At 45.1% G+C, this 69045-nt stretch overlaps 1 protein-coding gene and 1 pseudogene across 2 annotated transcripts; both read left to right on the top strand.

Moving 5' to 3' along the window:
* Positions 1-7544: 7544 nt before the first annotated feature.
* Positions 7545-33542, top strand: LOC113937934 (lipopolysaccharide binding protein). Of its 2 annotated transcripts, XM_027622914.2 has the most exons (15): positions 7545-7702; positions 9268-9382; positions 10507-10635; positions 13606-13761; positions 14356-14419; positions 17778-17841; positions 19905-19996; positions 20484-20660; positions 21994-22053; positions 23962-24129; positions 25375-25442; positions 25951-25993; positions 29677-29740; positions 30569-30645; positions 32262-33542. In XM_027622914.2, the coding sequence occupies exons 1-15, from the start codon at positions 7579-7581 to the stop codon at positions 32304-32306; spliced, it is 1446 nt and encodes a 481-aa protein (XP_027478715.1). In that variant the 5' UTR covers positions 7545-7578; the 3' UTR covers positions 32307-33542. The 2 variants fall into 2 exon arrangements, with proteins under 2 accessions (XP_027478715.1, XP_027478716.1); XM_027622915.2 differs by lacking the exon at positions 10507-10635.
* LOC113937445 lies at positions 26387-27580 on the top strand (annotated as a pseudogene).
* Positions 33543-69045: the final 35503 nt, after the last annotated feature.

Raw genomic sequence — 69045 nt, forward strand, 5'->3', positions numbered from 1 at the left:
AGCAGCTCTCCTGCGCAGCCTCCCGTCTTCCTGTGTGGGCCTCAAAATCCGGCGCCTGTTGCTCTTGTCGCCACCACCCGGTGTCGCTGTTGAGCACCTGCCCTGCCCAGCGTGTTTCCCTGCCCCACGCTTGGGCTCTGTAATGTGGCTCCCTTTTCCCAAGCTCTCCTGACCAGCCGTCGAGCCCAAAGCAGAGCACTGGGCCAGAGGACAGAGGCCATTGGAGTTCTTAGCCAGTCACATCCTCAGCTGCAATTAGTTCTTCGCCGTGACTCTCCAGGCTGGCATGGAAGCCAGACCACCAGCCCAGACTGTCCTTGGGCCCTTGGTGAGTCTGAGGGCTCCGGGCCATTTCCCATCGTGGCACACCAGCTGTGGCCATCTCAGGCCATTAGCCGGGTCCTCCTAGCATGGACTGAGCAGTCCTGGAAGGCTCTTTCACGGTTGACATTTGGTCCAAGACCAGAAAAATGAGGAGTCTGAAGCACACAGTGGGGTGTGGGATGACATGACCAGATTTGGTTTTAAATGTGTTTTGTGGTGACTCCTGAAGGGATTGGAGGGGCTAGAGTGGAAGGGATGGGTACAAATTGGGAGCCTGTTGTAAATCAGACTTCATCCAGGTTGCTTAGTGAAAACGGAGGAGCATGTGTAGTGAGGAGAAGCAGATGAAAGACATTTAAAATTTTTTGTTTTTAAAGAAAAATGCATATGCTCTGCGAACATCATTGATTCTCTGTTAAATGGGGGTAGGGATCCTGGGGCCACACGGGAATGGAGGGGCATCGATCAAGCCCAGCACACCAATGATTTCATTAATCCTCATGGCACTTTCCATCCCCCAAGGTGGGGATCACTCACTCTTTTTAGACTGAATCACCCTCCCTGGACTACACAGCGGGCCAGTGGCAGAACTGGGATTCCCACCCTCAGAGACGCCCTCTAAGCCCATGCTCTTTCCACTCCCCACAGACGTCAAAATCTTGTCTGTTGGGAGCTTGGCCTGTTTAAGGCAGGACTGCTGTGTTCCATTGCATAGATCGTGTACTGTAAAAAGGCATCAGGCTGAGAGAACAAAATCTTTTCTCTAATTTGTTCCACCAAGAGAGTGCACCTTTTTCTATTTGCCAAAAGCTCACGGAGGCAGAGTAGGAACAGAAAAGTAGCGTGTGAGGCTGGAAGGAAGAGCATGAGTGGAAACACAGCACAGGATGAAGTTGGGAGGCTTTCAGACTCCTAAGGACTCTGGATTTTCTTCCAAAAAATAAGGGAAGTCATTGAAGAGTTTCAAGGAGGAAAACAACACAATCCAAGTCGCAATTCTGAAAGACCCATCTGGTTGGGGTGGGGAGCCTCGCCGCTAAGTGTGGGACCCAGCCCTGCCCTCCCCTACCTTCACTTCCTCTCCCGCCATCCTCTTTGGGGGTAGTTGGCCCCTCCAACCCTGACCCCCTACTTCCCAAACATTCAGGCAGCCCCTGTGCCCTACTCTCTACAGAAAAAAAAAATGTCATTATTTCTTGGACCTAAAGACTAGTGAATGGAACACACTGTGCCCCGTGGACGGCTCTCTGATGGGGGAAATAGGCAGTTGTTTGGGGTATGATTTGCAGAGAATTCCCCACCATGCTCCAAATGATTGGCCATGCTGCCAACAAAACCACTCTGAGCAACTTCTCCCTCCAGGCTAAGCATCGCCAGCTCCAAATGATTGCTAGCGTATGGGTTTTCTTTTGGGGCTGTTGAAACTGTTCTAAAAGTAGCTGGTGGCGATGGGGGCACAACTCTCTGAACACCCTAAAAACCCCTGAACCTTGCGTGCACTTGAATGGTGAACGTGAAAATATGTGAACGTGAACGTGAAAAATATGTCCATAAAGCTGTTAAAAAAAATAAAATCGCCACTCCAGTCTGCCTGAAAGCTCACCATTCAAGCAGCTTCCCTTCTGGGTTAGGCATTGCCTTTGGGGGTTTCTTTTGGAAATGCTGACTTGTTAAATAGGCAGGAGGTGTTCCCTACTGGGGGAGAGAATAGGAAGCAGGTCCCAAGGAGACTAACCACTACATTTGCCATTTTGCCACATCCCACTGGTGGCCATGTGTGGCCCATGTCTTCACACTTATTATCTCATGTCATCCTCATGGCCACTTCCAAAGGTAGACCGGTGGGGAGGGGGGAGCCTGAGGTTTGGACAGGCTATGTGGCCCACCCAAGGTCACTGAGCTCAGGGCCTGGTTTCAAAGGCCAACCCAGCCCCTAGTGGGCCGCACAGCTTTCCAAATGTTACTTAACCTCTCTGATCCTTCTCTGAAAAGTAGAGATAAAACCTTGCCCTCCTCTTTGGTGTGAGTTTTTTGGGAGGAATCCGTGGTACAGTTAGTTAGTAAGCTCGTGACTTGGTGGTTAAGAGCATGAGCTATGGCCCCAGACACGGTGGTTTTAAATCCCAGCTCTGCTATTTACTAGCTATGTGACCTTGGGCAATTAGCTGGCCTTCAATCCCCAACGTGGGGTCCAAACTCATGACTCTGAGATCAAGACCTGAGCTGATGTGCTTAACTGACTGAGCCACCCAGGTGCCCCAATAAATACTTATTTTTTAAAATGATCTAGGATTTGAATCCCCAACTGTGTGACTCAAAGCCACTATGTCATGATTTTCAAAGTGTGATCTGGGCCTGCCTGCCTCGACAGGCCTACCCCCAAGAAGCCAACCACCGGCTGGCCAGAAATCTGAGTTCCATGATGAACTCATGGTGTGACCAGTCCTTCCCCCTCTCTCGGTCTCAATCTCGCCATCTGTAAAAGCAAGCGCCCTCTGGAATTCCCAGAAAGGAATCCAATAAAAGCAGCTCTGGCAAAGAGTAAAAGAATCTTTCCTTGCTGAGAAATTTTCATTTTCACAGAAGCTCCTTAGGGTCCCCCAAAGCTATCAAGACCCAGCAAGATGAGGCTATGGCTGGGATTTTAGATGCTGCCAATAGCAGAGGCCAAGAGAGGGTGAGGGAAATGTGGGAGGGTCCTCAGGTTCCTCAGAGCTCCCCTGGTGTGAGGGGCTGTGAATCCAGCAGTACGAGTAGGTGACACAGTCTTCAAACCCCACTGGATCATCGCTGACAGTACTATTTTCTTCTGTAAATCCGAACGCACGGATCTGCAGGTGATGGGGCTGGAAGAGGAGGCTGCCATAAATGTCAAACTCTCAACCCCAAGAGTACCCCACAGAGATCCAGAAAGACAGGTCTTCATGACATCAGTCTCTCTCAGCTAGAGCCGACGTTCTCAGGCATGTGAGCCCTGTGATAGAAAACTGCATGAAAACAGGAATGAACAGAGTTATAGAATCGCTGAGCCTGGAAGGAAATCGGAGTTCATTTTAGTCCCTTGTTCTCAAAACACGGTCCAAGACGGGCACCACCTGGGAGCTTGTTAGAAATGCAGAGTCTCAGGGGCGCCTCAGTCCATAGAGCATGCGACGCTTGATCTGGGCGTGGTGAGTTAGAGCCCCACCTGGCACGTAGAGATGACTTGAAAAAAATACACACCCCACAGTGGAATATTATTCAACCATGAGAGAGGAGGAGGGGGTTTTGTTTGTGCCATTTGCCACAACATGAATGGAACTTGAGGGCATTATCCTAGGTGAAATAAGTCAGACAGAGAAAGACAAATACATATGGTCTTACTTATATGTGGAATCTAAAAAAGCCAAACTCATAAAAACAGGGAGTAGAATGGTTGTTACCAGAGGCTGGGGTGGGGGAATCCGGGAGATGTTATTTAAGGAGACAAACTTGGAACAAGTAGATAAGTCTTGGAGATCCAATGTGCAGCATAGAGATTAAAGACAGCAATTCTGTATCATAAACTTCAAAGTTCCTAAGAGACTAGATCTTAAATGTTCCCATCACCAAAAAAAAAAAAAAAAAAAAAAATTACATGACCTGATAGAGATGCCACCTAACTCCAGAGTGGTAATCATATTGCAAAATATTAATGTATCAGATCAACACATTGTACACCTTAAATTTATATGCCAATTATATCCCCAAAATAAATTTACAAAGAAGTAAACAAGATTCCCCGGATGATTTGAGAAACTCTGTCATGGTCTAACACCTTTATCTGCATTGGCGGGCAAGGAAAGTGAGGATCAGAGGGGTGTGGTTTGTCCCATGTCACACAGCCTGTCAGGAGCAAAGTCTAGACAAGGACCTGGGCTTTTTTGCTACTAGTCCTTCCTATTTCATCACTCTGTGTTTTGGCACATTCTGCTCCCTCCTCCTGGACTGCCCTCTGCTCTCCCCTCCGCAAAACGTCGATGTGACCTTCAGGACGCAGCAGGATGCTACCTCTCTACAAAGTCTTCCTCTCGGTGGCCCCCAGAAACTCCTTTGGTGGCAGAGCATGGGTTGCTGTGTATTTATAGTGCTGTCTTTTGTAGCCTACTGTCCCCACAAGAGACCTGTACAGACTTTGGCAAAGAATTCAAAGCTTTCCACAAGAGGAAGGCATTTGCTGCAAAAGATCAGTAAGCACAGGAGAAAAGTTCGGTGTGCTAATTGTGTCCATCAAGGTCCAGGCAGGAAAAGAGAGCCCATCTCAGCTGGTTCTTGGGATTCAAATTAAGGGGCTATTTATAGTAGTGGGAGACAAGCTTAAGGACACCGGCAGAAGATGCTAAGGGACCCAGGAACTAGCGTCCCTAGTTTCTGCCTTAAAGCAGCGAAGACAGGAGTCCGGTGTCCAAGCCCAGGGACGGATGGAGCCACGGGTGAGGGGTTTGGGGGGGTGATACAGCCGCTGTCAGACTGAGATGCAAAGCATGGAGAGAGCTGAGACGTGCCCTGTTCCCTCTCTCTTCCAGACCTCTGACTTCCCGTCCTACTGCCCTTTGGTTGAGCCCAACTGCAGATGAGGAAAGTGAGTCACAGAGTGCCCAAGGTCACACAGTGGGCAAGTCAGGATTCAACGCAGGCCAGGCGGTCCCAGAGTCCATGCCCTTAACCTCACCCTGTTTCCTGCTTTATGTTCACTCCCTCCCTCAACACTGATCTCCTAGGTACCACTCCATATTCCAGGCACTGCGGTTTCCAAATTCTGGGTTTTCCAAACTCTTTCTACCAACACTTTTGTAATCAGAATGCATCAATCACCGGCAGCAGATGGACAGCCCGGGAGAAGACAGGCCCAGGGGTTCTGAGCAGACTTGCAGTCATGCTGCTCCTGGAGCCTCTGTTGGGTCCCAGGTCACCAGGAGGGACCTTGAGCCACGGGTGGGCACCCGTGGGGGTGGAGGCCTGGCCTAGGGCCATGTGGCACGCTGGCTGGCTGGGCAGCGTCCGAAGGCCACTTCTGTGGGAATTCTCACCCCTGCCAACGGCCCCCAGTCTGGGACATCCTCAGACTGCTACCGAGGAGTGACAACTGGTGTCCCCAGGCGGTCCCCACTCTCCAGACCGTCTTCCCCTACTCCACACGGGAGTCACCTGCCCTTTCTCCCTCATTTTACAGAGGCAAACTGGGGCACAAGGAAGACACGGGTTTGCTGAGGGTCACACACCAGGCAGGAGCTAAGCCATGTCAGAACCCTGGTTCCCAGCTCCCAGCCCAGGGCCCCTCCCCACCTCCGCAGGCTGAGTCTGGGAAGCAGATGCCCCTGACGCAGGGGGAAGCCTTGCCTGCTACCAGGCTTTGTCCTTGCCCTTGGCTTGGCCTGGAGTGGCTCCTCCAGAGTATGGCTCCTGCTCATCTTTGGGGTCTCAGCTCAGCACGTCACCTCAGAGAAGCCTTCCCGGACCATCGTTTTGGAATGACATCCACAGATTTGGATTCAAATTCCTGCCGTGTAACTGTGACCAAAATCACTTCACCTCCCTGAGCCTCAGATCCTTCAGCTAAAATGAGACAGAGACACGTGCGTTAGAGGGCCGAGAGGTATATGCACAACCAGCGCGGAGCCCGGCACAGGGCAGGAGCTCATAGCTCCTGGTTTCCTGCCCCTTCCCGCCCCATGCTGCAGGGATCACGGGATTCTGCAGCCTCAGCCCTGCCCTCAGGAGCACGCAGGCTGGGGCCGGGGGTGGTGTGCAAGGGACCCCCAACAAACCTCAACCCAAAGGACACCAACAACAGGGGACAGAGGAGCCGAGAGATCCAGACTGTAGGCTTCCCTGTGTTCCATGGTGGGGCGGTTCTGATCTTAACCAATTCCAATGCCTTTTATGACCCATTGGGAAGAAACTGTTACTCCTGCCACATTTGATCTGTTGAGGTGATCACAGAGACCCAACCCAATGTCAGTGGGAGGATACAGAGACTCCACCTTTTGATGGAAAGAGTATAAAAGAATTTGTGGACATATTTTTAAAGGACCACAGTTACAAAAAAGCAGAGTGGTTACTGCTATGATGGAGAAAATGCAGATATTCTGGGACCTCAGTGGAGGACTTCTCTCTAATCCAGGGAAATGTGGGGGTGATCAGAGAAGGCTTCCTGGAGGTGGAGGCAGAACAAAATTCACAAATATAGGATCTCTGGGGAGGGGGTGGAGAGAGGGAAGGAATCCCTATGAATTAAGCACAATCCTTATTATAAATTTTGTTTCCTCAATGAAATTTTATTATCTTTACTTACTGCGAATACAACATGTCCCCCAAGAAAATAAAAAATTTAAATACCAACAAACAAAACGATTTTTAAAACACTCCTGCCCGTCTAAACAGAGACAATCCCTCATAACTCCTTGCTAAAAATTTTCCAGACTGGCAAACATCGGTACAGAACCTCACTATACGGTGTCATTGGAAACTGCCCCCTCATGAGCATCTTTCCAGATCAAGAAATACATTTATTTCTGCAGCCTCACTTTTAAATGTACCATAATTAATTTGGCCGGTGTCCTCTTGTTGGACCCTGAAGGTTGGGTCCCGCTGCTGGCCTGCCTGCTCCATGCAGCGCAGCGATGGGCGCCTTGGTGAAGTGGCATATTTGCACACTGATGTCAGTATGTACTGACGTTCCAGAAGCAGAACTTCAGGGTTACCAGGCATGAAAGCGTTTAAAGATTTGCCAAGCTGCCTTCCAGAAAATGTTACCACCAGCAAGGTTTGAGAAAGCCTGGTTTCCCACGGGGGCATGGCGGAAAGATTTCTTTAAACTCAACTCTGTTTGTTTAAAAAAAAAGATAAGAATTTGGCTGGCGCCAGACCCGGCTTTGACTTCCAGCTCCACCACTTGCCAGGTGTGGGATCTTGAGGGAGTACCATGACCTCTCTGAGCCTCCCAGTCTGTAACCCCAGGCCTTCCCAGCAATGAATGTGGGGTCTTTTTGTGGGAAGGGTGGACACAGATTGTCACCTGGGGCCAGGCCAACCCACCCAGCAACCGGCTTCTAAACATGACCCATGACCCCAGCAGTGTTGCAAGCAAGTTCCAGTCTCTGTGCCTCCCATTCCCGATGCCACGATCCCAGGAACCGCCCCCGCTCAGGAGCCACCCTTGCCTCAGCCCCCTTGCTACTTAAGGGGGGTGGGGCCCGCTGGGGCCACTACACTGGGAATCCAGGAGAATCCAGGATGAGGGCCTTGGCTCAGGCCCTGCCTTCTCTACTGCTGAGACTACTGCTCACGCCCACCCCAGGCGCCCTGGGTACCAACCCCGGCCTGGTGGTCAGGATCACCAACAAGGGCCTAGAGTATGGTAAGAAGATATGGCTGTTGGCTGGACTTGGCCGACCTGCCGGGCGCCAGACTGCTCTGGAGCTACTTGGGCACGTTACTTGTCTGAGTGGTGGGCCCCTACTAGCCGATGGGGAGAAGGATTTGGAGCAAGAGTTGATTTGGGAGAAAGTTTCCAGGATACAGTGCAGGAGAGTGGGAAGGTGAGCTGAGAAGGGGGAGCCACCAGAAGACAGGAGAGGTGTGTTATGAACCCAGCCACTACCCACTGACTGGGACAATTCCACCAGAAAGTTCTTGGTAGGGTTTGAAAACATATGTCTTAAATCTAGAAGGCAGAATGGTGATGACCCCCAGAGGAAGGTTGTGATCCAGAGAGGGCAGGAGGGAGCCTGCGGGGGTGCTGGCTCTGAGGGGTGGCTACGTGGCTGCAGAAGCATCTAAAAGTTATCTGGCAATGTCTTTTATGTATATCTCAATTTTAGAGAATGAACAAAAATAGGACGACTTTTTGAAAAAGACGCTGAAACAAAGCGTCAGAATCCATCCATCCAGAGAGTAGGGAGCTGAGTCGTTTATACACCACTCCCCGCGATAACGGAACCAGAGCTCTCCTCACATTTGTGGAGCCTGAACTGCCTAATCTGTTAAATGGGGTAATAACATTTCCCCAGGTAGGGTTGTTGGGAGCAGAGGAAAGGAAATCAGGGAAGGCTTCTTGGAGGAGGTTCAGGGAGGTACAAAAGATGAGTGGCACTTGACCAGGGACAAGCGGTAGCATTCTGGCAGAAGGACCGGCACGGGCATTCTCTCAAGGGAGGAGTGCCAGTTGGAAAGAGAGGAGGCCCCTGGTCTTCTGTGTACACATGCGCTCCTTGAGGGCAGAATCCTGGGTCCCTCATACATCTGAACAAACAACGAGTGCTAGTAAGAGCTGTTTATATTGAAAGCCTAAATCAGGCAAAATTTGCCTTTGGTTCCTTTCCACTGTGTGATTGATTGTACCATGTTCACTTTGCCAATTGGCTAGAGCTGGACATTTTGGTCGTTTCCATATTTTTAATAACATAAACCCCGCTTTGCTGTTCCAGGCCTGAGTGCCTGGCGTGGGCCACGCACCAAGCTAGGAGTGCGTGTCATCCCCCCCACACACCCCTTTTGTGCTCTGCAGTGATCTCCTTTAATCTTCATGCCAGCCCAGTAAAGAAAGTTCTGTGGCCATTGCCATGGAGAAGATGAAGCTGAAGCCTTCCTCAAGGTCACCCTGCTAGAGAGATGCCAGCGCCAGGATTCTCTCCCTCGAATCCCTACAGTGTCTTCTGCACAGGCTAGACGCTGGGAAGGACAGAACAGAGGAGCACCCACCCACGCACACAGCACTCCTCCCCTTGTGGGGTTGTTGACAAAGACACTGTTCCCTCCCCCACAAATTGGGCACCCACATAACAGCACCACGTGAAATGCAGTGATGCTCCTGTTTCTCATGTCACTTCGTACGCAACAGGGGCTCAATAGTCTGTAACTGTCTTTTAGAGGGGAGGCAGGCAGGCAGGCTGGGCTGACTTGCAGCTTTTTTCCTGTCCACAGTGGCTAGGGAGGGGTCGATGGTTCTGCAGAAGAAACTGCTCAGAATCACGCTGCCTGACTTCACCGGGGACTTCAAAATCAAGCCCTTTGGCCGAGGGCACTATGGGTTCCACAGGTGAGGCTCCCTTCTGCTGGGGCCCTGAGGTGGCTGGGAGTAGGGGTGGAGCTCTGGAGGGCGGGGAGGGAGAACCCCAGGACTTCCTTGGGGCAGCTATGGGAGAGTTCCTCGCAGTGTTCAGAGCGAAGTCCTGGGAGGGAATTAGGTTCCCTCATTTATTCATTCATCCAGCAAATATCAATGAAGACCTACTAGCTGCGTGATCTGAGCCTTGGTTTCCTTATCTGCAAAATGGGGATGACACTGTGATAATCCAGGCTTCGGCCTGGCCTCGGCATGTAGTCCAGAAGGGAAGATAGACCTTAAACTTTAAATATAGTAGCCCAACTGTTAGAGCTAAGGTTTGCCCACCCAGGGGAGTCAAGGAAAACTTCCCAGAGGCAGGGGCATTTGAGCTGAGTCTTCAAAGGATCACTGGACATGAGCAGCTGATGCCCAAAAAAAGGCATAAAAATGCTTGTGGAGCAACAGGTGATGGAGGAGGGCAATCGAGTCACAGCTCAGCGCCCCTGCCTGCCCACTACCATTGATAGCTCCACTCATTCTTTCTTTAATTCAGTCCATTAGCGAACATTTATTGAGCACCTACCACGTGCCAGGCATATCAAATGGAACTTGACCACTGTTTTCCCACTGACGGCCCCGCAATGTGTGTCGTCTTGGTTTGTGTCTCCCAGCACTTTGTTCCTTTTCTTGGGGCGGGCCTTGGCCTCCCCTGAATCCAATCCCCCACCTGGATCTCTCGAGGGAGAGGATGGCTCCAAGAAGGAGCTGCAAACCCAGAGGGGTGTGCCGAAGTGCCCTATTCCGGATCCCACCCAGGATCATGACCTTCATGGGCTCTGATCCCGACGGCGTGACTCCGGGCAAATGCATCTCTATTTCCGCCTCCGTAAACAGGGAGCAAGAACAGCGCTGACCCCTCTGAGAGGCACGGGTGACATAAAGGATGCAACGCACTCAGCATGGCCGCATGGTCAGCACAGAGCACGCCTCAGGCGCTCAGGAAGTGGGGGGTGCCCCACGCCTGCCTAGAACCCGCTCTGCCAGCCAAGTCCCCACGGGGTGAGGCGGGAGCCAAGCTGAGGCTGACGCCGTGCTCCCTGTGTCTCTCTCCTCAGCCTGAGCATCCACAGCTGTGAATTGCGTGGCTCTGCTCTGACGCCCCTGCCCGGCCAGGGCCTGAGTCTCACCATCTCTGACTCCTTCATCAGAGTCCAGAGCGAGTGGAAGGTGCGCAAAGCATTCGTGTAAGTGGAGTATGCTCCCAGGCTCTTGGGCCCTTGGCCTTGGCCTTTGTCCCATCCTTCTTGGGTGCAAGGTGTTCCTAGCTCATCGGAAAGGCCCCATGGTGGATGGAAAGAGCCCACAGGGGTCCGAGGCCTGGCTCTTAGTTGAGTCTCTTCCCTTCTCATGCTTTCCTGATAGGGTTGTGGGTGACCTAAATGAGAGAATTCTGTGTCTTTTTAGTTTGCTTTCCCCAACAGCAGACCCTAAGACAAGAATTCAAGCGTAAGTACTTTATCTGGGAAATGACCTAAGGAAACATCCATGGGGGTGGAAAAGGGAGGCAGGGAGGGAAGGAAGTCAGCTGGGCAGCCGACTGGAGCTCAGCCCTCCTGGGGACCTCTGGAGACCATGCAGGCAGAGCACACCTCTGAGTTACCCCAACTCAGCCATTATGACCACTTCTTCCTGTTTGCCGCTGGTCAAGGGGGGCTCCCAGGGGCAGGAACTCCCTAGCACTTTGAACTGTTCTCAACCTCCAGGGTCCTTGGATGGAAGGTGGGTTGGTCTGCTCGAGCTGCCATACTAAAATATCACGGACTAGGTGGTTTCAGCAACACTTCTGGAGATCCAAGGTCCACGGTCAAGGTGTCAGCAGGCCTAGTTTCTTCTTAGGTCTCTCTCCTTGACTTGCAAATGGTGGCCCTCTCGCTGTAATCTCGCATTGTTGTCCCTCTGTGTGCATGCACCCCAGTGTCTCTCCAAGTCCTCTTCTTATAAGGGCACCAGTCAGATTGGATTCTGGCCCACCCTGATGGCCTCATTTTTTTTTAAGTTTATTTATTTAAGTAATCTCTACACCCAGCGTGGGGCTCGTACTCACAACCCCGAGATCAAGAGCAGCATTCTCCACTGACTGAGCCAGCGAGGTGTCCCCCTAATCGTCTCATTGTAATGGCATCAATTCTTTAAAGGCTCTACCTCAAATGTAGTCACATTTGGAGGTCCTGGGGTTAAGGACTTCAACAGATGACTCTGGGTGGGGGCACACAATTCAGCCCATAACAGGAGGGTTGACCAGTCTTTTCTGGGTGACCCAACCGTATTTATACTTTATACTTTATTTTTTTAATTTTATTATGTTATGTTAGTCACTATACAATACATCATTAATTTTTGATGTAGTGATCCACGATCCATTGTTTTCGTGTAACACCCAGTGCTCCATGCAGTACGTGCCCTCCTCAATACCCATCACCAGGCTAACCCATCCCCGCTCCCCCCTCCCCTCTAAGACCCTGTTTGTTTCTCAGAGTCCATAGTCTCTCATGGTTCATCTCTCCCTCTAATTCCCACCCCCCCATTTTTCCCTTCCTTCTCCTAATGTCCTCCATGCTGTTCCTTATGTTCCACAAATAAGTGAAACCATATGATAATTGACTTTCTGTGCTTGACTTATTTCACTTAGCATCATCTCCTCCAGTCCCGTCCATGTTGATGCAAAAGTTGGGTATTCATCCTTTCTGATGGCTGAGTCATATTCCATTGTATATATGGACCACATCTTCTTTATCCATTCCTCTGTTGAAGGGCATCTTGGCTCTTTCCACAGTTTGGCTATTGCGGACACTGCTGCTGTGAACAGTGGGGTGCATATGGCCCTTCTTTTCATAGACCTGCACTGTCCAATACAGTAACTTCTAGCCATGTGTCTTCACTGAGTACTCGAAAAATAGCTGGTACAAATTGACATCTGCTATAAGCATGAAACATCAGATTTGAGGATTCGGTACAAAAAAGAACAGAAGAAACCTCATTAGTGACATTTTGTGTCTGGCTTCTTACATTTATCATAAGATTTTTGAGGTTCATCCACATGGTAGCATGCATTAGTGCTTTATTCCTTTTTATGGATGAGTAATATTTCATTGTGCAGATAGACCACATTCACCCTTATTCTTTTTGTTTTTTTTGAAAGGAGTAGGGTGGGGCAGAGGGAGAGGGAGAGAATCCCAAGCAGGCTCCGCACTCAGCACAGAGCCCAATGCAGAGCTCAACCTCACGACCCTGAGATCATGACCGAAGCCGAAACCAAGAGTCGGACGCTTAACTGCCTGAGCCACCCAGGTGCCCCTACTCTCATTTGTTTTAAAGCCTGCGTGGCATAGATGCCTATGACTTACTGAACCCGTCCCTACTAGCTGACATTTAGGTGGTTCATCACTTTTTGCTATGACCCATGCTGCTTCCATGAGCTGCCCCACTCATATCTGGGCAGGAAGAGCTGCAGAGTAAAGCCTTAGAAGTAAAATTCCTAGACCAAAGACATGTGCGTGAGGATGGATCCCGGCAGTCCATATTCCAGAGGTGCTCTCCCCACTGCAGCCCCTGGGACCTCTGTTTACCCATACCTACTCCAACTTCAGAACTTCCATCCGACAGGTGAAAACTGGCATCATTGTTATTTTCATTTTTAATAATGTTTCATATGCTTAGTTGCAATTGAACTTCCTGTTTGATATCTTTGATCCCTCTTTTTAATTTTTTTTCTTTTGGGTTGTTTTGTCCTTTCCTTATTAATTTATGAGCTTGTTCTTTGTGTATTAAGGAAATTAGCTCTTTGGCTGGCTCACCATGCAGAGTCTTTCTTTCTTTCTTTTTTTACTTTGAATATGGCATTTTTTTGTTCACTGAAGTTTTAATTTTCTATTGCTGGCAAGTTTATCAACCATTTCCTTTAAGCCTCCTGAGACTTGGATCCTACGTAGAAAGGCTTTTGCTCACCCGTTCCCAGAAATAACTAGACCCAGGCTTTCTTCCTGATCTTTTATGGTCTTATTTGTAATAAATCCTTACTTTGTAATAATTTTCCCAATTAAATTTTTATTCCAGCTCCACTTATTTTGGGGTAAGAATTGAGCTTCATATTTTACCCACAAATGGTGGCTGATCTTAGTCTAGGAATGGATTATTGCTTCTCTTGTCTCCTCCAGGAAACTACATGGCTCCCTTGATGTGCAGGTCAAGGGCATTACCATTTCGGTCAACCTTGTCTTGGGCAGGGAGCCCTCTGGGAGGCCCACCGTCACTGCCTCCGGCTGCAGCAGCCACATTCGAGACGTGGAAGTGGACATATCGGGAGATTTGGGGTAAGTCACCACTGGGACACTGGCCCGCTTGACCCCTGGGTGCAGCCCGAGGCCCATCCAGCCCAAGGCCTGGCCTCTGATAAACATGTATGTCCAGGTGTAATGCAGGTGCACATCACAGGCACTTGGAGGTCATTCTTTGTGGGACCCTGCTGAGATTAACAGATGCAGGCTCGAGCCAGGAATACTGGTGGAGACCACCATCAGGTGAATGAAATCTGTTAGAGGAACACAAGGGCTTTTGGCCGCAGGAGAGTGTGTGGACAATGTACAAGTCCTCGGGGACGTATCTTTGAGCCTCAGTTTCCTTGATTAGAAATATGTGGATTCTCAAGCCTCTCCCCTAAATCTACTGAATCTGACTGGGGGCAACAGGTGGCTTGGGTGCCAGATGCGCTGAATCAGTGAGTGTGCTGGGGGCTGGGACTCCACATTTTCATCCTGTCTGGATTCTGAGACACAGCAGGGTCCCAGGAGGGGGTGAGGAGGGCTCCCTTGGGGACCGGCCTGGTCAGAGGCCAGGGCCAGGCTTTGCTGCCTCACTGTCCCTGCATTCAGTGACACACAGCTGACCGTCCACTGTTCTCTCCCCAGGTGGCTGTTGAATCTTTTCCACAACCAAATTGAGTCCAGGTTCCGCAGAGTATTGGAGAGCAAGGTAGGAATGTCCAAGCTGCTGGCATCTGCTGTGTCACTCAAGGCCTAGGTGGACACCCTCACTGGCAGTTATGCAGTCTGCCACTCCCCATCTCTGGGGTCTCTCTGGCCCTGGACGGCCAGGCTGACTGGCCCAGACATATTTAGCCCCAAGGCCCCGAGAGGACAAATCATTTGCCCAAGGTCATGGAGCGTGGTCAAGCTGGGGCAAAATGTAGGTCCCTGGACTCCAAGTGTGTTTAGTGAGGCAGAGAATGGTTTGATGTTCAGCGGATGGTAAAACAGCGGGAGTGAACAGAGACTCCTGCCCCTCCCTCTCCTTGACCTTGCTCACTGCCCCCCACCCCCAAATGCCCTGCACTCCACAAGGCCAAAAAGGAAATCAGCACTTAGGGGCCTGCAGACACAAAGCAGGACACTTGGGAAATGTGAGAACCAGATTGGAGCCTTGGTTCCTACCTGGGTGTGCTCATAAGCACCTGCGCTGGAGGGGAAGGCAGCACGGTGTCATTTTTTTCCCATTAAAAAAGTGTGAAATCTCCCAAATTTTGAAATCTTTGACAAAACAAAGAGGTTTCGTGTTAACAAATACTTCACCCCAAAAATCCCATTTCTGAGGTATCATGGACCCGGAGCTGTGTCTGTAGCAAAGACTGTGCTTCGGAAGGGAGAAGGTCATGAAAGAGGAAAGAGGAACACACACACATAGACACACGCGCACACGCACACATGCTCCACTGAGGCCCACGGCTGGTCTTGTGCCCCTGGTGGTTGAAGTGGGAATAGCAGACAGACCCCAGAGATGGGGAGTGGCAGACTGCATTCTGTTCCTTTTCTTGTTTTGGGGTCCTGGGGTCTAGGTGAGCCTGAGAAATATGCCAGCCTCCTTCTTGAGCACCTCACTTCCATGTTGCCATGCCTTTCTCAGTAGGACATAGTATTCTTCAGCAGTGTGCTTTTATACTGCCCTGTTGATGATGGTGCAAATAAAGATTAGCAATAATGTTATATAATAATATAATTATTAATTAATTTTATACATATAATTAATTTTGCTTTGATTACTTAATATCATTAATGTGATACAGAAAATACCACTGTAAAACTATTCTTATTTATTACAATGGCGGCTATTTATTGAGCATGTGGCCTGGCCAGGAGTAGTGTGTTAAGCATTCAACAACTGAATATACCATCCATCTTAACCACAAGCTTTGAAGAAAGTGCCGTTTTCTGCATTTGACCAAGAAGACTCTGAGAAGCGGAGTAACTTGCCCAGTGGTCACCTTGCTGGTGAGGAGCTGGGTCAGCATCCAAACTTCCTAGAATATGGAGCAGCTTGTACCAAAGGCCTTCTAGGGGCTGGGTGTCTTGGGAAAGATGGAGATCTCACTTGATCCCTGACCCTTATGGGTCTTCAGAAATTTCCTTCTTTAGGCCTTTAGGAAGATCTGATGGGCCTTTGTCTGAAGGAAAAGTAAGAAGAGAACAGTCTCTAGTGAGGCCAGCAGTTTCCCGGTTCCCATGAAATCAACAATGACTGTCCCTCATCATTCCATTCTTTGCTTTTTGGCGGCAACCTGCGAAAACAAAGAGACTGGTACAGGATCTTTCAAATTCCCCACTGATGGTATTTGACCAGCAGGGCTAAGAATAACCACTTCCTGCATGTTTGCTCTCTGGGCCATATAGACTCACTGTCTCAGCCCCCTCACCCCCTAAAACTCCCTGGGAAGCACTTGGCCTTGTCACTGTATCCTGTGGGTGAGGACTCAAAAACAGGCAGAGATTCTGCAAAGGTCACACAGCCAGTGGGGGACTGGACAGGATTTGAACCCAGGTTTGTTTAACTTACCTACGACACCCTTAACCTGCCTCTCTAGGAGGCCCTGTGATGAGTCTGGGACTGAGGGCCGAAGGCCTTCCCTCCCCCATCATGCAAGTCCCCTCAGGGGTGGGGCATCCAGGGGGGCCTTTAGGAAGATCTGATGGGCTTCTGTCTGAAGGAAAAGTAAGAAGAGAACAGTCTCTAGTGAGGCCAGCAGTTTCCTGGTTCCCATGAAATCAACAATGACTGTCCCTCATCATTCCATTCTTTGCTTTTTGGTGGCAACCTGCGACCAAACTCCTTTCCCAAAACTAAGCCGTCTGCAAAGGAAGGTTAAGATTTCACCTCTTGCCTGCCCAACCCCCAGCATAGAGTTTCCCCACATCCCCATGCCTGATTCATGTCTGCTCACCCTTTTACCTGCCCTTAAAATGCCACCTCCCATATTCATGGAGCCCCCCTGTATACCTCTCCTTCCTCGTATACGTGGATCTGTCTGAGCAGAAGGTGGTGTGGCCCCTTAATCAAAACAACTATGTACTGTGGGGACACACACACACATGCACGAACAAAGAAAATATTTACATGTAAATCCAAATGTTTTAAGAGGCAGTAAATATAAATCCATTTGTCATATTGTGACACAGGGCCCAGAACTGTTCTTTCAAAATAGGCTCCTGATTGACATTGGACTTTGTCTTCCATGCATGAAACATCGATCTGCTACAAATTCCAGCTCAGATTTCTTTAACCACAATGAGAATTCAAAGACATTTGCAAAGCAATCCCAGTGCAGAATCCTTCTATATTTTTGTGATTTTTTTTCCTCCTAAGCCTTTTCTTGCGCACACCAAGAAATTTCTCTAAGCAGCTCACCTTTCCCAAGTACTTAGGTTTTCTCGGTCATATTTCATTGGTTTACACAATAAATATTCCAAGCGATTACGAGAGCAAATATAGCCACCAGGTTTGGGAACACACATTCCCTCTTCTTGAGAAGCATGCCACTCAAGTGGCGGCCACGAAGTGTGTGTGCCTACCGTGTGGTGGCCTCCAGGACACAAGCATCAGGGGAAACGTGGAAAACAGATCCGTCCAGCCAACCTGTGAAGTGATGATATTTGAGAAGTATCTACTAAGTACACACCTATATATTTCTACTGACCCGTCCAGTTCTGCTATTCAATTCTAAATTCTGGGCAGGGGGGGCCAGCACCTCACAAAGGAAAGTATCTTTCAAGCTGGAATTTCAGGCAGTGCCTCCAGCCAAGGTACCCTACCCGGCTGGGTAGCTGACTACCTAGCTCAGATGTCCAGCCCCGGGAAAAACTTGGAAAGGTCCGGATGGGCCCCACTGAGGTCCACATGGGGACCTGCATGTTTTTGATCATTTCTGTTCCCTGGCACATGACACGTGATGAGCACTGATACATTTTTGTGGAATCGACCAATGGGCTGATGTATGAATGATGACTACAGCAATTAGCACAGTGGGGGGCCCGCTCAGCCTTTCTCCTTCTGCATTTTTCAGATTTGCGAAATGCTCCAGAATTCGGTGACCTCGGACCTACAGCCTTATCTCCAAACTCTGCCAGGTAGGCTACTCCACCCATCCCTGGGATACTCTATTAATTTATATAAGCACATAAGCATGCCTTAGAAAACATTAAATGGGACAGAAGTGTAGAAAATAATTTTTTTAACTTTTTGTATTTTTTTATTTTTAAAGATTTTATTTATTTGAGAGAGAGAGAGAGAGCACAGAGAGAGAGGCAGAGGGAGAAACAGACTCCCCCCTGAGCAGGGAGCCTGATGTGGGGCTCGATTCCAGGACCCTGGGATCATGACCTGAGCTGAAGGCAGACACTTAACCGACTAAGCCACCCAGGTGCCCCAAAAGTAATAATTTTTAAGTATCCCTGCCTCCCCAAATTTTCTTCCAAGAGGTAACCTCTGTTTGGGGTGTCACCCCTCAGATATTTTCTTTTGTATATAAAAATATAAATATACATAATCATTCAAACATGCATTCATTATATATTCCTTTCGTTCATGAATACATGTATATGTGCCAAGTTATGAACATATATCAGTCTACACATAGTAGACATTGTTTCTTTTGTAACTTACATACCTTGGACATCTTTCTATATTAGCACACATAAATTTATCTCATTTTTAAAAAACTTTTTCGGGGACCTGGGTGACTCAGTCGGTTAAGCGTCTGCCTTTGGCTCAGGTCATGATCCCAGGGTCGTGGGATCAAGCCCCTTATTGGACTCCCTGCTCAGCGAGGGGTCTGCTTCTCCCTCTCCCTCTGCCATTCTCCCTGCTCATTCTCTCTCTCAAATAAATAAATCTTTTAAAAAAAAACTTTTTTTTTGTGGAGGTATATATAGAGAGAAAAGTGTTCAAGTCATAGGTGAACAGCTTAAAGAATTTTGCCAAACTGAGCACAGGCCTGTCCCTGCTCCCAGAGCAGGAAACAGAATGTGATGGGGCTTTCAGAACCCTTCCCAGCTCCTGCCCCTGCCCGCTGCTGAAGGAAAACCACTATCCCAACTTCTCCCAGGAAAGATTAGTTTTGCACTCTGTATGCGAAGGGCACCACGTAGTATTTCGAGTCCTCTATCAAGAGCAGAAGGTTTTCTTTGCTCAATTCTAAAAGATGAAGTTGATCCATACTGCTGCATAGAGAGAGTTCATTCATTCTCCTTGCTGGGCGCTGCTCCACCGTGTGGGTGTCCCTCCCTTTGTTTATCCATTCTGCTGTTGAAGCCCATTTGGGGAGTTTCACTTTGGGACCATTATGGGTGGTGCTGCTATGAATATTCTAGTACATATGGACACATGTCTTTGGATATATACCTAGGAGAGCGACCGTAGGCTCATGTAGCAGACGTAGGTTCTACATTATCGGATCCTTCCAGTGTTCCAAAATGGTTGCCACAGACTTGGTTTTAGTAGCAATGTAGTGTTCCATCATATGGATGTGTCTGAGGTATTCTGTGATGACCTGGCCCCCGGGCCCTACCCTCACTTATTGGCAGCTGTCTTTCAGGGGAGGCCCAGGCAGCCACAGACAACCTAGTACATAGGACACAGGACTCTCATTCCCCTAGGGCTTTGGAGGGCAGTTTCTGGGCCCTCTGGACATGGCCTGACTTTCCTGGTTATTTGGACTGTGTTGATAGGAGGCCAGTTTCCCTGAAGATCAAGGCCTCAGTTGGAAACTAGGGAACAATTCGCTTGATTGGAGAATTCTCCCCATTCTGTGGCTTCTTCAGCATGAAGGTCCAGGTGTGGAGGGGCTGCCAGAACTGGGCTCCTCCTGCCCTCAGATGTGTGTGTGTGTGTGTGTGTGTGTGTGTGTGTGTGAGAGAGAGAGAGAGAGAGAGAGAGAGAGAGAGAGAGAGAGACCTGGAACCCACTCAGGCTCCAGGCTGAGCATACCACCCCCTTCATGGCTAACCCACCAGTGGGACAATAGAACCATGTCCTCTCTTTCTTGGAGGAGCAGCTCTTCGCTCCAGGGCTGGGCTGGGTAGAAGGTCTTGAGGCAGAGGGGCACGGGGGCCTTGAAGAACGTGACAAGCGTCTGGATCAGTCAGAGCGCCCATCACCTGGCTCCTAATCCTGCCCCTCTCCTGGTTCACAGTCACAACAGAGATCGACAGTTTCGCTCGTATTGATTACAGTTTAATGGAAGCCCCTCAGGCAACAGCCCAAATGCTGGACGTGATGTTTAAGGTGAGAGTCCTAGAGCAGGGGCGTGGGTAGGCTCGGCCCCAGCGTAGCATACCCTCATGGCCAGCCCTTACTTGGGGCCTCCCATCTTTCTGGCTTCAGGTCTGTCCTCATCTCCCCAGGGGTTCTAGCGGTGTTGAGGGTGGAGTGGTGGGGCTCAGGGCTCCAACAGTTGTCTTACAAGCCTTCAGCCTTGAAACCCACCGTCTTCCCCTCCTTCCTCTTGACCACCAGGCAGGTGAGGTCAATCAGAACTGGGCTAGCCGGTGCAGAGGGTACTATGGGTTAAAACGCCAAAGTTGGGGAGTTTTTCATTTATAGATTCTGGACACACAACACTTTGACCCAAAGGAAAATACCTTTAATGGTAGTTTCAGACAGTGACTTGCCAGTGCCCCCTCCTCGGGCTATATAAGCACCTGCCTAGCTCAGATGTCCAGTGCTGGGGTAGACTTTGAAAAGTTCAAACGCATCCTATTTCTCTCTCCAGGGTGAAATTTTTAACCGTGAGCACTATTCCCCTGTCAGCTTCCTTGCTCCTGTCATGAGCCTTCCTGAGCAATACAACCGAATGGTCTACTTTGCCATCTCTGATTATGTCTTCAACACAGCCAGCGTGGTTTATCATGAGGCAGGATTCCTGAACTTCTCCATCACAGATGACATGGTGAGGATGGTGGCAGAATAGCACTCACAAATGACAGGGTAACCTGTCCTTCTTCCTTCTTTCCTTCCCACCCCGTTTACATCAATGAAATAGAAAGTTACTGAGAAGAAAGAGTCAGACAAGGAAATACATAAATTAACACAATTTTCCTTTTCACTTTGGCTGCCAGGAAGCTCGAGTCAAAAATCCTTTCTCCCTTAGAACTGTGAAAGACTATGACTTCCCTGTCTGGATTTTACTTTTGCCCCCATCTAGACCTGTTGTTCTAATTCATATTTTCTCTCCTGCTTGGTTTGTAGAGGTTTAAAAAAAAAAACTTTAAAAATTTAGTAAATGAGGCAGGATAATAGATACACTAATAAATGCATAAAGTTATATTGAATAGGAAATTAAGACCAAGTTAAAAGTAAAGTACAGTTATGAAAACACTGTGCCCATAAGTTGATTTTTTTTTAAATAAAAAAATCTATTTGAGAGCTTCCTTGTAGCCAGAGTAGAAAAGGTCCATGATTTAGCGATTCATGGTGAAAGGAGAGACAAGGTCTTCCTAGGACTTACCTCTGAGACAAGTGTTTCAAATGGGGCTTTGTATAAAGAATATTAAATTTTATAGTGGATCGCATCTTTAATAATTCTCAAGTTTCTTTAAAATTTCTGGGTTTCAGAAGATTATTTCTTGTAGCTTTTTGTAAAGCTGAGGCCTCGTGAACAATGTCAGGATGATGAGGGAAACACAGCGCAGCCCCACTTGGATGGTCCAGCTGGCTCTGATAATATGGGGGCCCGTCTAGTGGGTGGGGGGGTGGCTTGTGGTCTTTTGGGTGATTTCTCACCCTTGCACAGGCCTTTTACGTCTATTATCATGCTTGAATAAGGCACCCCACCTGTGGTGCAGTCCTTTCATTTAGTGGATTGGTCATAATAGCTGTTTTATAACAGCTATGCGCTGGGCCCTGTGTAGGTGCTGTGTTTACACCGTCCCATTTAGCCCTCACGATGACCTCATGATAGGCTCAGAGAAGTGAAGGGACTGGCCTGTGACCACACAGGAACAAAGCCAGGAACCATACCTAGGTCCTTATGTCTACAAATCTCACCCTCATGGACCCTCTGAGTGTGTCCCACATGTCACCTATGTGCCAAGGAGAGCAGACGGGACCCTGGCAACTGGTGCTTGTGGTGAGTGCAGGGCAGGCATCTCACTGTTGCTATGGCAACCCAGGTAGTCAAAGAAGCCTCAGTCTTGAACATTCCCCGCCCCCCACCTCCCCATCTTTCTCAGACTTTCAGTTCCGGCGGGAGCACCCTAAAACTTTGTGTTTCTTTGCTGCAGGTTCCCCCTGGCTCTAACATCCGGCTAACCACCAAGTCCTTCCGCCCCTTCGTCCCCAGGGTAAGCCTTCTCTCAGACCTTGGCAGGAGCAGGCCAAGCCCACTAGCCTCCAGGGGTTTCCCTTTAAAACCACAGAGCTACTCTCAGCTTAACTAAGAGTCAGAAGGCCGGCAGTGAGACCCCCAGGGAGGGCAGGGCCTTCCTTCTGCCGGCTGCGGGGCCCCTTCTCTCCAAAGCCCAACTACAGAGGCCTGAGCCCTGTGTCTCTGGGACCGTGGGTTGCCCAGTCTTTTGCCAACGATATCTGAAAATCCCAAGGAATGCCAACATGTCCCGCCAAATACACCCTAGTTAATAACATCAGACAATTACAGAGGGCACACTAGGGACCAGGCACTGTTTTTGGTGCTTTAAAAATTATGTTTTGACCAGATAATAAATTCTCATGGTTCAACATTCAAAAGACATAAAAGGTTCTAGAGTGGAAAATTTACCATCCACTCCTGGCCCCTCACCACCCAGTTCCCATCCAGAGCCTACCTCCTTCTGGGGATATTCTATGTATATGCCAACAAATGCTGTGAATCTTTTCCATTTTTGTACACAAGGGGAGGCATATCATACACACCATTTTGTACCTTACTTTTTTGCCTTACTATTCCGGGAGATCATTCTGCAGAGGTAGAAAAGGAGCTTCCTCACTCATGTTCTCATGGGCATCCAGCCTGCCATCATATGGACTCACCATAGCTGGCTTAACCAGTCTCCCAGGAAGGACCTGGGGTTGTTTCCAGCAGTTGCTACAGCCAATTCTGTCATCAAAGGGCCAAGCTCCTCATTTAATCCCACAGAAATCCACTGTCCTCTCCCCCACCACCCCAGTCCCCTCCAAGGCACAGCTCAGACAGGCGGTCATGTTGAACATCCAAGGCTTGACAATACCCATCCTGCCCTTTGATTCAGCAGTTCCACTTCTAGGAACGTACCCCTCCCCACAACAGCCAAGGGTATTCACAGGGATGATCATTATAAGGGCAAAACCTTGAACGACGTGGATGGAACTGGAGGGTGTTATGCTGAGTGAAATAAGTCAATCAGAGAAAGCCATGTATCATATGACCTCACTGATATGAGGAATTCTTAATCTCAGGAAACAAACTGAGGGGTGCTGAGTGGTGGGGGGGTGGGAGGGATGGGGTGGCTGGGTGATAGACATTGGGGAGGGTATGTGCTATGGTGAGCACTGTGAATTGTGCAAGACTGTTGAATCACAGATCTGTACTTCTGAAACAAATAATGCAACATATGTTAAGAAAAAAGAAAAAGAAGAAGATAGCAGGAGGGGAAGAATGAAGGGGAGTAAGTTGGGGGATGGGGTGATGGGGGATGGGAGGAGGGTGGGGGGATGGGTTAGCCTGGTGATGGGTATTGAGGAGGGCACGTTCTGCCTGGAGCACTAGGTGTTATGAACAAACAATGAATCATGGAACACTACACCAAAACAAATTATGTAATATATGGTGATTAACATAACAATAAAAAATTTAAAAAAAAAAGAGGGCACATTCTGCGTGGAGCACTGGGTGTTATGCACAAACAATGAATCATGGAATGCTACATCAAGAACTAATGATGTAATGTATGGTGATTAACATAACAATAAAAATTTAAAAAAGATATAAGGGCAAAACCTTGGAGACCACCTGATGCTCACTGTGGTTAGATCAGTTACAGTACGCATGCCCGATGGAACCCAATGCAGCCATGAAGTACATAATACAGACTCCAGATGTCTGACAGGGCAAGATAAGATCTCCAGGTGCACCATTAAGAGAAAAAGGAACAGAGCATTTTGTGAAAATAACATCAATCGAAAAGCATTCTCAGCTTTCTCTGACTCCCTCGGGATCCCCCTGGCAAACCTGCATATTTCCTTCTCTTGACATAATATCCTCATTCTGCCCCCAGTTAGCCAGACTGTACCCCAACATGAACTTGGAGCTCCAGGGAGCAATGGCCTCTGCCCCATTCCTGAACTTCAGCCCTGGGAATCTGTCCTTGACTCCCGTTATGGAGATTGAAGCCTTTGTGCTCCTGCCCAGCTCTGCCAAGGAACCTGTCTTCCAGCTTGGTGTGGTAAGGCTCAAAGCCTTTGCAAATGCTGTTCCGTTGTTCTGCATGCTCTCTCCCTTTCCTTCAGATCTCAACTTCAATATCCCTTCCTCAAGGAGGACTTTTTTGATTGTCTCTTACCACCTTAGGCCCCCTGTCATTTTTTTTTCTTAAAGCACTCTATTGTTTTTCGGCATAGCATAGCATTTATTATAAAGATACCTACGTAGCTGTTTGCAGGTTTATTTGCTTAACGTATGTATCTCCCACTAAGCGAGACGGGGCTATTGTTGGGAGGAAGGCATAAGGGTCTTTGACTTGTTTGCTCTGCATCTATATCTGACCCATGAAGACTACACTTCCCAGGCTCCCTTGGACTTTGACTTCTAACCAAGTCAGCCAATGGAAGACACTGTCAAGAGACTAGAGGGCAGGAGGAAGAAAGAAGCCAGAATATTTCTTCCTCTGTCTTTGTTCTGGACAGAGGTTCAGGCAGTGACTGTGTCTCTTCCATGGTGGTTCCCATAACCCTAGTCCCTCCTTCTGTTCCTCCAGTGCTGGGGTGGAAGCAGCTTCCTACCTCTGCTGGTCTCTAAGTTGCCCCTCTAGTTCTCTTTGGCTTCTTGGCAATTCCATCACTTGTGTAACCAGTTCCCTATATTAAAGTCCCTCTGAGTTAAATATTGAGAGGAGTCTCTCTCAATAGACCCTAAGAGCAAAGGGATTCTGAGTCCTTTGGGGTTCCTGCTCACTGGATGGAGAACTTTGCTCTCTTGTTTCAGGTTTGAAACACAACAAGACAAATTTCTGGAAGGGTAATTGCTCCTAGATGCTATATCTGCAATTTGATTTTGTTGTTATTGTTGTCAAATTTGTTGTTATTAATATATTATAAATTAAAACAAAATATTATTAATATTATTTTTATTATTATCACCACTAGGACTGACTCTTAGCCCCAAGATAGCTAGAAATGATGCCTTTAGAGATCTCCAGAGATAGGCACTCTACACCTCTTGGTAGTCTGTCTATTCAAAGTTCAATCACTATCATAGTCAGAAACTTAAGGTAAAAAATGTTCAAGTCCAATTTCAAACATGTATTGAGTACCTATGATGAGCCTTCTGGGAGTCCACAGTCTAGTGAACAAGTTCCTGCTTTAACTCACTGAGTTGTTTGTTTAAAGGAAACAGCTGGTCCTAATAGTTATCATCCTGTACATGACAGCCTTTCTCATCTAAACCAGTTTTCTTCTACTGGAATTTCCAGGCTACTAATATGTCTGCCATGTTGACCTTCAACACCAGCAAGATCACTGGGTTCCTGAAACCAGGAAAGTAAGTCAGTCTCCTGCCCACATGGAGGCACTCAACTGGGTTCCTTCCATCTGGACACTGTAGCTGATTCTCTGTAGCTGGGGGTATGGATGTGAGTAGATCTTCTTCTCGATGTTAGGGGCTGCCATTGGGGAAGGAAACTTAAATTTTACCTCAGTTGGCCCAATTCTTTTCCCCCACTAGTCCTGCCTCCACAAACTTCCTTTCCACCTAATCCCCATAACTTCCAAATTTCTAAAGAATTTATTAATACTGATTTTTCTTAATCTGTAAATTTTCAACATCAGCTATATTGACTTTCTGACATACACTACCCACCTCTCCTTTGTGAGTCTTCCCAATAAGGTTGTATCACTGGTTTTGGGTCTCAGTCATCTTTTCCAGTCCCATCCCTACGTTGGCTCTGTGTCTTCTCAAACCAGTACCTCCTTTCTGGGGACCCCTACATTGTTTAGGTTTGCCATGGGCATTATGCCCCCATCTCTGAATCTTCTCTGATTCATTATAGGATACAAGTGGAGCTGAAAGAATCTAAAGTTGGAGTGTTCAATGTAAGTTATCATTGTTTTTATTTATGAAGTGATTAAGGTATTAACTAATTTAGTGTGATTACTAAGCAATGCTATAGCAGCTAGAGGAGAAAATAGAAAAATGAAAAGAGCTACTCTCTGTTGTAGAAAAGTGTAGAAGTTCTCGAGGACATGATCCATAGGGCCAAGGAACAGTTACATCCCAATAGAAGATAAGATATAATTAAATTGTCTGTTGGACAGAATTCTTTTAACTACAAGAATAGAAAACCAACTAAAAGTGTCTTAAGCCGGCGGAACTTTCCAGAACGCTCGGTGAGACGCAGAGGAGCGGCGGCTGCCCGAGCTGTGCCCAGCAACGCGCTCCTTCCCGCTCCCCCACACCGGCCTCGGCCCTCTCACCGGCTGTAGAAAATGGTGAAAGAAACCACTTACTATGATGTTTTGGGGGTCAAACCCAATGCCACCCAAGAGGAATTGAAAAAGGCCTACAGGAAACTGGCCTTGAAGTACGACCCTGATAAGAATCCAAATGAAGGAGAGAAGTTTAAACAGATTTCTCAAGCTTACAAAGTACTCTCTGATGCAAAGAAAAGGGAATTATATGACAAAGGAGGAGAACAGGCAATTAAAGAAGGTGGAGCTGGTGGTGGTTTTGGCTCCCCCATGGACATCTTTGATATGTTTTTTGGAGGAGGAGGAAGGATGCAGAGAGAAAGGAGAGGTAAAAATGTTGTGCATCAGCTCTCAGTAACCTTAGAAGATTTATATAATGGTGCAACATGAAAACTAGCTCTGCAAAAGAATGTGATTTGTGATAAATGTGAAGGCTGAGGTGGTAAGAAAGGAGCAGTCCCAGTTGCCGAGGTACTGGAATGCAAATAAGAATTCATCAGATAGGACCTGGAATGGTTCAGCAAATTCAGTCTGTGTGCATGGAGTGCCAGGGCCATGGGGAACGGATCAGTCCCAAAGACAGATGTAAAAGCTGCAATGGGAGGAAGATAGTTCGAGAGAAGAAGATTCTAGAAGTTCATATTGACAAAGGCATGAAGGACGGCCAGAAGATAACATTCCATGGTGAAGGAGACCAAGAACCAGGACTGGAACCAGGAGATATTATCATTGTTTTAGATCAGAAGGACCACACTGTTTTTACTCGGCGAGGAGAAGACCTCTTCATGTGTATGGACATACAGTTGAAGCACTGTGTGGCTTTCAAAAGCCAATAGCTACTCTTGACAACCGAACCATCGTCATCACCTCTCACCCAGGTCAAATTGTCAAGCGTGGAGATATCAAGTGTGTGCTAAATGAAGGCATGCCAATTTATCGTAGACCATATGAGAAGGGTCGCCTAATCATTGAATTTAAGGTAAACTTTCCTGAGAATGGCTTTCTCTCTCCTGATAAACTTTCTTTGCTGGAAAAACTCCTACCTGAGAGGAAGGAAGTAGAAGAGACTGATGAAATGGACCAGGTAGAACTGGTGGACTTTGATCCAAATCAGGAAAGACGGCGCCATTACAATGGGGAAGCCTATGAGGATGATGAACATCATCCCAGGGGTGGTGTTCAGTGTCAGACCTCTTAATGGGGCCAGTGAAACTGCTGGCATTTTATATGCAGTAGTGAATGAGTGAAGGACTATAATCATAGCTCACTACTTGCTATTGTTTTTGTTTTAATATTCAACTATACTAGTGTTTTAAATGAAGAATAAACTCAAATATAAAAGCTCAAAAAAAAGTGTCTTAAGCCAACACGAGGAATTCATAGGGTCATGAAACTAAAAAACAAATTAAAAAAGAGGTTTCAGGCATAACTGGATCTAGGTGCTCAAATTAGTGCATCAAGAATCTCTCCCCATCTCTCCCTTCTGCTTTCATCTGTGTTGGCTTCATCCTCAGACAGGTTTTTCCCACTGGTGGAAAACCTCAAAATTTTGTAGTTTAATTTTTTAAAAAAATCCAGGTGCTAGCTCTCTTTAGGTGAATCTGAGTCATGTGTCCGTTCTTTAGCCAATCACTGTGGTTAAAAATTGGACAAGGCCAATTGACCAAACATGGGTTTCATCTACACTCCTGGAGCCAGGACGTGCAGTCCGAAACCATATGGACTGAGATTGGAAAGGAGCGTTCTCCAGGGGAAAATAGGGACTCTGTTATTAAAACAAGAGGAATTAATTGCTGGGCAGGCTGAACCAAGAGGTGATTTCCACAAGGAGGAACAAGTGGCAAAATGGATGGCCCCCTATAGAAGTAAGAAAGACAGTGGGAAAATCAATGTGGGTTGATGTGATCAGGGAGAGATTTCTTTTTTTTGTTTGTTTTTTTACATTTTTAAAATTTTATTATGTTATGTTAATCACTATACATTACATCATTAGTTTTTGATGTAGTGTTCCAAGATTCATTATTTACATATAACACCTAGTGCTCCAGTCAGTACGTGCCCTCTTTAATAGCCATCACCAGGCTAACCCATCCCCCCACCCCCCTCCCCTCTAGAACCCTCAGTTTGTTTCTCAGAGTCCGTAGTCTCTCATGGTTCATCTCCCCCTCCAGTTGCTCCCCCTTCATTTTTCCCTTCCTACGATCTTCTTTTATTTTTAACATATAATGTATTATTTGTTTCAGAGATACAGGTCTGTGATTCATCAGTCTTACACAATTCACAGCGCTCACCATAGCACATACACCAGGGAGAGATTTCTGACAAGAGGGAAGGCAGGGTGAAGGCAACTCCTCTTCACAGGCCAGGGAGGAGATGGATAGACCTTAACCTGCAATAATTGTCTTCCTTTTTACCATCCTGCCCACACTGGCCCCTCTGGCCAGCCTCCCTCTGCCCTGCGCTGCCCAGACCCTCCCTTACGGACTTACAAAGTAGGAACAACCACATAAACTGTAGGGAGAGACGCTGCCCACAGGGACCCCAAAGGATGACCCCTTTCAGGGAATGAAGGAGGAAGTGAGTAATGAAACACTAATATTGCATCTGTGCATGGCATGTAAAAATGTCCTATGAGGTAAAACATCCATATGTAAAGATTCACAAAAAGTCCTCTTATCAGGTGTTCAAAACATAGAATGCAGAAAGCAAGAACTATAGAATCAAATAAATCTGGGTTCAAATTCTGCCCCTGCTGTCCTGTTTCTAAATGTCACTTTCATTCTGTTGGCCTCGGTTTTCTGGTCTGTGAAATGGGGGCAGTGATAGCAACCTCAAAGGGTTATTGTAAAAATTGAATCAGATGTATATGTAATGCTCTGAACCCTATACCAGCTATATGATGAAAGTTAAAAGTTGTATTTCATAATTTTTGTTTTGAATTTTTTTAAAAAAAATTATTACACAAGTAATTCAGGAAAACATTCTGTGAAAAAAATTAAACTGTAAAAAAAAAATTAAAGATAAAGCTAAGCCAAACCTTGATGTTCTTCCTAGAGGAAAGACAGTTGGGTGTATAGTATTCCAAGTGTTTCTATCCCTTTGCACACAAATAAATGTGTATATCAAAATAGTTTTATATTATAAAACAGTAGCATGATGTAGGCATCTATCTGAAATTTGCTTTTTTCAGTCTTGTTTGCCATGTCAGCACATACAGAACTACCCCCCACCCCAGGGTGGCCATGTGGAAGTTTATTGGTGGGCAAAATGGCATGTGGTCACAGTGTATCTCTCCTGTTCTCCACCAGGTGGAGCTGTTGGAGGCGCTACTCAACTACTACATTCTCAACACCCTCTACCCCAAGGTCAATGGTAAGAATTGCTAGGGATTTTTCCATGTCAAGCAGGACAGTGCTCTTTGAGGGAAAAGGAACCAGACTTGGAGCTGGGAAACAGGGCTCTTCTGCAGGTTGAGCGATCTTGGGTTAATCATTGCTCCTCTTTGAGCTTCAGCGGCCTATGAGATGGGCGTTTTGAAGGTGGTCTCCTCTCCCTCCAGGGCTCTAGTGAGGGTTAGGGGCTGAGGCTGCTCTCTGGAGCACAGGAAGCCTCCTCCTAAGAGAGAAGGAGGGACTTGCAGAAGTGTGCCCCCTATACCCTGAAATGGCAGGTGAAAGACTGAGGACCAAGCTAATACAGAGGGCACAGGGCAGCCCATCTCTGAATCCACATTCCCCAGTCAATTGCCAACTCCCTAGTCAGAAAATAAAGCATAAAGCCCTAAACACTATTTCCACAAAGCCCTGCTTCATTTGGCTGCAACAGAAAGCAGGATGGGGCTGGAGGGCAGAGAGCAGATGCCCACTAGCTTCTTACCATGAGCATCTGCTGCCGCATATCTGCTATTCTTCCCATATAGCACCAGGGCTGGGAGCTCAGGCTCCTGGAGCAGGCTGCCGGGGTTGATATCCCAGTTCTGGCTGTGTGACCTAGGACAAGTTACTTGGCCACTCAGTGCCTCAATTTCCTTATCGGTAAAATGGAAATAATAGTCTTATCTACCTCATAATCTTTGGTGATCATTAAATGGGAATAAACTGTGTATAGAGTTGGCAGAGAGAAACTTATTTTTTTCTATTACTTTATTTATAATTGTTATTTATTAACAAATCTCTCTCCATGTTATGCCTCAACCTCCAGAGAAGTTGGCAGAAGGCTTCCCCCTTCCTCTGCTCAAGGATATTCGGCTCTATGACCCTGTTCTTGAGATCCACAAGGTCAGTGGGTTCCGGTGGGCTTTTGAGGATTTGTGGGGGGGTGGTTAGTTTTCCAGGTTCAGAGCCATAGCTCAGTGGGCAGGACCCAGCCTGGCCCCGCAGCGCAAAAGGGAGAGGGAAGCCCCAGACGTGACTAGATACCATGCTGCCATCCACATGTCCTTCAGAAGTGGCACCCCTCCTGTGGGTAACCTGGGGGAACCTCAAGACCAGCTCAGTTTGAAAACGTTGCCATGGCAACAGTGCAGGTTCTGAGAGCCAGTTGTAAGTTTTAATAATTTCTTCTAAATTCTTTTTTTTTAAGATTTTATTTATTTATTTGTCAGAGAGAGAGAGCACAAGCAAGGGGAGGGGCAGGCAGAGGGAGAAGCAGGCTCCCCGCTGAGCAGGGAGCCCAATGGGGCACTGGATTCCAGGACCCGGGGATCATGACCTGAGCTGAAGGCAGACGCTTAACCGAAGGTTCATAGAACCATTAATAGAACTGACAGTTCTATCCATCAGAGACATCATTTACTGAACTATTTGCATACCAAAGAATATGTCTGATTCTTCACTCTTCTCTCCACTGTTCTGACCAAGTATTTTCTGGTCAGTCTGTGCCCACGGTTCAGGTTATCTTTCTAGAATAGCATCTGTAAGGTGGGATGACTGGGTCGGTAGCCCTGTGAGCATTAAAGGAGATGATGAATTGTGTCTGGTACATCGTCAACATCCAGCAAATAACAGTTGCTAAAAACAGGGAAGGGCCGGGGCGCCTGGATGGCTCAGTCAGTTAAGCACCTGCTTCGGTTCAGGTCCTGATCAGTTCTGGAATCGAGCCCTGCATCGGGCTCCCTGCTCAGCAGGGGAGTCTGCTTCTCCCTCTGCCTCTCCCTCTGCCCCTCCCCCTGCTCATGCTCTCTCTCTCTCAAATAAATAAGTAAAATCTTACAGGGAAGGGCAGCAGCGTGGTCAGGGACATGGACACAATGACCGACTGCTGTATTTGAAAGACTAATATCCAACATCCTTTTGGACCCAGGGATGCTCAACATCCTACTGCTGAGAGTTTACAAGGAGTCAGACAGCTGGTTATTTGAAGTAAGGACTGACAATCATGCAACTGGCCTCAGCTGGGCACGTGGGAAATCATCAGAAGATTTATTATATACTCTCATGTTCAGCAGACTTTTGAGGTCATTTGTTTGACGCCCAAAGGCAAGGGCTGGATCACTGTGGGAGAGAATTGGACTTTGACTCCAGTTCAGAGTTTCCGCCCCTTCGGGTGATGGAAACTTCCAAGGAGGTAGGAGAGTAAACCTCAGTGGCACACAATTTTGTGTTATTCACGAAGGAGAGAAAATTTAGGTGACACAAAGGACATTTATGGGGCCTGCCAGGAAGCAGCGGTAGCTTGGGAAATGACAGATAAATTGCCACCTTAGAGAAGGTGGTTGGAAAAAGCTGTGCTTTATGGAGACCTTGGGGATGGAGGCGCATTCGAGATTTATGCACTGACCTGGTTTCTGGCACAGCTCATGCTCCCGCAGACGTGGGCCTCCCTTTATATTGGAGATGCATTTTTTTGGTGTAGGGGATACTTTTGACATGCTGTCCTGTCTTGTCTCTCCTAGGACTTCCTGTTCCTGGGCACCAACCTCCAGTACATGAGAGCTTGAGGGCAGGGACACAGCCGGGGTTTGGAGGCCACAGCTGGATCGGCAACTTGCATTTCCAGATGTGCCGTGTATTCCCAGCGATTCTGGGAAGATGAAGACTTCTCTGTTCTCAGCTCTGGGGGAGAGGTCCGCCTGGCCTCTGCCCCCATACTGCTTCTCTTCAGCGGGTGCACCCACACCCTCTCTGATTCTGGGCTTCACTGCCCCCACCTCACCCAAGACAGGCCATCTTCCCGCCCTGGCCTGGACTATCTTTAAGGGCAGGCATCATCTTTTTTAGTCACCATCTGATCCCTGTACCTGGCACTTAGTAGATCCTCAATAAATATTTATTGAATGGTTCAATGAAGGAACCAGTTGGTGTTCTAGCTGAACCTCCTTACCACCCACCCTCTTTTGTCTGAGGGGTCTTTGGATGGTCAGCCCCATCCGTGGTCTCACGGACCCCCACCCAGCCCTGGTCCTGACTCTAATGCCCGCTCTGGAAGGTGCTTGTCTCTCTCGGTGCACGGGCAGCTCAGGGGCTCGCTTCAGTGTGTGCTCCCTCTCTCACGTCTTGCCTACAGCACACAAGGGAACGAGTGGGTCTCCCAGAGCCAAAACTCAACCTCCTGCTGTTTTCCCCACTGAAATGGGTGTAAATTAGGAGGAAATGGATCCCTCTAGGTTTTTGGTCCGACCCAAATAAAAAGCTCATCCAACCGTTGTTTATGAGCCCCAAGCCCGGAGGAAGAGGCCATGATTTCTAATTACTGAACAACCAGCCTTTGATCAGACTTACTAAAGAGTCATTTCCAAGTTATGTAGTTGGGCCCCCGGGAACTGGGAATCAGAAGGCTCGTTTGATTTTTTTTTTTTATTATTGTGTTAATGAGCAGCTGGATGGAGCTGCGGGCTAACAGATCATTCACAGGGAATAGGCCTATTTACTCTTTGTGTGACAGAGACATGTTCCAAGATGGGACAATGCGTGGTCACCCAGCTGTCGGCAAAGTAGGCCATGGCTTCATGCCCTCCCTCCTCTTTCCTTTGGTTCACTCGTCCACCTGCATCATCCATCCCTATGGTGGACAGGTGACAGACTTGGGCTTCGTCCATTACTAGCCATGTGGCCTTGGGCAGGTCCCTTCCCCCACTCAGGGTCCTCATGTATAAAATAAGGGTAATAATGACAATAGCCACTTCCTGAGCCTGTTGTCATGGTGATATTGGGTAATCCGCGTAAAAGGACTTATTTAGCTGCACTGGGCATTTGATACTTATTGACTGGACGTGCTTACTGAGCATCTCCTGCTTGTAGACTCAGCGTGGGAGAAGTAGCGAGAGCACAGACCCAGTTCCAGTCCCTGCTTTTAAGTGTTGCCTCAGGTGTGGTGGAAGGAGCCAGCCTGGACTCCAGTGTACTTGCTTTGGGCCCCTGGGCAAGTCCCGTGTCCTCACCTGTCAACTGTGGCTGGGAATCCCTCCTCGCAGGGCGACTGGGGACTCCAGGACTTCCTATCAAGCCCTCGGGGTTGCCCGGGCCATACTAGGTGCTGGTAAACAGCTGATGCGATTATCACCTGCCTTACTTTGGGCTCCTCAGAAGCAGCCCTGGGCACAAGGAGGCGAGTACAAGTAGTTTATTTGGAGGAAGATTCCGGGAAGTTCCAGTGGAGGAGAGAAAATGGGATGGGAGGGGGAAAGCAGCCTATAAAGGGTATATGATCAAACCAAGGGTGACCGCAGCTTAGTTCTGCTGGGGAAACTCTGGGAGCCAGTGCAGAATGGTCCTCAGAGTGCACACCCAAAGGGCCACGGAAGCTGGAATATTTATACACCATCTCCCACCACTCACTCGTGGAAGGGAGCTTCTCAGGGACCCGAGTTCTCTGGTTCTCCTAGTCTTTGCAGAGAGGGCTCTAGCAACCACAGAAACCTCTCAGGCAAAGAAATACAAATGCCGGCAAGCAGAAATCACGTTGGTGTGCGTGGCTGTGGGAAGATGGGTGAGGCGAGGCTCTGACATGGTCTGCACATGGTCCCACAATGGACTAGGAGCTCACCATTTCAAAGTCCTGAATGTGCTAGAAAACTGTTTGCCACAATGCCTAGAAAAGTTTTCCTGTGCATATTTTTAAGAAACTTAGGCCAGTGTGCAAACAAGCCTGCCTTCTGAACATTCTAGGACATTCCAGAACATCCCAGGGGATGGGTCCAAGAAAAGACGCAGGGGAGCCCAAGCAAGTCCTTGATGAGTATGGGGCAACCATTTTGCTATGAGACAGAGGAAGAACACTTATTTGTAAAAGAACAAAATATTTGTTATTCATAAAGCAAGGAAAGGCCGTTCTTACCCAGTGAGACTAAACACATTCATTTAGTAACAGAGTGTCATCATATCTTGCTGGGCTAGGTCCAGGGCACCCACAGCTGGCTCATCACAGGTTCTGAGACCCTGAAGTCTGACTCTGGGCATGACTACCCTGGACAGCTCAGACATGTAAAGAAGGACTGGCTTTGGGACAAGACATTCTGCTATTAATGATCAGAACTCTGAGCCGACAAAGAACCCTCGTGAGACCACAGTCTCATTGCACCGTGGGCCTCATCCTCCCGCCAAACTAAGATGCAGCCCTGGAGACCCTCCCCTTGACGGCAAGCTGTAGCTCCCCCTTTGCTCTTCCCTGACTTCCCCACACCCCTCCTTACAGCTACACAGAATTTCACGCTTGCGTATGTACAAGACAACTTCCTCTTTCTTAAAGATGCGTAGTATTTCCTGGTGGGGAGATGCCACAGTGTATTTAACCAATCCCCTACTGATGGGCTCTTAAAGTTGTTTCCAACACTCTGCTTTCATAAGTAAGGAGTCCACCTCCTCCTTTTAACCAAAGTCTGGCATTTTCACCAAAAACTTACATGTGATTTCTGAGGCCTGACCATAGGCAATTAGAAAGGTTTTATCTGAAAAATTTAAAAGAAAAAAAAAAAAAAAGACCTAGTAAACACCCCTCCACACAGGCTTCAGAACTCACCAACGGGAGAATCCATTCATCCTGAGGAAATAAAGGAAACAGTTGGTGTCAAGTTCAGATCTTTAGAACTCTTAAGGGTGGAATTGACCTGTGTGGCAAATCTGTTACTGCTAAAGATGCAAATTTTGGCTAATGTCCAGAAATAAACTATTAAAAATGCAAAAAAAAAAGAGAAAGGCTTTATCTGATAGGCCTCCCAAAGGAAGGCTGGCCTCCCTGCACCAGACCTGGTGAACAGCCAGTGCGTTCGTTATATCTGGGAATGCTTCCGGGGGTCATGTTCTTTGCATATTTGCATTCCTCAGTCTAAGTCTCTCCATGTGAGGCCATCAGTAGAGGTCTTCTTTAGGCGCCTCTGCCAAGGACCCTTCACAGGGAGAGAAGGGGGATGTGTTGCAGACACTTTTCCCCAACCATGACTCAGTACTCAGCACTCAGTACGTTCTACTCCCAGCCCTTCCCCCCATCACTCCCTGCTGGCCCAGGGTCCATAAAACTGCCAGAGGCTTCTGTTTGGGGCTTCCTCAGCCGTGAGATGGTTCCCAGGTCTACACTGATCCATCTGATCCACCAGCATGCCATTTCAAAGGGGGAAAGGGAATAGGGGGGTCTCGGTACTTTCTCTGGCTTGATCCTTTGCTTACACTATCAGAGTGAACGACTGAAGGCTTCCCTCTTACTTTCATTTTGGCTTGTTGTTGCTGTAATCAGCATCTCCAACACCTGGCAGCTCAGCTCCGTCTCCAGCTCAGCCAAGCTCTTGACAATAAATAGTGCTTCAGTGAACAGCTTTATCCATACATCATTTCTATTCACACATCCACTCATGTATAGGTACAGGTACATCTGGAAAATTAATATCCAGAAATGGAATGCAATAATTGAAGGAATCTCTTCCATAATCTAGCCCGTGGGTATGTGCTCATGGTCCCTCCTCTTACACACTCCCCTTTTCCCCCAAGGTGGGGCCTGAGTACCCGTGAAATCAGGCAGTGGAGTGGGGGGGGGCTTCTGCAGTAAACAATTCAACCCTGTCCAAAATAGCGGTCTCAGCCCAAGAGCTAATCTCTAAGCCCTTGGGAAGTCTTGCTTGATTGGAATGTCTTTGTCTACCTGGGGGCATTGGACCATGCCCATCTAATAGTGTGATCTGGCTTTGGGTTACATGGCATCACCTGGGCCTCTGCAGGGGCTGCAGACTGCAGTCACCCACGTGGGTGCTCAGTAGTACCCGCAGATGAAGCCCCAGTAAAGACTTTATGCCAAGGCTTGGGTGAGCGTCCTGGTCGGCAACACTCTATGTACATGGTTACGCACGGATGTGGGGGATGGGAGGGCAGGGGGAGGGAGTAAGGCTGTCCAAATATCCACAAGGAGAGGTTGACTGAGAGCTCTGTGTTTGGAAACTTCCTGGGCTCTGCCCTATGGACCTCTTCCCTTGGCTGATTTTAATTGGTATCTTTTACTTTTAACAAGCTGTCACTATGGGATGAATAGGTTTCGGTGTGTCCTAGGAGTCCTTCAGCGAATTACGGAATGTGTGCATGGTCTTGGGGGCCTTCAAACTTGCAGTGGGTGTCAGAAGGGAGTGTGACCTTGTGGACTGCGCTACCTCTCACTTCACAAGGGGTCTTCTGTTCTCTGGTTCCGTTGGCCACCGGCCACACTGCTGGCCTCAGACACTTGATGTGTTCTGGGGCCTGGTCAGGACTGGAGGGCCCCCCACTCCAGCTGCCAGCTGACTCATCTTCAGCTCTGCTCTTGTTGGCACGGCAAACTTCAGAATCCACTCTGGTCAGTATAGGCAGAAAGGGGGTTTCAGCCTCCAGGGCCTGGAAGACCATCGCTGGTTGCAATGACCTTTATGTATATGTCTCCAGACCAGACCTGTCTCCTGAGACTCTGACCTATCCCTAACTGCAGGCTTGACATGCCCCTCGGGCTGACTGGATTGGGGGGTACACGGGGCCTGTGTGACAAAGGCATTTGTAAAGGCATCTTGAGGACTTCCCCCAGAGTCTGGTGCATAAATCTACCCCCCCAGCATATCCACCTGGGTCTGCTTCTTGCAACCCGCACGGCAATGCTTGTAGTAAAACACAACAAAACAAAAAACTGCTTTATGGGCCAGAAGAAAATGATCTCCCACCCGGGACCACTAAAGAATCCAGGGCTCACATCTCTACTTCCCTTAGAGAAGGCTTTCCTCCTGCCTCAAGTGATCTCCTGGGGCCCTTGGTACAGACCTATCAGCAAAAATCCCAGGGACAGGAAGCCTGTTTTTAAAAGGATAATCTTGCTGGGGCGCCTGGGTGGCTCAGTCGGTTAAGCATCCGACTCTTGGTTTCGGCTCAGGTCACAATCTCAGGGTCGTGAGATCCAGCCCTGCATCAGGCTCCTGCGCTCATAACAGAGCCTGCTTGAGATTCTTTCCCTCTCCCTCCATTCCCCCTCGGCTCCCCTGCTCAAGTGTGTGCTCTCTCTCCTCTCTCTCAAATAAATAAATAAAATCTTTAAAAAGATGCTCTTGCCATTCCATCCCATCTTGGGGTGTTGGGGTGCAGGGGTAGGCCCAGAGCCATCACTTGAGTCCCCCAGACCCAATCAAGCCCAGCTTTCTTCCAGCCCCACCCCTCCACTGCTAGCTAGCCTTCTAGGACCTGCCATTCAATCAAGAGTGGTCCTCTAAGAACTACCCCTGCCCCTGCATAGAATCATTTTAAGTTAATATAGGATGGTTAAAATGAAAAACACAGATAAAAATCTGTGTTGGTAAGAACGTGGAGTAACTGGAACACGTGTCCACTGCTAGTGGGAGTGTAAGTTGGTACAACCATTGGAAAGACATCCCAGAGTGGAATGTGCACGTGCCCAGGACCCGGCAATTCCAGCGCTCTGTAGAAACCCAACGGAAATGCCTGCACACAGTCAACAAAAACACATACCTACTGGGATGTTGTTAAAGCACCCTTCCGAATAACCCCTAACTGAAAATAATCCGAATGTCCATCAATTGTAGGTGGATAAACGGTGGAATATTTACACAATGGAATATTATACAGCAATGAATACAAATGGACTTCAACCACAGGGCAATAATGTAGATGAATCCTGCCAAGAAAGAGCTTAGCAAGAAACCTGATATAAAAGGGTCCATGCTGTGTGATTCCACCGACACAGAGTTCAAAAACAAAATTAATTCATATGGAAGTAAAAGTCAGGAGAGTGTCCATGGTGCCAGGGAGGAGGTGAGTAACTAGAAAAGGGCACAAGGGTCTCCTGGGGTCTGGAAAATGTTCCGATTCCTGATCCCTGTGCTTACTGGCTGGGTGAGTTCACTTTGTGAACATCACAAACAAGTCTATATCCACAAGTGTAGTTGTTTGTATGCTTTTTCTGCATATATGTTTTACTTCCAAGAAATATATGTAAGACGATTCTAACTATTTACAAGACTTCTTACAGTGCCTTTGATTACTTAGGCTCCTGATACACAAAATCCTGTTTCTCCCGGTTTATTCATGTAACACACCAAGATGGACACCTTGTATAGGGTGCTTTTTATGGCATTATTTGTAATAGCAAAACAAGAACAAAACAAAAAAAGCAACCCATATGACTTTTGATTAGGACTGGTAGATCAATTATGGTGCATCCATGCAAAAGAAAGCATTAAGAAGAATGACTCTTAATGTGCACACACATGGAAAGATATCAAGACATTAGTAAGTGGAAGGAGTGATCTAGCTACAAAACAGTAAGTACAGTATTATCTCCTTTTATTTAAAATGATAGGGACACATACACACATGCTTAGATGTATACAGGAAATTTCTTGGCATTTACCCAAAATGTTGGAAGCAGAGGTTACCTCTGGAGAATGGGAAGAAAGTGTTTATAAAGTTGTGAGGTCTTGATTTCCCTTCTTGTGCCATTTTGTATTGTTTGGATTTTTTTACACAAGTTATTATTTTGTCAAAATTTTATAAATTTAAACATGTCAATCAAAGTAACTGAGCACATACTTTAAAAATCAAATGGGCCTCTATAAGAAACAACGGTCACAGGGGAACAACTTTTAATTCCCTAAATGTTTGGTCTTAGTTCTGGATACCTCCAAATATCATGTAATGTTTCTATTTCCCTTTTTTTTTAACTTACCAATTTTAAACAAAACTACCGACTTCATGAGGGTGAAGCTCATGAACCTGTTCCACTTTCCTTCCCTCTCTCAAAATAGTGACATAACTTAATATTTCTGGTTCCACTATTGGTAAGTGTATAATTAGATACTATATTCACAACTTTTTTTTTTTTTTTTTTTTTTTTGCTCCATCAACTAGTTTTGGTGGTGTCTCTTGACTTCTCTTTACTCACTGTGTGACTTTGAACTTCCTTGAGTTCAAGTTCCCTCCCCTGAAAAAGAGGCAGGTATGGGAGAGTCTGACCAGATAGCTATTCACAAAACATTTTTCTTTCTTCCTGGACACACAGCTATGTCTCCCAGCTTCCCTTTTAAGTATGTGTGGCCATTTGGCAAATGGACTGGGGGGCAGAAGTAATGCTTACCATTCTGGGCAGAGCCCATAATGTACCACCTATATGATTCTCTGTGTCTCCCTCTCTCTCTCTCTCTCTCTCTCTCCCCCACATCCCCCATAGCTGAAGCTGAATGTTGACACCCAAGATGACTTGAGAAAAATGTGTTGAAGATGGCAGAGCCTCCAGCAGCCTGGGTCTTTTGAACAATTGTATGGAGCAGAGGAGCTCCTTCCATACCCAACCATCACTTGGACTTTAGAAGAGCAGAAATGAACTTCTGCCATGTTCAGCAACTGAGATGTGGGGATTTATCTATTACAGAAGCTAGAGTTGGTTTAAATTGCTACAGAAGGTAACAATAGCAACCCATGAAACTGTTGAAAGACTTAAATGAAATAAGTAAAAAGTATGTAAACTGCTGAGTCTTCAGTCAAGGTTCAATAAGTAGGAGCCATTATTATTGCTAACACACTCCTTAGGCGTCAGGTTGTCTCCTGATTCCCCATTCAGAGTCTTCTGTGATTGTCCTGCTCAGTCATTCTTTAACATAGTGATGTTTATTTTAATTGAGTTTCTAAAATTTGTTTTATTGTGGTAAAAAAAAAAAACCACATGACAGGAAATCTACCTTCCTAACAAATCTTTAAGTGCACAGTACAATATTGTTAATGATCTGTACATTGTTGTATAGTGGATTTCTAAAACTGTTTCATCTTGCATGACTGAAAAGAGCGACAATTCCTCATTTGCCCCTCCCCACCGGCCCGTGGAAATTGTGATTCCACTTTCTGCTTCTATGAGTTTGACTACTTTAGATACCCCCGAATAAGTGGAATTATGCAGTATTTGTCCTATGACTATCTTAGTTCACCTAGTATAATGTCCTCAGAGTTGATCCATGTTGTAGCATATGGCAGGATTTCCTTCTTTTTTAGGGCTTAATAATAGTCCATTGTATGTATACACCACATTTTCTTTATCTACTCATCCATCGATGGACATTTAGTGTTTTCACCCCCTGGTTATTGTGAATAATGTTGCAATGAACATGGGAGTGTAACATCTCTTCCAGGTACTGTTTTCTTTTCTTTTCTTTTTTTAAAGATTTTATTTATTTATTTGACAGAGAGAGACACAGCAAGAGAGGGAACACAAGCAGGGGGAGTGGGAGAGGGAGAAGCAGGCTTCCCGCGGAGCAGGGAGCCCGATGCGGGGCTCGATCCCAGGACCCTGGGATCATGACCTGAGCCGAAGGCAGACGCTTAATGACTAAGCCACTCAGGCAGCCCCCAGGTACTGTTTTCAATTCTTTTGGATAAATACCCGGAGAAGAGATTACAAGTAATCATATAGGAGTTCTATTTTTAATTTTTTGAGAAAACCATGTTTTCCATAGTGGCTGCACCGTTTAACATACCCAGCAATAGTGCACCAGGATTCCAAGTTTTCCATACCCTCACCAACTTTTGTTATTTTTCTGGTTTGTTGTTTTGGTGTTGTTTTGTTTTTTTTTTATAATAGCCATCCTAACAAGTGTGAGGTGATATATCATGTGGTTTCCATTTACATTTCTCTGATGATTAATAATGTTGAGCATCTTTTCATACACTAGTTGGCCGTTTGTATGTCTTCTTTGGAGAAATGCCTATTCAAATTTTGCCCATTTTTAGTAGGGTTATTTGTTTTGTTTTGCTTTGTTCTGCTATTGAGTTGTAGGATTTCCTTACATATTTTGGATATTAACTCCTTATCAGATATATAGTTTGCCAGATAAAGGGCTGGTATCCAAGATCTATAAAGAACTTTTCAAAAAAAAAAAAAGAACTTCTCAAACTCAACACCCAAAAACCAAATAATCAAGTCAAAAAGTGGACAGAAGATATGAAAAGACACTTCTCTGAAGAAGACATACAAATGGCTAACAGACACATGAAAAAATACAAATGGCTAACAGACATCATCATTAGCCATCAGGGAAAATCAAATCAAAACCACATTGAGATACCACCTTACACCAGTTAGAATGGCAAAAATGGACAGGGACAGAAACAACAAATGTTGGAGAGGTTGTGGAGCAAGGGGAACCCATTCCCACTGCTGGTGGGAATGCAAGCTGGTGCAGCCACTTTGGAAAACAGTGTGGAGGTGCCTCAAAAATTTAAAAATAGAGCTACCCTATGACCCAGCAATTGCACTACTGGATATTTACCCCAAAGACACAGATGTAGTGAAAAGAAGGGCCATATGCACCCCAATGTTCACAGCAGCAATGTCCACAATAGCCAAACTGTGGAAAGAGCCGAGATGCCCTTCAACAGATGAATGGATAAAGAAAATGTGGTCCATATATACAATGGAATATTACTCATGTAATATTTGAAAGATCATGTCATCTTTGAACAAAGGTCATTTTACTGACTTGGATGTCTTTAATTCATCAGAAAGGATGAATACCCAACTTCTACATCAACATGGATGGAACTGGAGGAGATGATGCTAAGTGAAATAAATCAAGCACAGAAAGTCAATTATCATATGGTTTCACTTATTTGTGGAACATAGGGAATAGCGTGGAGGACACTAGGAGAAGGAAAGGAAAAATGAAGGGGGGGAATTGGAGGGAGAGACGAACCATGAGAGACTATGGACTCTGAGAAACAAACCGGGTTTTAGAGGGGAGGGGGAGGGAGGATTGGTTAGCCCGGTGATGGGTATTGAGGAGGGCACGTACTGCATGGAGCATTGGGTGTTATATGAAAACAATGGATCGTGGATCACTACATCAAAAACTAATGACGTATTGTATGGTGACTAACATAACATAATAAAATTTTTAAAAAAGAATTAAAAAAAAAGATATATAGTTTGCAAACATTTTCTCCCATTCTATATATTGCCTTTCACTCTGTTGATTGTTTTCTTTGCTGTGCAAAAGTTTTTTTAGTTTAATGTGGTCATATTTGTCTATTTTTTTTGGTTCCCTCTGCTTTTGCTGTCATATCCAAGAAATTGCTGCCGAGACTAATGTTACAAAGCTGTTACTCTGTTTTCTTCTAGGAGTTTTATAGTTCCAGATCTTACATCTTAATTGGATGTAATGGAACTTAATCCATTTTGAATTTATTTTTTGTGTATGGTGTAAGATAGAAGAGTCCAATTTTATTCTTTTGTATCTGGATATCCAGTTTTTTTCAGTACCATTTGTTAAAGACTATAATTTCCCCATTATGTAGTTGTGACACCCTTCTTGGAGATCATTTGACCATATATGCATGAGTTTATTTCTGAGCTCTCCATCCTCTTCCATTGGTGTAGATGTCTGTCTTTATGTTATTACCATATTGTTTTCATCACCACAGCTTTGTAATATGTTTTGAATTAAGAAAGTGTAAAGTGTTTAGAATTCAGCTTTCTTCTTCTTTCCCAAGATTGTTTTTGGTTGTTTGGGATCCTTGTGGTTCCATATGCATTATAGGGTTGTTAGGTTTTTTTCTATTTCTGCAAAAAAAAAAAATGCCATTAGGATTTTGATAGGGACTGCATTGAATCTATAGATCGCTTTGGGTAGTATGGACTTTTTAATAAGATAAAGTCTTTCCATCCATGAACATGGGATGTCTTTCCATTTATCTGTGTCCTCTCTAATTTCTTTCTGCAATGTTTTATAGCTTTCATTGTACAAGGTCTTCTACCTCCTTGGTTAAGTTTATTCCTAAGTAGTTTATTCCTTTTGAAGCTATTGTAAATGGGATTGTTTTCTTAATTTCTTTCTTGGCGTGTTCATTTTTAATATAGAAATGTGATGGAATTTTGTATTCTGCAACTTTGCTTATTTTATTTATTAGTTCTAAGTTTTTTGTGGAATCTTTGTATTTTTTTCATATAATATCATGTCATCTTTGAACAAAGGTCATTTTATTTCTTCCTTTCTGACTTGGACGTCTTTAATTCTTTTTTCCTTGCCTAATTGCTCTAGGTAGGACTTTAAGTACTATGTTGAATAGAAGTGGTGAGAGTGGGCAACTTTGCCTTGTCCCTAATCTTAGAGGAAAAGATTTCAGTCTTTCGCTATTGAGTATGATGTTAGTTGTGGGATTTTAATATATGGGCTTTATTATGTTGAGGTAGTTTCCTTCTTTTCCTCATTTGTTGGGTGTTTGTTTTTTTTATCACAAGAGAGTGTTGAACTTGGTGCTTTTTCTGTATCTGTTGAGATAATCATGTGATTTTTATCCTTCATTCTGTTAATGTGCTGTGTGATTTGTATGTTTTGAAGTATCCTTGCAACCCAAGGATAAATCTCACTTGGTTATAGGGTGTGATCATTTTAATGTGAGATTGAGTTTTATTTGCTTGTATTTTGTTGAGGATTTTTGCATCTACAATCATCAGAGATGTTGCCCTATAGTTTTCTTGTACTGTTTTTATCTGGCTTTGGTGTCAGAGTAACACTGGCCTCATAAAATGCATTTGGAAGTGTTCCCTCTTCTTCAATATTTTGGAAGACTTTGAGAAGGATCGGCATTAATTCTTCTTTAAGTGTTCGGTAGAATTCCCAGTAAAGCCATCTGGTACTGGGCTTTTCCTTGTTGGGAGATCTTTGATTACTGGTTTAATCTCCTTACTAATTATAGGTTTGCTCAGACTTTCTCTTTCTTCATAATTCAACCTTGGTTGGTTGTATGTTTCTAGGAACATATCCATTTCTTCTAGCTTACCCAATTTATTGGCATATAATTGTTTATGGTACTCTCTTATCATTCTTTTTATTTCTGTGTTATCAGTTGTAATGCCTCCCCTTTGATTTCTGATTTTGAGTCTTCTCTTTTTTTCTTAGTTTAACTAAAGGCTTATCAATTTTGTTGATCTCTGTTAAAAAAACATCTCTAAGTTTCATTGGTTTTCCCTGCTCAGTTAACCCTTCCTTCCCCCTCAGTTAACCCTTCCTTTCCAAGAAAATATATATCTATCTAGATCACAAATAAACAAATAATGTCTCCTGGTTCAGAATTCTAAAAGCTTTTTATCAGCTCTACAGTTCATTTAACAACTGATCTTGTGGTATTGTAGATTACCATTTAAATATTTTGTTTTCTGACTTCTCCTGAGTTCTATGTCTAATCTTCCTAAGTAAATTATAATTTCCTTGAAGGCAGGAAATAGATATTATATGTCTTTGTGTCACCCATGGCTTATTGCAATACTGAGTTGAGCACTTAATAAGTACCTGGTGATTTGAGTTGAAATCTCTTAGCACTTAACCTAATACTCCAATCTTTTCCCCAGTTACAGGCCCTTATCATATAGCTCCTCCAATTTATAGTCAGTTGTTAATCATCTCCATATCTTTGCCTCTGCTTGTGCTGCACATGCTCAGTAGCCTCTGCATTTCACGTTCATGTCACTCCTGTTCAAATCACAGAGTTCCCCAAAGGATGTCTCACCCCATTCTGAATATTTCTGATGGTTCTCCAGAGGTACTCAGGAGGGAGATGGGTCATGAAATGTTAAGTCAGGAGGATGGAAACCCAGGACAGCAAAAAACAGGAGAGAACCCAGAGGGCCTACATTTTGGAGGTTGATCAAGGACTCCAAGGATGGGCGACCTGGTAGACTGAAATGACCTTTGCCATAGTTAATATGTTGGTGAATTTCCTTGACAACTTTCCATTTTAGGAGACACTACTCATGGTTAAGGTCATGTAGAGGGAGTATAGGGTGGGGTGGCTCCAACAGGAAAAGTCCCTTTTAGCACGAACATTCCATGATTTGAAGTAACTTACTGCTATGAGCTGAATTGTGTCCTCCAAAAAAAGATATGCTGAAGTTTTGGCCCCAGTACCTCAAAATGTGACCTTATGTCCTTACTTGGAAATAGGGTCTTGATAGAGGTAATCAAATTAAAATAGGGTCATTAGGATGGGCCCTAATCCAACATGACTGGTATCATTATAAAAAGGGGAAATTTGGAGACAGAAACAGACACAGACACACAAAGAGGCAAGATGATGTGAAGACATCCATCTGATGACAGCTGCAGAGCTTGGACTGAGGCAGTTGCAAGCTAAAGAATTCTTGAGGCTACCAGAAGCTAGGAAGAGGTAAGGAAGGTTCTCCCCAAAGTCTCAGAGGGAGCGGCCCTATGGATCCTTGATTTCAGACTTCTGGCCTCCATCAGTGAAAGGCAGTAAATATCTGTTGCCTGAGCCACCCAATCTGTGGTCCTTTTTACAGCAACCCTCAAAAACTAATATACTTACCTCCTCCATGCTTCCCTTCCCTTATCCGTAAAATGGGCACCTAATGTCAACCTCCCAAGGGTGGGAGGGTTTCAGCTGAGATAAAGATACCGATGGGCTTTAAATTAGTCATACTAAAGTCATCTCACTGAAATAACCACAGGTGTTCCAAGTATCTTTTTGAGAGGAAAATCTTCCAAAGTGTTCCCTGGAAGTTGGGCTCCCAGGTGGCCATGTTCTTCTCAGGGCAATGTCCCAGACTGCTCAGCTCCCCCAAGACCACCCCTGCCTGCCTGTGTGGGTCTCAGATGTGCTGAGGCAGAGAATCAGATGGTGGTGGCTGTTTAGTGTTCAATTATTTGGAAAAATTCTTTTTGTTTCCATTGGAACATTCAATTTCCCCAATCTACATGCCAATGGGGGGAAGAGAAAAAATTTACTCATTCCACAAATATTTATTAAGTCTGCACTATATGCCAGGTGTTGTTATGGTACTTGGCCTATATTAGTAAACAAAACAGGCCCCCCAAATCCCCACCTCTGTAAAGCTTATATTCTAGTGGGGAGAAGAGGCAATAAACAAAAACATAATATGTTAATTATACGGTTAATTAAGAGATGATAACAGTTATGGGAGGAAACAGAACAGGGTTATAGTCCAATCTTTATTTTGTTGCTCAAATAGTCCCTGCGTTAAACCTTTAAGAATAATTTAGGTTGGCTTCTGTGTCTTTTCACTATGGCCCCAGCATTTTCCACACACTTCCTTTCTCTCTAGCACCATAATATGTTCCAGGCTCATGTTTTACTTTCTCTAGCCAAGCTCTGGAATTAACCATTCTCCAAGGAACTTTTTGTTTGTTTCCGAAATGTGAATTTCTTTCTTTCCCTTTTTTTTTTTTTTTTGGATCCATTTATTCATTTGAGAGAGAGCACAGGCCCAAGCACATGGGGGAGGGGCACAGGGAGAGGAAGAGAAAATCCTAAGCAGACTCTCCACTGAGTCCCCAGTGTGAGGGGCTCAATCCCATGACCCTGGAATCAAGAGTTGGTTGCTCAAATGACTGAACCACCCAGGCACCCCTCTTTAATTTTTTTTAATAGGAAAATGGTATATAGAGGCCACAATCTGGGCACTAGATATCTTGATGTGCTAGTTGCCACTGGGGTGTTACTGTCTTCTGAGAGCTCAGAACTGGGAAATACACATGGATGGACAAACACATTCATACATGCGTCCGTATTTATTTCTGTTTATCCATCTGTAAATATATTAAAATCCATGGGTTCATCCTTATACTTTTAATTCCAGTCCAGCACCACACAGGATTCATTCTAGCTCTTTCCTTATTACTAATTTCTTTTTCTGACAGTGAGAAACCTGTCTCTCATTGTCCACAGAGTATTTACTTTTTTGTTCAATACTAGTAAACATATATTTACTAAATAGAGTATCCAGTCAAAATACTGTTTTCCAAAGTTACTTAGGTTAGTTCTTTTATTCCCCATACGCTTCAGTGGGGTTATCTTATTCACTTGTAACCCAGGTTGGTTTGTTATTCTTTGTATGCCATTTTGGGTTTCTCCCACATATCCTGGTTGGTTTGGGTTATTTATTTGTTTATGGGGTATACAAAACATTACTATGGTTTTGTGAGTCAGGGCTATACCAAAGGGTGTACTCACTAGCCCTTGGTATTGTCCGTATTTTTAATTTTAGTCATCCTAAGAGGTAAGTAATGGTATCTCATTGCGGCTTTAATTTACATTTTCCTAACAGCTAATGATGTTAACATCTTTTCACGTGCTTATTTGCCATCTTTACATCTTCTTTGGTGAAATGTGTGTTCAAGTCTTTTACATATTTTCTAATTTGATTGTTATTTTAATGTTGAGTCTAGAGAGTTCTTCCTATATTCTGGACACAAGTCTTTTATGGGGTATGTGATGTGTACATATTTTCTCCCAGATTGTGGCTTGTCTTTTCACTTTCTTAACAGGGTCTTTCACACATCAAATGTTTTTAATTTTGATGAAGCCCCATTTATCAATTTTTTTTCTTTTATGGCTTGTGCTTTGGTCTAATGTCAAAGAACTCTAGTTCACCAAGCCCTACGTCATGAAGATTTTCTCCTATATTTTCTTCTAAAGGTTTTAGAGTTTTGAATTTTATGCTTAGGTTTATGATTCATTCATTCAAGTTAATTTTAGCATACCCTGTACAGTTTAGGTCCAATTTCATTATTTTTGCCCTTGAAAGTCCAACCGTGCCAACACTATTTGTTGAAAGGACAATCCTTTCTCCACTGAATTACTTTTGCTCCTTTGTCAAGAATCTGTTGGTCATAGTTCTGTGGGACTATTTCTGGACCCTATTCTGTTCCCTTGATTTATGTGTCTATCCCTACACAAACACCACTTTCTTGATTACTGTAGCTACATAACAAGTAATAAAATCAGGTTGTGTGATTCCTCTAACTTCATTCTTCATTTTCAAGTGTTTTAACTATTCTGATTTCTTTGCCTCTGTGTACATTTTGGAATCAGCTGGTCTGCACCTACAAAAACTCCTACTGGAAATTTGATAGAAATTAAGCTAACCCTATGAAAAAATTCTGGGAAGAAATATCATTTTTGTTATGTTGAATCATTCAATCCATGAGCACAGTCTGTCTCTCCATTTATTGAGGTCTTTTACTTCATAACACTTCATAGTTTCCATCATATAGATTTTGTACATGTTTTGTTAGATTTGTACCTAAATATTGCAATTTTTAGAGCTATTATCAATGGTATCGTGTTTTTATTTCAGTTTCCAATCGTTCATCAGCAATACTTAGAAATATGATTGAGGGCGACTGGGTGGCTCAGTTGGTTGGGTGACTGCCTTCGGCTCAGGTCATGATCCTGGAGTCCCGGGATTGAGTCCCGCATCAGGCTCTCTGCTCAGCGGGGAGTCTGCTTCTCCCTCTGACCCTCCCCTCTCTCGTGCCCTCTCTATCTCATTCTCTCTCTCAAATAAATAAATAAATAAAATCTTTAAAAAAAGAAATATGATTGAAATGACTGATTTTTGTGTGCCAATCTCCCACCATCTGGCAACTGGGTGTTATTCTTTAATTATATTACTGGATTCTACTTCGTAATCTTTCATAGAGTTGTTCTGCTTCAATATTCAAAGATGAAATTAGTCTGTGAAGTTCTTTTTGCTGCTTTGTCCTACCTCAGGCTGCTATAACAAAATGGCATAACCTGGGTGGCTTACAGAAGAGAAATTTATGTCTCACAGTTCTGGAGGCTGAGAAGTCCCAAATCAAGGTGCTAACCAATTCAGTTCCTAGTTAGGGTCCAAATCTCAGCTTACAGATGGCCATTTTCTTGTCTTAATATGGCCGAGAGAAAGGGAGATCTCTCTTGTGTAAGAGGGCTCCACCCTCAGCACCTCATCCACACCTAACCACCCCCCAAAGGCCCAACCTCCCAATACCATCACACTGGGAGTTAGGGCTTCAATATATGACTTTGGGGAGAGGACACAATTCAATCCACAGCAATATTGGTACCCTTCATAAGAATAACAGGGCAGTGTACCTTATTGCTTTATGCTCTGGAAGAGTTTGGTGAGCTTTGGAATGACCCGTTACTTGTAGATTTGGGACAAACCATGAAGTTCATTTGAACAACTTCCTCAGCTACTTCCAACTTAGTGGTTTTATTTCTTCTTAAGTCAATTCTGGTAATTTGTATTTTTTAACTTATTTTAGGTTGAAATCATCCTAATTTCAAGGGGATTAACATTGCATTGCGTTAAATGCAACAGTTAGAGAGAATAAAGTAGATCTATATATGCTGACATGGAAAAACCTATAAGACATAATGGGGGAGGGACACAAGTCTCAGGAAAATAAAAAAACCCATTTTTTTAAAATAAACTTTCCTTTTGGAGTTAGAGTCTCATTTTTATATATAAAATGGATGTAAAATGGTCTGAGAAGATACCCACTAACACCTGGTTGTAGCAGTTTTATATTACCCTTAGACCCAAGCAAGAGATGCCTCTGCCTTGGGCTTGCACTTTCGAGGGGCCTGCTCAAGCCCCCTCCAGATGCACCACACCCCCAGGGGACATACCCTTCTAGAGCCTGAGCCTTCTTCCTAGACCAGGCTCCCTATTCCTGGGAGCCTGGAATTCCTTCCAGGGTGTGTGGGAGCCTCATCCAGGTACCCTCCTTCTGAGGAGGATGTGACCCCTGCAAGGTCCAACCAGGGCTCACTCTTTGAGGTGGGGGAGCAGCTTGGATGTACCAGTTAGAGTCCCCATGCACACAGGTGTGCACAAGGCCCTCGTGGTGCAGACCAAGTCAGGTGTGGGTAGAGAAGGGTGCTCCTACCTCCACATTCTGGCAAGGAACTCTGGAGAGTTCAGAAATTCTAAATCCGAACCCGGTTTTCCAGGTCAACATGCCAGTCTATTTGCCTAGAGGTAGGAAGAGGGAACATTTTTATTTAAGTGTTTGTTAGCCTGATTTACAGAAAATATGTAGACATTCAGCATGTGAGCCTCAGTTTGACCTTTGTCCTGGGCCCCCCAAATGTCATAGGAGGACCTAGCCAGTCATGACACTTCCAGGGAAAGAGGTAGGACTTGAGGCAAAGAAGCTGAAAGAGGGTGTTACAGGCTGAATTGTGTCCCCACTCAGATTCCTGTGAAAGTCCTAACCACCGGTACCTCAGAATGGGACTGTGTTGGGACAGGGCCTTTAATGAAGTGATCAAGTTAAAACAAGGCTCCAGTCTCCAGAACCATAAGAAAATACATTTCGGTTGCTTAAGCCTCCCAAGTCCATAGTATTTCATTAGGCAGCCCCAGGAACTAATTTAGACGGTTTTAACTTTTTAGTATACTTTTTCTTGTTATTTGACTCTTGTTTCTAAAGCACATGTATCTGCACATTATTTATGTAATTTAAAAATACATATTAAATTGTTCTCCTGTCATGCTTATCTGTCATTTCCCATTCCTAATTGTGCCTTCTCTGTTCGTGTTTTGCCCTGTGATGAGGCAGGCTAGCGATTCATCTGTTTTCCTCTGTGGGGTTCTTTCCCACAATGAATCAGCTCCTCCATTTATCAATTCTCCCTTTGTTGTGTTTTCTGATTCATTAATTTCTGCTTGTCTTCATTCTGTCCTTCGTCCCCTGGATTGATTTTGCTGCTCATTTTATATCATCCTGGGTTGAATACTTGATTCTGTTTTCCTTGTTCTTCTTTTTCTTTTTCAGAAATGTAAACGTTTCGGACTACATTTTCTATTCGATATGGTTTTAGTTTTATCTCATTGCTTTTGACACATAGTGTTTTCATTCCCTACTCCCCCAATCTCGTTTAACTTGCAATTCTGACTTCCTTTTGTTCTGGAATGGAGTTTTAAATTTTGAGGAGGGCGTTTTAAATTTTCCACGTGGTTGGGGTTTTGGTCCCATTTCTCCTCTTGTTTTAATTTCTCATTTTATTACTTGGTGGCCAAAGAAGTCTCTATGATTTCTATCTTTGGGGAAGATATTGGTATTTCCTTTATAGCCATGGTCAATTTTTATAAAAGCTTTTATAAAAATGTTTTTATAAAAATCTCTCCTGGGTGTTTCAGTGGAAGGTATATTCTCTGTCTGCGGCATCACTAAGGTCAGCCTGACGAGTTCTTTGATTCAGATTCTCTGCATCCCTCTGGGACCTGTGACTCATGGTAAAGACTTGGGCCACCTTTATCCAGTGAGATTTAATTTATTTATCTCTGTTCAGCTGCCACTGTGCAAGGGTGGCGTCAGAGTGTCGTTCCTACCCGTCCTCTCTTCATCAACCTCAACAACCATGAGGTTGTTGGTCTGGGTGAGGAGGCCAGAGAACAGAAGGGTGGTAAGGTTACCGGGTCCTCCCTCCAGCTGGGATCCCCACCACCCTGGGGCTTGAAGACAGCCTCGAAGTGTGACCTTCCCTAACTCAGTCCACCTCTGCTCTGAGTCCTCATCTTTCCAAGGAAAGACGTTGGCCAGACCTTTCCAGATCCTCTCGCTTACTTTTGGGAAACCGGACCTACTTAATATCTGGGAGACAGGCAGGGACTCTCAAGGTCTCCCTTAAATGTGTTGCAGATAGCCCTGTATCTGGAAGACCCTCTTTCCAATTTGCTCAAATCTGCTAAATTCATGATCGATGGCATGTTCTTCTGTGACTCGCTCCAGCATTTGTCTCTGCTTCTGCTGCAGCTGCTGATAGAGAGGGTCGCCACAGGCTTTCCCGCGGTCCTCAGCCTTCTCACACACATCCGAGCCGATTGCTTCTGTCTGTTGCCACATTCTGTGAAAGCCAGTAGCTGGATCCTCGTGAAATTGAGAGACTAGGTGTTGAAGTGTCTGACTCAAAATAAAAGCTATTAACTTTGTGGATCCCTGGGGACACCTCAAAGGTCATTCTGGAACTGGAATTCAGTGGGAAGCCAGTGTGCTTGCTGATGAGGACAGACGAGGCATGTTAAGATGCTGTTGAGAGAGAACACAGTGGCTTCAAATCATGTCTCATGGCCAGGGAGATGCTCTGCATGGTGTCTCACGCAGGCAACTCGACTTGGTCTTTAGGTAAGCAGCAACCAGGCTTTAACGGTTTGATAATATTCCTTTTATTTTCCTGGGCAACATCAGGGAGTCAGTTGAGTGGTATATAAACACAGTATTCTCAAACTCTCTGCTTTTCCCTTAACACCTTACCTTTCTCTTTCTCCTTTCCATTTTGTTCTTTTTATTCCTTCTCCTGACCCTGAAACAAATCTGTAAGTACCAGTATTTCTGATGTCCAGGAATCATTTGTAGGACTCTTTCCCTTTTCCTTTGAATAAGACCTTACTAGCTCTTTCTTTAGCCATAATTCTTAACCTCCTCACAGTCTTTTCAGAAACAGAGAGATCTTCTATTTACTTTAACTGGCAATTATTATATAAGACATTCTTAATGTGTATTGGTCAGGTTTCACCAGGTTGTGCTGCAAAACAAACAACCCCAAGATCTGAGTAGGTTATCACCACAATGGCTTGTTTCTCATTCACATCACCCATCAGCTGCAGTTCTGCTCCGAGTCCTCTTCATTCTGGATCCAGTTTACAGGTAGAAAGAGAAAATCAAAGTATAAAAGGGACAAACCAGACAGACCTAATCCCTTTTAAAGGTTTGTTTGGGTTTTTTCCGGGATCCGCCCCCTTCCCGGTTGGGGTGCCCTCACTCTGCAGCCTCCTTCCGCGTGGGCAAGTCCTGCAGCCCCCGGGTCCTGAGTGGGGGGCAGCCTGCAGCACTGCCACACCAGCAGCTCCCCCCAGCCTCCCCACCCATGGAGATTTTGCATCCCAGTGCCTCCACCGAGACACCTCTGAGCTCCAGCTCAGTTCTGAGAGCAGTGGCTGCTCCTTATCCTATGTTCTCATTGCTTCTTCCTAGCCAATCCCTCATCACTGCAATCCCCTGTTATAGTTAGTCATTCTTTATATTAAACTCTCCCTGTTCAAATTACCATGCGGTTTCTCTCTCTGGATTGAATCCAGACTAATACACCCTGCCAGCATTATTGGCTCACATCTCATTGGCCAAGACATTGCCAGGGCTCTTGAGCTGGGCAGTGGCCACTTCAGCTAATCCAGGGTTCTGCTAATAAGGAAGAATGGGAGATGAGGTCTTGTGTAAGCAATTGGCAGTGTCTGCCTCAATAGCAATATATATTGATAAGGATTCTTTCCAGAGCCCCAGACTTCTCTATTTTCTAGGCTGCTTCTCTTGACCACACCCATAGGTGAAAATTCCCACCTGCCCACATCTCCAGGCTCATTTCACACCATCCTCTCAGATACTGTGGACCCCATCTCTTGAAAATCCCCTCAATGCAATCTATTAGAAAAGAATTAAATAAGTAGAAACAAATGTAACAAGTATGATTTGCACTATGATGGGTACACACAGACCAAATGTCCCACAGTGTCCCCCAGTCTTTGAAAGTCTCCCAGCCCTTCCAGCCCCTCAGAGTCTGCTAGACAGCAGTCCCTTTGAGTCCCCTTCACAGGGGGGATGACCCAGGGTCTGTCCTGGGCAACTCCAGGCCCAGTCGCACTGGCCCCCATAGGCAGGGATGTGCATCCCCTCCTTTCTCAGGATGCTCTCAGGGCTCTCGGGGCATGTGCCTGTGGTATAGACATTGCTCCCTATCCCCTCCTCTAACTCAAACATGAATTCCAGCCAAGATGAAACTGGAGGTGGTGATAGTGTCTTGCTGTGTGACTTGGGGCAGGTTACTTAGTCTGTACTAGTCCTTCTGCAGGGCAAACCCTGAGTTTGTTGGTGAGCCTACAGGAGACAATGAATGAGTCGTGCTAACTGCGGTGTCTAACACACAGTAAGCACTCAGTAAATGCTGGGTGTGGCTGGTATTCCTACTGTGGTTTTAACAGTTCCTGGTTAGCTTTTCAGAAGAGGGCTCTCTCACTCAAGAGTGGATCCTCTCTGGCTGAAGAGCCTCCAAGTGAGTTCTGGCCACTTTGAGGTCTTGAGGCATCAAGAGAGGTCCCTCTGAAGGGAAAAGATGGGAGAGCAGGAGGCAAGCAGCTTAAGGAAGCAAGCTCTCCTGATGGATGTTAGCTTGTATTCACAGGAAACCAGGCACAGTGAGATCTTTCCAGAAGCCGAGAAGCTGCATTCAAAGTGCAGACTGCACTGCCATCTGCTGGCCATGTCTTGAAGGAACTTAGGTAACTGCTAACCAGGCAGGTTCCTGGCCCATGGAGGCGCCCAGGGGTCCTGGGGCATTCACGTGTTTATCGAGTCCCTCAGGGGATCCTCTGCAGGCAGTCCAGTGCTCCCCACCTCCTCCTATGAGGGCACCCCATTTTTAGGTTGTGAACAAAAATGTTAAAAGTGACGTGAAGAACTGAGATGTGCTCACACCCAAAAACCCCTAACCTAAATCTAATTTATGAGGAAACAACAGGCAAACCTAAAGAGAGTGACTGACTGGCTTGTACTCTTCAAAAATGTCAAGGTCATGAAAGATAAAGAAAACTAGGGAACTGTTTCCAACTCAAGCAGACTAAGAAGACAGGACAACTGAATGCAAGATATGATCCAAGATTTTTTTCTTGTGCTGTACAGGATGTCATGGGCCAACTGGCAAAATCTGAATACGGTCTTCCAATAACAGTATCGTATCACTGTCAATTTCATGACTTTGATCATTGTTCTGTGACTATATAAGAGAACGTCCTTGCCTTTAGGGAACACACACCTAAGTATTTAGAGGTATGGGGCCACCAGGCCTGCATCTGGTTTGCAAACCGTTCAGGAGGAAAATATATATATGTGCATGTATAGTCCTGGTGGAGGGTGTTCACGAATTCTTTGTACTGTTTTGCAACATTCCTAACAGCCTGAAATTATACTCAAGTATGTTCAAAATTTTTCTCACAGCCCTCCTGAGACAATAAAGGGCGACATGATGCCACCATATGTTCAGTTACGCACCCCAGCAGGAACACCTCACAGCTCGTAGCTACACTTGTGGTGAGCGGAGCGGAACATAGAGGGATTTGTGCAACCACCATTCTGTGCATCCACAGCCGCTGTGACATTGTGTACCAACTATACTTGCTAAAAACCAATTAATGAAATAAAACAGGAACACCCCACTTTTTTACAGAGCCCCCCCAGGTATGTCCTAATAACTTTCCGAGGCTTACCCCGTTTATCCTCACAGCGATCCCATGGGAGAGATGCTATCATTCCCCCTCGATTTTCAGATCAGGAAACCTTCACTCCAGACAGCTATGCGCCAAGGTCACACAGCTAGGAAGTAATGAAACTGGGATCCAGGGTCCTAAAAACCCAACTAGCAGCAGGTAGGGTCCACAACACTAGATGACTCCAGGCCACCTCACTCCTGAAAGGACCAAGGCACACTCCGGTGGCTGCCACATTGAACTCCATGATCTCAGCCAGACTTGCCTGGGCCTTAGCTCTGCCTCCGCTCACGTCCTTGCTCCTTCCCACTGCCTCCAAGATTCCTCCTCTACTTCCTCCTCCGGGCTGACCCACCTCGTCCCCCACAGTTCCTTCCACGTCTCTCCCCAGGAGGGCTCTCTCCCTCCTCTACTGTCCTACCATCCTATGACATCCCTCTCTCTCTGAGACTCTTCCACTCTCCATCTCCCACTATAATTCCTTTGGCAGAGGCATAAGAATGTAGTTATTCCTGGCTCTAGCTATGCACTCAGGCCCAGAGTCAAAGCCCAGCTCTGCCATTGACTGGCTGTGTGATCTTGGGCAAGTCGCTTCACCTCTCTGAGCATCTTATAAGTAAGACAGACCTATTATAACCCAACTCATTATGAAGAGAAAGTGAGCCAAGCTCTACAAAACCTTTCATATAACATCTGGCGAGTGGTAAGTGCTCAGTAAATATTAGCTCCGATTCCTATGTCCTTTCTCTGTAATGACTGTTTTAAATTTTTCGGGTAAATTCGTTATAAGCAGGTGTCATAATTTTCTTTCAATCTTGCCACAGAGCCAAGTCACAGTTCCCTCTTGTTAAGAGCATTTTGCAGGAAAAGAGAATGGTTGGATAATCACTATTAAACTGCATACAAGACAAAGAATGTCTAATAATCAGCTGAAGTGTGGGTAGCTGATTTCCCCAAAGACGTTTTCATCTTGTTAAAGTTTATCAGAAAATTGCTTAAGCATTTATCAGGAATGCTAATTTCCTCCCACAAGGAGGCTGTGCATTGCATCAAGCGAGAGAGTTCTACACCAGACTGTGATGGGGCATTCTCTTCTTAATCACACCCATAATCATCAAGGCTGACGTTTCTTGAGGCCTCACTATGCACCTAGCCTGGAGCTGTGTCCCAGGCCTCGCAGATCCTGTTAGCAGATCCTGGGTGCATTTCAGCATTGCCCCCTGCTCCTATGGAGCATGCTCCCACTTAGTTCTGGGTCAGACTGTGCGGGCAGCTGCTAATCGCTGATCAAATGGGTACAAAGGGGTAGTGACCATCATGCCCCAGGCCTTTGTGCAATGTGGGGCACACACCCTGTCCTGCCCTCCATGCCACCAAGATGGAAATAAATGGGTTTCTGAAAGTAGAAACCATCCACTGTACCCCCAATTTAATGGGGTCTTAAGTAGGTGCTATTCGGGAAAGTGTGATGTGGTTAGGCTTTATGGTCCAATATCATCCACTGGGGCCTTTGCCAGCTAGATGACAAGGTGCTTTATTCTGGCCTCAGAGCCCAGCAAAGCAACCAAGGGCTCATTACCAAGCATGGATGCCTTTTCTCTGACAGACAATAAAGAGTTGGATCCAAGTTGCTCATTAGCTTCTTTGGGGATTTGTTGGACATCTTGCTACTGTATGAACAAACAGATGGACTCGGCTCTTGGCTGCAAGGATATTTTGGAAGGAGCAGATCTGCCTGCTCATTGTGAAGAGCAAAACACCGTATCCGAATGGGGTGCGCTGTGTCCAAGGTAGTTGGGGATGAGGTCAGTGGTCCTCAGAGTGTGGTCCCCTGACCAGCAGCATCAGCACCACCTGAGAACTTGTTAGAAATGAGAATTCTTGGTCCCCACCCCAAACCTACTGAGTCACAAACTCCAGGGTGGGGCCCAGAAATCTTTATTTTAACAAGCCATGTGGGTGGAGTGGAGTCAGGCTATCTATCGACTCTGCTTTTCCTTTTCACTCACTTCCCATCATCCTCTCTTCCTTCCCATCTTCTCCCTCCCCTCTAAACCAACACCTTCTCAGAAGCCCCTAGGGTTCCATCGAAACACCCCAGCTGGGTTGTGAGGCCCCATGGACCACAAGGAAGATGGGAGATCATGACCAAGCTCCAGAAAACAGTCAGGTCCTCCCGGGTGAATGTTGGTGTGCAAACCCATGTGGATAAACTAGAAAACGCTGTGATGGACATCGGAGGCCATGGCTCCATGTGCTTCTGAGGCATAAACAAGACCAGGCCAGAGTATGGAGCCTGGGCTGTCCTGGAGCCAGCCTTAGCTTCCCAAGAATGTTTGGAGTAAAATGGCTTAGGCAAAGAACAGCAATCAGAAGAAACTAAGAAGTAGCCGCCAGCAACCACAGAGAAGCCAGAAGCAATGGAGCCATTCAGAGAAAAACACAACACAGAGCCGTAGGACAGATCTATTGAAACATATCAGCATTTTCTAAAGACTCAAATGGATTTTCTGCAGAGCTGGGGGCTGATATTCAGTGGATGTTCAACGAGACAGTGACTCCTGAAGGCTGAAGAACTAGAGACACTCATGCACAAAAAGATGCCACGGCTGATTCTTTCAACAAACATTTGCCTAGGGTGCCTGGGTGGCTCCGTTGGTTAAGCATCTGCCTTCTGCTCAGGTCACGATCCCAGAGTCCCGGGATCGAGCCCCAAATCAGACTCCCTGCTCAAGCCTGCTTCTCCCTCTCCTCTGCTCCTCCACTCGTGCTCTCTTTCTCTCTCTCTCAAATAAATAAATAAAATCTTTAAAAATAAAGAAATAAATAAAAATAAATATTTACCAAGTACCAACAGGTCAGCACGGTGCATGCTGGATTTTAAGCAGAGGACAAATTTAGTACCTCACTCTGGTACTGGGGTCTCTTCTGGTAAGCTCTGCAGCCAGCTCCTCAGCTCCTCGTGTGGCTGGGTCTGCTCAGACCCCTAAGATCCTAGAGCATCTCAGGGAAACTAAATTCCAAGGCCCCCTACTATGAACTGAATTGTGTCCCTTCAAAATGCATATGTTGAAACCTAACCCCCAATGTGACTGTATTTGGAGTAAAGAAGTAATTAAAGTAAAATGAGGTCTCAGGGTGGAGCCCTGATCCAGTAGGATTAGTGTCCTTACAAGAAGAGACACCAGTGAGGTTTCTCTCTCTCTCTCTGTCTACTGTGTGAGGACACAGTGGGAAGTGGCCGTCTGCCAGCCAGGAGGAGAGCCCCCACCAGAAACCAAATTGGCTACCACCTTGACCAGGACTTCCCAGCCTTCAGAACCATGAGAAAATAAATTCTGTTGTTTAAGCCACCCAGTCTCTGGTATTTTGTTATGAAGGCCCAGCTGACTTAGACACCCCCCATTCCCCCACTGGCTTTTCTTTTGTGGCTCCTAATTACACCTTCTTTCTTCCTGGCGCAGGCTAAGCCTTAATGGTGGACAAAGGTACCTATTCCACGGTCCCTGAAAAATTCAACTGGGACAGATTCTCCAAGTTTGCTTACTGATACAGGAATTTGGAGAACTCGCCTTGCAAGGCTATTGTCCTGTTGTATAATCCGATTTTTGAATGGCAAGAGCTGGTGCTGTGGTGTCTCTTGGCATTCTTTCTGGAACAGATTTGAATCTCTGCCTAGCCCAAAAGATATCTAAGGTGTAGTGGAGAAAAAGATTATGGCTAGGAAAGACAAAAGAGAAATGCACATCAAAATAAAAAGAAGACTACTCCATTTTAAGTATATATATATACACATATATACACACACACATTTTTTAACAAAAAATGACAACATGTTTTATATACTTCTGTGCTCCTAGCTTCATTCAACTAGAAGTAAGTCCTTGCCTTTCATATTGGCACACAGAGATATCTCTCATTCTCTGTCTCTACCTCCCATGGTCCCGGCCACCAACATAGCTCCTCTAGGCCACTGCCTCAGTCTCCTACCTGGCCACCCTGCTCTCACTCTTGTCCAGCTATAGTCTGCTTTCCAAACAAGAAAGAAGATCTTAAAAAAAATAAAGACAGCAATAAGACAAAACTCCCGCTAAGAACAACTGGAAAAGGGAGATAAAAAAAAAAAAAAAAAAAAAAACACCTATTTTTAAAGACATCCAAGAGCTTTGAAGTCCAAAAGCACTAGAGGGATTGAGTGGTGGTGATGGGGAAAACTGCAGCCCCTTCAGAAGGGGTTGACTGAGTGTGTGCCCCCCTTTCTTGCTGAGACCACGGTCAGTCTCACATGGGCTGGAGGCTGCAGATCTGAGTTTGACTCCTGGTAAGAGTCCAAAACATGTTCAATTCTACCTGTGGCTCATGTTACATTTTTTTAAAAGATATTATTTATTTGAAAGAAAGCGAGAGAGAGAGAGAGAGCACAAGCAGGGGGAGTGACAGGCAGGGGCAGAGGGAGAAGCAGACTCCCCACTGAGCAGGGAACCCGATTCCGGACTCAATCCCCGGACCCCGAGATCATGACCTGAGTGGAAGGCAGAAGCATAACTGACTGAGCCACCCAGGCATCCCTATGTACTTTGTTTTATAACAGCTTTATTGAGATGTAATTCATATACCATAAAATTCACCCCTTTCAAGTGTATAATTCAGTGTTTTTTAGTATTTAGTACAAACATCACCATTATCTAATTCCATAACTCGTTCATCACCCCCAAAAGAAATACCCATAACTGTGAATAACGTAAAACAACTCTTAGCCTAAAACAACTCTGAGCCTTTTAATGAGTTCAGAACTTTTCTGTGTGGGTGCTCCTGGAACTATTAAAAATTGAAGCAATTCTAAATAGGTTTACAGATTTGATTTACAAAATGTCTAAAAATTTAGATACTTACATTTAACATAGAAACACTATTAAAATAACATATAAGAATGCCATGAAAAATAACCGTGCTTAGGTAAGTATGGGATCTATTTTTTAAACATTACTTCCCAGTGCACCGGAGGCAATATTAGTCCAGTAAGGAGATGCAAATTCATCTTTGCAGATTAGCTTCCTGAGAGTTCAAATCAAGGGGCCCCTGGAGAAAAGAGGCCCAATCAAATATGGCTTTTTTCCCACCACTGCCCACCCCTAGCATCCTAGGCCTTGCTAAGGTTATTTTGGGATTATGGAATACTTTGTTAAAGGGTATAAATGCAGACCCAAAAAATACACCAAAAAGGAAAGATGTTTATTAAAAATTAGGGGAACCCCTAATTTTTCTATTTGGGAGGCGATGTGATGAGTCTTGCCTACCCCTCCTTAGAGCAAGGCCAATCTTCTCAATCCCATATGCCCAGAGGCCCCTTCTCCACAAGCTTCATAAGTTCCTTTACTGAGAAGATACAAGGAATGAAGAGATTGGAGCCTCTCTGGGCTAATGGACTGGTAACTGGTCTCCAAGCATTGGACTCTTGATTGCAGCCCAGGTCATGATCTCAGGGTCGTGAGGTCCAGGCCCCATGTTGACCGTGGAGCCTACTTAAGATTCTCCCTCTCCCTCTGCCCCCCTACCACTCCCCTGCTTGCACATGCATTCTCTCTCTCTCTCCAAAAAAAGTTAATACTAAATCACAAATACCATCAAAATATCCAGTGAGTGTTCACATTTCCCCAGTTGTCTCATAAATTTTTTCCTACTCAGTGTGTACCGGGCTCCACACACCTAAGATCTAGAATCTTTCAGGGCACCTAAGCTTCTAAGAGCCCCCTACATCTGCTTTTTCCCTTTCTCATCTTTTGGTTGAAGAAAACAGATCATTTGCCCTGTAGAATTTCCTATTTTTCATTTTTCTAACTGCATTTCTATGGGGTCTTTGAACATATATCCCTTCCCCTGCACTTTCTGTAAATTATTAATAAGATTTAGAGGCTGGTCTGATTCAGATATGAGTTTGTGGCAAAAAAAATACTCCTAGATGTCTTTATGTACTTTTATTATATCAGGAGTTACACCCTATCTTTTGGGGTGCAATGAGCACACTTACCTGCAGATCTCAATTTCTAAATACCATTCTCCACTAAAAGGATCCAGGCTCCTTGGAAAAAGGACTGATACCAAGGCTAAGGCAAGAGAAGTATGAAATGAATGTGAAGTATCTTCTTGCACCACAAAATAAGGATGTGCTCAAAGGATTATAGAGATGCATCAAAAGGACCTAAAGTCAGCTTCAGTGGTCTCCCATTGGACACATCTGGGATAATTTGAGCATCAAAATAAATAACGATATCAATGAACTGTAACCCACTGAATAAAGATCCATTAGTCCTTGGGACACCTGGATGGCTCAGTCAGTTAAGCATCTGCCTTCGGCTTAGGTCATGCTCCCAGGGTCCTGGGATCAAGTCCTGCTTTGGGTTCCTTGCTCAGCGGGAAGACTGCTTCTCCCTCTGCTGGCTGCTCACCCTGCTTGTGCTCTCTCTCTCTCTCTTACTCTGACAGATAAATAAATAAAATCTTTTTTAAAAAAAAAGATCCATTAGTCCACATAGACATAGATATGTAAGTAAATAAGAAAATGTGCTTCCCTATAGTAGAATGTCAGTGAATATGTAACTTTATGTTTTGGTAGCTTTTTATTTTGAAATAATTTAAAAGTCACACAAAAGCTGCAAAAATAGAACAAAAATCTCCTATCTACATTTAACCAAGATTCCCCAATAGTTAAAAATCCCCTATATGTAGTTTAGCTACCAAAACATAAAGTTATATTCTTACGGTCAAATTGTAATGTGCAAATTTCCACCCTCATTTCCCCACCAATATCTCCTTGTGCACATGTGTTGGCAGAGATGTGAGAAAATAACCTTACAATAATTTCTTGGCAGTGAAATGAATGAGTCAAAGTAACTTAAACTTAAATATGATCACATTGTCCTCTATATTAGCTTCCTAGAGCTGCTGTAAAAAATAGTGACAAACTTCATGACTTATGACAACAGAAACTGATTCTCTCCCAGTTCTGGAAGTTTTAAAAGCTGAATAATGTGGATGGTACTGTGAGTTAGCAATGTGGAGCCAAATGAGCACACTGTTGCTAGAGTGTACATTTGCACATTTCAGAGGGGTGTAGTGGATTGACCAGTGTCCCTCCAAAATCCATGTTGGAACCTCAGGCTGTGACTGTATTTGGAAATAGGGTCTTTGCAAATGTAATTAAGGTAAGGATAGAGACGACATCATACTGGACTAGGTTGGGGCTTAAATCCAATGGGAATGTCCTTGTAAGAAGAGGAGAAGACACACAGAGAGACACACAAGGAGAAGGCCACATGGAGACAGGGGCAGAGACTGGACGGATGCTGTCACAAGCCAAGGAACGCCAGGAGCCATGAGAAGCTGGAAGAGGCAAGTTAGGATCCTTCCCTAGAGCCTTTGGAGGGATCCTAGCCTGGCTGATGCCTTGACTTCAGACTGCTGGCTTCCAGAGCTTCATACTTACCTTGAACTACCTTGATACTACCATGAGCAGGGGACACAGTTATGAACAAAACAGACACAGTACCATCTCCACCTTCCCACAAAAAACTTAGAATCTCGTGGGAAGGTAGACAATTAAAAATAATAAAAAATAAATTTTGGTCAGAATGGTTATAATCAAAAACACAAGAAATGACAGGTATTGGTGAGGATGTGGAGAAATAGGACCCTTGTGCACTGTTGGTGAGAACACAAACTGGTGCAGCCACTGTGGAAAAGAGGATGGAGGTTCCTCAAAAAATTAAAAATAGAATTACTATATGATCCAGTAATTCCACAACTGGATATTTATCCAAGAAAAAAATGAAAACACTAATTCAAAAAGATATATGCACCCCTATGTTTATTGCAGCATTATTTATAAGAGCCAAATGATAGAAGCAACTCAAGTGTCCATCGAGAGATGAATGGATAAAGAAAACATGATTATATATATATATATATATATATATAAAGCCATAAAAAAGAATGAAATCTTGCCATTTGTAACAACATGGGTGAATCTAGAGTGTACAATGCTAAGCAAAATAAATCAGAGAAAGAAAAAGACCATTTGGTTTCACCCATATGGGGAATTTAAGAAACAAAACAAATGAATGGAAAAAAAAAAAGACAAAAACAGACTTGTATATAGAGAACAAACTGGTGGTTTTCAGAGGGAAGGTGTGGGGGAGGGGTATGAAACAGGTGAAGGGGATTAAGAATCCACTTACTGTGATGAGCACTGAGTAATGTATAGAATTGCTGAATCACTATATTGTACAACTGAAACTAATAAACACTGTACACTAATTATACTGGAATTTTAAGAATAAATAAATTAAAATTTAAAGCAAAAAAACAAATTAAATATGAAGTTCAAGGAAGGGAATGGAGATTCTTCTTCATCAAGTATTGACCCAGTAACTCCTACCAGACCACCCTCCCTTATATAACAACCCTAAATGCTGGACAAAAAGTGCAGAACCACTCTCTGAAGGCACTGGATAGCGGTCCAAAGCTGGGAAATACCAGAGGGGCATTAAAACTTGAAATAAGGGATCAGCACTGGTTGAGTTTCCCAATTTTTACAGCTTTTAATTTGAGTGAAGGCAACAGTCTTGCTGGTTTGAAGAACCTGAAGACAGAGTTTGGAGCAACCGTAGTGGCTGAAAGTAAAGGAAGAATCCTCTTAGAAAAGGAGGAGCCTCAAATTCTGTGTATAAAGTCTGCCAAACTCTCTGGCTGACTCCTGAACCATGTATGCATGAACAATGCTGACTCTAAACAGTCCCAGTTATGGCTAAAATAACTGAATTGAGATTTCAGCTCTTCCCAGCACAGAGAAGACCATTTAAGATCAACCAAATTAACTGCCTGCTAAGAAAGAAAGAAAGAAAGAAAGAAAGAAAGAAAGAAAGAAAGAAAGAAAGAAAGAAAGAAAGAAAGAAAGAAAGAAAGAAAGAAAGAAAGGAGAAAGAAAGAAAGAGAAAGAAAGAAAGAAAGAAAGAGAGAGAGAGAAAGAAAGAAAGAAAGAGAAGAGAAAGAGAGAGAGAGAGAGAAAGAAAGAAAGAAAGAAAGAAAGAAAGAAAGAAAGAAAGAAAGAAAGAAAGAAAGAAAGAGAGAAAGAAAGAAAGAAAGAGAGAAAGAAAGAAAGAAAGAAAGAGAGAAAGAAAGAAAGAAAGGCAATATTCTACAGAGGAACATAACAGAATCTAAAGCTTTGATATCATTCACAATGCCTAGAATACATCCTAAATTAATGCGCAAAAAGCAGAAAAACATGACCTACACTCAAAAGAAAAGACAATCAAAAGAGACCAACACCCAAAGGATCCAAGTGTTGGAATTAGTACACAAGGGTTTTAAAGGACCTCCTGTATCTATGCTCAAGGACATAAGGAAAATATACTCATGATGTACAAACAAGGAGGACATCTCAGCAGAAATAACAGAAACTTTAAAAAAGAACCAAATGGAAATCCAAGAGCTGAAAACTCACAATGTCTGACATTTTAAAGTTCACTGGATGGATTTAACAGCAGATTGAAAGTGGTAGGGAAAAAAAGAGTAAGCCACCTCAAGAGAAAGTATCCAATTTGAAGAACAGAGAGAGAGAGAAGATTGAAATAAAACAATGAATTGAGCCTCAGGAATTGATGGAACAATATTAAAAGACCCAACATAGATGTAATTGTAGGTCTAGAAAAAGAGAAAGAGAATAAGACCAAAAAACTTTTAATTTTTTAAAATTTTTAATTAAAATTTAAAAAAAAATTTTAATAATGGCCATAGTTCAAAAGTGTCTCAAGTTTGGTGAAAGGTATAAAATTGCAGGTTCAGGAAGTTCAACTAAACCTAAGCAGGATAAACACAAAGAAAACCACACCTGCGCACATCTTAATACAACTGCCAAAAGCCAAAGATTAGGAAAAATTTTGAGACAAGTCACAGAAGAATGTCACAATAGGGGAACAGTGATTTGAAAGATCCAAGACTCATGGATCCATGACTCCATTTGCAGCTGTGGCGGCCATGAAAGAGTGTAATATCTTTAGAGTATTGAAAAGAACAACTGGATTCTATATCCAGCGAAAATATCCTTCAAAAATGGAAGGCGCAACCAGTTAAAGAATGAAGAGGTCACTGATGCACAAGTTGAGCCTGATGATGGTGGCACGGGGGTGGGGCCCAGGAGGTAGAGTCGCCCAGGGAAACCTCACCGACAGGGGGACACTATAAGCTGGAACCTGAGAGCTGAGTAGCAGCCAGCCTTGGGACAAGTCTCACTCCCCATCACACCTTTGCTCTAGCATGCACCTGGCAGGTGCACCATGCCTTTGTATGGGATGAACAAAGGAAAGAATATATGGGTGAAACGTTGTATGTGAAAAGCATCAGACTTTGTCTTGACAGTTCTAGAGTCAGCTAGAGTCCTGGGGCCAACAGGTGGAATTTGCAGGGAAGCAGGAAAGAGGTCTCAGAATTCTGGTAATAGAAAAGAGTTCGATGGCTGAAAGTTCCCCAGAGTGGAGAGCAACTGGTGCAAGGAGTGACAGAGACTCTAGCGCTAGCTAGTAGAGGCAGGCGCTGGTGTAAAACCTCACCGGCCCAAATGGACAGGAGGAGGTGCCCCAACTCAGGTTGTGAGTGGATAGGTTTTGCCTGGAAAGTGATTGAAGCTGAGTGATGTATTTCTTACTCTTCAGCGTACATCAGAATTACCTCGAGGGCTGCTATGAGTTGCAGATTCCTGAACCCCACCCATAGGGTATGCTTTAGTGTGGTCCCTGGAGTCTGAGCCCCTGGAGCTTGCATTTTAAAGTATTCTTTGGGTGATTTGAACCACAGTGACTAGAGGACCCATTGAGAAACACAGGCTCGCCACAATATTTGGTCTCCACCCTTTAGATCCTTGACAACCAGGGAGGGAAAAGATGAAGTAACTAGACCTCCCTAACTGGAGGGCATGATGCTGCAACAGGAAATCCAGCAAAGCTGTTCTCCAAAATGCATGCAACCATCAAAAATCACATTTTTGAAGGCTCTCTGACAACAGAGAGAAAAATGTTTATGCTTGGTAAAAAAACAAACAAACTAGATAATTGCCATAATATTTTACTACTATCTACATTTACTTCATATGTAAGGAAACAGAGAAAGGATATTAGAAGGGTATACCTCAAAATGTTGAAATTGCGGGTGCCTGGGTGGCTCAGTTGGTTAAGCGACTGCCTTCAGCTCAGGTCACGATCCTGGAGTCCCGGGATCGAGTCCTGCAACAGGCTCCCTGTTCAGCGGGGGGTCTGCTTCTCCCTCTGACCCTGTTCCCTCTCGTGCTCTCTGTCTCTCATTCTCTCTCTCTCTCTCTCTCCCAAATAAATAAATAAAATCTTTAAAAAAATGTTGAAATTACTCACCTTTAGTGATAAGGAAACAGAAATCTATTCCCTTTGTACTTGCCTCTATTGCCAAATTTTGAACAATATATATATATTAGTAGTTTCATTTTAGTTTTCCCCTATTGGTTAGGCAAAACAAATTCACAATACACAAGGCTTCTGGAATTTCCAGTGTCCTTTGTCTGCATTGTAAATGTACTTCAGGCATGTGACTTTTATAACTTATCAAGGCAATAGATTTCATTTAGGATGTTTCTAGCTGCAAGTAAGAGAAAATGAAAACAAATTATTGTCTAATATAATAGCAAAAACCACAGTCAGCAGCTCCGGGTTTGGCTCATTCAGCGGCTCCAGGTTTAACCAAAAGCATAGCTTCTTTCTCTTTCTGCTCTGTCCTCATCAACATGTCAGTCTACCCTTGTCTGACTCCCCTCACTATCCCAAGGTGGCTGCCACACATCCAGGTATCACATACTTACATGACAACCTCCAGCAGCACAGAGCTATGTCTCTCCAGGCAGGGGACTTCAACACCTCTCAGTGGCCAGGATTGGATCACATGCCTTTTCTAAGCTGATCACTGGCGAAGGAATGGTATTGACGGACTTAGACAAGTCAGAATTTACTAGAATGACATGGAGGAGCAGTGGACAGGAAAAAAACCCAGGGTTTGCTCAAAGGAAGATGGATTCGGGTCAGGCAACCAATCGGCTTTCCTACAGAATGTTTCTTCATTTTGCCCACTTAAGTGTGAGAGATGAAAGTCAAGGTCTTAAGTTTATCAGTCTCCTTCATTCATTCATCCAATATTTATCAAGTGCCTCTTGTGGATCAGAGAGTGTGATGGGAGGAAGGTGTACAGTTGTAAATAAGATAAGGAAGACTATCTTTCCACACAGTACATGTATTGTAGCATGTAGTTTTGACTTTTAGAGGGGAAGATAATTGATTTTTTTAAAAAGTAGTCCATGTGGGCAGGAAGTAGACCTGAGATAAGCCATAAATGAGAAGTGGGTTCTGGTTCCTGGCCCAAGTTTCAGAGGCAAAACCCCCAGTTCTTCCCCAAATGAAACAGACACATGTGAATGAGTTCAACTTGTTAGAAGGGAATATAGCAACAACCTAGCAAAACATGCAAAGACCCCACCAGCCAGAGTATGTTCTAAGATGAATTCCCACAGACATAGTCATACTGGCGCACAATACATTTGCACAATGATACTTATTTGCAGTGTAGTTTGTCACGGCAAGAATGGAACTAATCTAAACGTCTGTCAGAATTCACAATGATACTTACTTGCAGTGTAGTTTGTCACAGCAAGAATAGAACTAATCTAAACGTCTGTCAGAAAAGACGGGTCACATGAACGGTGAATCCATATAATGGGATACTCTGCGGTCATTCAGACAGATGAGCCAGATCCGCACCGCATGTGCTGATGTGAAACTGTCTCCAAGGTCAATTTTTTTTTTTTAACATTCAGAGGCAACTCTTTAATGACCCTCATTTGAGGACAGAAAGGTGAGGTCGGCCAGCTGCTCTTCATGTGGTTTTTTGTTTTTTGTTTTTGCAGTTAAGTCCTTCAAAGGATGAATAGTGAAATCAAGTCATTTCTCCTCCTAGAATTTCTCCTTCTTCTCATTTTTCTTTGTTGGAAGGTTATATATATAAATGTGTTAGTATACGGACATTATAAAAGAGAAGGGAGGGACGCCTGGGTGGCTCTCGAAGCATCTGCTTTTGGCTCAGGTCATGGTCCCAGGGTCCTGGGATCG

Source organism: Zalophus californianus, chromosome 8, assembly GCF_009762305.2.
Source record: "Zalophus californianus isolate mZalCal1 chromosome 8, mZalCal1.pri.v2, whole genome shotgun sequence".
In the NCBI taxonomy this organism is placed as follows: domain Eukaryota; kingdom Metazoa; phylum Chordata; class Mammalia; order Carnivora; family Otariidae; genus Zalophus; species Zalophus californianus.

Coding starts and splice junctions, on each gene's coding strand:
- LOC113937934 (XM_027622914.2), top strand. CDS start 7,579: ATGAGGGCCTTGGCTCAGGCCCTGCCTTCTCTACTGCTGAGACTACTG. Junction 10,636..13,605: donor AAGGTGCGCAAAGCATTCGT/GTAAGTGGAGTA, acceptor TGTCTCCTCCAG/GAAACTACATGGCTCCCTTG. Junction 29,741..30,568: donor CCTCTACCCCAAGGTCAATG/GTAAGAATTGCT, acceptor CTCAACCTCCAG/AGAAGTTGGCAGAAGGCTTC.